The sequence below is a fragment of the Eumetopias jubatus genome, unplaced genomic scaffold (assembly GCF_037043125.1).
Source record: "Eumetopias jubatus isolate StellerSeaLion01/CBP00866 unplaced genomic scaffold, mEumJub1_p1.0 scaffold_6, whole genome shotgun sequence".
Lineage (NCBI taxonomy): Eukaryota > Metazoa > Chordata > Mammalia > Carnivora > Otariidae > Eumetopias > Eumetopias jubatus.
This window is the reverse complement of record NW_028274812.1, coordinates 18270686-18342774: the sequence shown is the minus strand read 5'-3', so window position 1 is coordinate 18342774 and position 72089 is coordinate 18270686.

Here is a 72089-nt window from a genome sequence, read left to right as displayed (position 1 = left end):
CAGAGAAATAGTTTCATAAATATTACCCAAGCATAGTAGAAAAGATATTGTTAGTAAAATATTTCCAGTTCAATGTGAGGTAAACTGGCTGTAGAGGATTACCCTTGAAAACTAATTATCATTTTTTTAAAAACTTGCTGTGGGAAAATGTATTTTGAGTTCCAACACATATATTAACTTTTGGAACACTGCTCACTCATATGTTGGGGACTGATCTTATTGTATTTGTAGTCCATTTGGGGCTGTGGGAACAAAAGGAAAATCAAATTATCAACTGGATTATACCACCACTGGGAACAACAAATCTAAAGTTACAAAATAGCCTATAATATCGAATATCATATCAGAATAAAAATGAACATATTTTACACAGTTTGTATTATCTGTGGACTGGCTTGGTGTCTACAAGAAAGAATGTCTTATAAAAATTGTATTGCATAGGCCTAACGAAGTTATGTTTGCTTCTGTCCTAGGCCCTGAGATAGCCTAACTAAATTGTAAGTCCAGAAAAAAATGATACATGGGCGCTGCACTATCTACCACCCTTACAGTGGACTGAATAATTATTCGATGCATTTTTTTAACCTTTTGGAGACTTATGAATGGACTGGGATTGGATGGAAAAAGGATCTCAGAGGTTAAGGTGCTCTCTGAATTTGGGACTGTTGCTTTTCTACTTATATCATAATAATATGATCATATGAATAGTCAACTCAGTGTTTCAGAGCAAAATGAAGATAGAATTCCGGACATATCAAATGTTGTGATGAAACAAACCCAACACCAGGGGGCTCAGTAGAGCCATTGCTTTTTAAACTGGCAAGGACATTACTGGTTTCCTAAGAGAACATTGCACAGCCCAAGCAGGGCGTGGTAGAGACAGAACAAAAATGAAGTGGGGGAGTGTTTCGTAAGAATAGTCTAAAGAGAGACTAATTTCTTTTAAAATTAAAATCATACTGTGAAGACTGTATGTCTACTTATTTATCCTTTGGGTGGCCTGAATACTTTTCATAGTCCACAGGTCCAAATATATATACTAAATGGATATTGTTTTGCTAAAGCCTTTAAAAATCGATTTCAGATTATTGTGAAATTATTAACAATGATGGATGGGTTCTATAAAATACACACAATTAGTTATCATTCAGGAAACAGATATTGACTGTTTTATTTGGGCCAAATACGGGGCTAGGTGCAAACTATAGATTAAATATTGGACTACAGGATTTAGTAACACCACTTCAAAATCTGTTACTGCTGGGCTGCAAACAATGGAGTGACCTTTCCAATTAAGTAGCTCTAAAATTGTCGGTATGTGTTTTATTGAATATATTGATTCCTAAATAGGCCTACTATATTATATGGGTTCTTTTATTTTAATATTATATCTGCATTTTTAATTGAAGGAAATGTTATGGTCTTTCCTTTTTTAAACGAAAGCCAAAGTACAAATATGCTTAGCAGTTTATTGCTATCAAGTTTTCAAGTCAGGTAAATTGGACTAATTTCATTTAATAAATGAAGAGGAAAGAGTAAAAGACTATTAAGTTACTGACCAAACACATCCCTAAAAAGTAAATGATAGGTTTGGAAAATATAAAATGTCCTTGACTCTCAGAACCCTGTGGAAGCCCAGAAACTCGTAGTGGTTTATACTTGGTGGTAATCATCATAATGGGTTTTTTCTTGGCAGCACTAAGAACATATCATCTACCATAGCTGTTGTGGTGTTAGTAAAGGGGAAAAAAATTCAAAGACTATCCAAAAAGCCAGTTTCATCAGGAGCTAATATTTTCAAGTATTAAATACGAAAAGCTGAGGTGGAAATTTCCCCATCTTCCAAGAGGAGACGGGAGCTGAGTCAGCTCCAAACTCTGACCTTCATATGACCTCAACTACTCCAAATCTGTTTCTTCATTCTCAGATGAGGACAATAATCTGCTCTGCCCCATAGGTCAGGGTCAATTAAAAGATGAGATTACCTGTGTGTAAGCATTTTGTAAAGTGCAAGGACATTGATTTTTTTTCTATAATTATTATTTCCCTGACTCATTTCCTGTTGTGCCCCTAAAAGTGGGTGGCACCTGCAGAAGTCTGACATTCCCAGGGAGTTGTTTCTGGCTTAGTTCCCAACTGGTGCTCCTGGGTCACCTGGCATAGATCCCGTGCAGAAGGACAGTTGTGGCTTCAACGGAATGCCAGGCTCCGGGCACAATGAGTCTCTCGGGGTTGCTTTTTCTCTCCCCATCATGGGTCCTACCTATTTGTAGAACTGAGTCACTTCTTGTGGTTCTTACAGGCAGAGGGAGACACGGTTTATCTGGGTGCACCCCCATTTACACACAGACACATTCAGACCTTCACCCTTCACCCATAGTTTGCAAAATTGCCTTTGGTCAAGGCAGACCAGAGAGAACCAAGTGCAAAGAGAATGTGGGAGGTACATAGAGGCTCTGACCCTGGTGTATTTTCATCCCAGCTCTGCTGTGCTGCATCCTTCACCCTGATGAGCTCTGAAGACGGAATTTGCTATGAAGTATGTCAGTTAAATGTAGTAATTATTTTTTTCCGAAGGGAAAAAGGCAGTAAGTAGCATGTGCTCACTCACCAACATTACGGCTTTTGCCCCCTGATCACAACCATAGATTTGGGCTGATTTCCTATTCTCAGGCAATCAGTCACGGGAGGAGAGAGAGCATTAGTAGGGTGCCCTAGTTGACCTTCAACTAAATTATTGTTCCATTCCCCTCCTGCCTTTCTTTCAATGTAAGAGGGTGGGGAGTAGAGTAGCTCTCCATTTAAAAAAAAAAAAAAAAAAAAGGACAAGGGAGGAAAACAGGTGCCAGGCCAGAGCCATCTAGCAAAGGGATATAATTGAGGGTGACAACAGTCTTCTTAGTCTGACAGCTGTTTTGGTTGCCCTACCCCTTTGTGTCAGCGAATAGGAAAATAACTTACCTAAGCTATTTATGTCGGAGATATATTCAATAAATACTTGCTGGGCCATAAGTATTGAATATTGCTTTTACAAGTAACTTTTTGGTTTTTAGTATTTAAAAATCCCAAAATGTGAAAGGCAAAGATGGAGTCCAATTAGCCTTGGCATAGCTTTACCTGGCACAAATAAAATACTACAGGCAAATGACAAGTTGTATTTCAAATACGTATTTTTTGATTCTCGTTATGTCAGAGTTGTCCTGCCCCAAAGAGAAGATGTAAATCAAAAATATTGAAAGCTCCATTGAATGGCATCCCAAATAAATATCTCTCAAGTTGTGCAAATGAGTACCAGTAAGTACAACTTGGAACTTGGATGAAAGAACATGACTTTCCAACAATTGGTATTGCAAATAAAGCTACTGACAACCAGAGCCATTTGGGGAGATTGGATGTTCTCTTGTTATAACTTTTGGAGTATTTTATATCACTTGGGGAAAACTTAGAGGTGTTTTTCAGCAGTGCTGTGTAAGATGAATTTCTCCTAACAGTCTATCTCATTGTTATTACAGACGAGTTCAGCATGAGTAGTCAAGAAGGTAATATAACTGCTAATGGCACTTGGTGCTAATGGGTAGTGGAGTAGCTTAGGTTAACATAAAAAACAGTTACCTGAAAGTGTGGGACTGGCCACAATTAATCTCAAGTAGAACCCAAATAAAGACGAAAACCACAAGTGTAAATAATGGCATTCTCTAGTTAGTTCAAAGGAAGACAAGTTGAGAATTATTTTTTTATTAATTCTTTTAACTGCAATATGAAAAATCCCCCTCAAGTTAAGTTCTTGGTATCAGATGGCTGATAATAGATCTACCTCATGAGGCATTACCTGTAATGGTCATCTCTGAATTTTCTAAATTTACTGTTAAAGCCTGAAATCAAGCTACAGATAAATTCTCTAAGTTTTTATTAATGTATTAGTCAAAAGCAGCATACTTTGTTTTATATGATGCTTGATACATATAAATTAATGTATATATGTATATATATCTATATATCTATATGTGCTCCAGTTATGAAACAGAATCATAAAAAGAAACACGTGAACTCATTACTCAACGTAAGACATAGAACATGACTACTACTGTTGAGGTGGCCTGAAAGTCCCTTCCCCTTAGGATCCCTCCTCCTCGTAATTGTTATCCTGATGTTTGGTTTGTTGTTGTTCTTATTCTATCCACTTTGTCATCCATTTTTTTCTTTTTTTTTTAAATTTATTTGTTTTAGAGAGAGAGAGAAAGCACGAGTTGAGGGAGGGGCAGAAGGCAGAAGGAGAGAATCTCAAAGAGACTCCCCACTGAGCAAGGAGCCCCATGCGGGGCTTGATCTCAGGACCTGAGCTGAAATCAAGAGTCAGATGCTCAACCAACTGAGCCATCCAGACACCCCATTATTTTTCCATTTCATTTTTTTATGGTTTTCCACATATGTATGCTCCCCTGAACAATATGTTGTTTGGTTTTATACTTCATAAAATATGTCATACTATATATTCTTTTATTACTATTCTTAATTCAGTTGTTACTTTAATCCAAGTTACACAAAAACACATAAAGAGGCAAATTGTGCCACAAATCTTGACATTAAAAAATCAATTCCTCACCCCAACACCCATTCCCAATTTCAGCTTTTTACATGGATTTTTTAAATCCATTACTTACCTATTTACCTTTAAATAATATGCTTATATTGCTACTAATTGGTTTTTTCAGTTCTAGAAAATACCTATTTTCTTCCCACTTTGGAATGTGAGAACTTGTCTCTTTCATACACATCCCATCTCCCCACATATATACTCACGCTCTCCTCCTGGATCCCCCACCCCACCCCAGGAGATTCCTGTCATCAGTTAGACGATATGTGGTTAGAGCACTAGTGAGAGCTTATATAATTATGACTGTGTGGACACCATTCACAGCCTCACTACGTGGTACAAATTTTTCTGCACAATGTTGGGTTTTCCCTAAAATTAATGATTAACTTACTTTTTATTCATTTAGGTTTCTATGTGCCTATGATGAATTCAACTCACAAATTTCACCCAGTTGTGTAAATCTCCTTTCAAAATGTTCAAACCTATTAAATAGTTTATTATTTTCACCTTCTTGGAGAAATTTTCCAACCTGTTCCAATTGGGAAGGTTCACAGCTACCATTAGGAATTTCATTCCAGAGACTCTCATTCTAGGGACTGTCTGTGCTTCTCTGTTGCAATGGCTCTCCTCTTCCCTGAGTGCCAAGTCTTTGTTTTTCTTAGTTTACATCCTTGTTTTGCTGGAGCATATATGCCAGTAGCTTTGTAGGAAAGGATGCATGGGTGATAAATTTTGATACAGGAACTCTAAAAGTGTCTTTGTTGACTGGTTATAAAAATCTAGGTTGAAAATTATCTTCCTTTGGAATTTTGAAGACATCAACTTCCAGTCTTGCTACTGAAAAGTCTAGAGCCTTTCTGTGTCTTGATCTTTTGTATGAAAGCTGTAGTTTTCTCTGCAAGATTGTAGGACCTTCTCTTTGATGTAAATATTCTGAAGTTCAGGATGATGCACCATTCCAAGATAGGGGCTGTTTTCATCCATTCTGCTGTGTGCTCAGTGAGTCTTTCAATCTGGAAAATCATGTTGTTCAGTTCTGAAAAATTTTCTTTCAACCATCTTATTAATAGTTTTCTTCTGTCCTATTGTTATGAAATGATTGTTATTTAAATGTTGGATCTCCTGGTCCAATCGCTATGTTTCCCTATGTTTTTTCTCCTATTTTCATTCCCTTTGTCAATTGCTCTTTTTTTCTGGGAGATTTCTTCAACTCTATCTTCTTATTCCCCCAATGAGTTTTTCATTTCTGCCATCAAGCTTTTACATTTCCCAAGAGCTCCTTCTTTTCTTGGACTATTTCATTTTTATAGCATTCTGCTATTTAACAGATATGGTTCTTTGCATACCTGAAGATTTCCAAGTTTTCTTTTTCTGACATGTTCTCTACTTGCTCAGAGTTGTTTCACCTTCCCTTTTGTTGTCTTGCTCTTTGTCTCAAAGTCTGGACATCCATTTCTGCCTATTCATGTTTGAGAGTGATGTGCTAAATAGCATACGGGAATTTTAGTTGTATGCATTAAAAATTATCTTTCCCAAGTTTGTGGTTTGTCTTTTCACTTTTTTGTATAACTCCACAAACAAACTTTCTTAAACTGAATGTGGCATATTTCAGTTTTTTCCCTTAGGTTTTCTACTTTTTATTTCTTGTCTAATAAATTCCTCTTGGTGATAAATATATTTTCCTATACCGTCTTTTTAAAGTCTCAAACTAATAGTTGTGCTTTTTACATTTAAGTCTTTCACCTGGGATTAAATATTGCATATGTTCAGAGACAGTCATCCAATTTCGTCCTTTTTCCATATGAATAATGAACTGCCCCAGCCCCATTATTGAAAACTCTATTCTTTCCTCACCAAAAACGGTGGCAGAAATGTCATAACTCGGCTTTTTGGCTGTATCTATTTCTGACTCTCTATTCTGTTCCATTGTTCAAATTGTCAATTTCTTTGTCAATACTAAATAGCTGTATAATAAGACTTAATAGGACAGATTTCCCTATCTTATTTCTTATCTAGAATAGCAATCTCAAAATAAAAAGGGGGAAAAACAGCTCCTAATGTGAAATTAATGGTGGGCTTGACTTCATTCATTCATCCATTCATTCATTCATCAAAAATGTATTAAGTACTCACCATGTTTCAGACAAGCTCCAGACCCTTCATAATAAAGGGTCAAGCAAAGGAGTGGATAAAGTTAGGAAGGAGGTTATGGCCAGATGGGGAAAGACATTGTCTGCGCAGCTGAGATGTTCAAACTTTACCCTGTAGACAGAGGATTTTAAGTAGAAGGTGATACCACTTTTGTTGTGCATTGGGCTGCATAAAAACCCGAGCTGAGTAGGGGCTGGGGAAGGCACTATGTGTGGGGAGGCCAGTTCCAGGTGCATTGTCCATGGGAGAGATGCTGAGGTCCAAACTTAGGCAGGAGTGAAGGGAATGGAGAGAAGGTGACGATCAAGAAACACTTGGAAAGAGAAAGAACGAAGCATGGTGAAAGTGGTTGGCAATGTAAAGGGAAGGGTGGAATAAAAGGTTTCTAGCTTGGGTGGCTAAGTGGGTGGATGCATCACTCACTGACCTTTAGAAACAGAAATCACTGAGCCGGGAGAATATGACAGGGTGTCTGGTAGAGGAAAGGGACAATCCATGACTTTAAATTTGATCACATCAAGTTTAAGGGCCCCCAGGACATCCATGTGGAGAGATAAGGAGGCAGTTAGAAGTACAGGTATAGAGCTTAAGGTATCCACCCTCAAAACCCTAAACATGTCCAGTGTCCTTCTCATTACTTGAATAACCTGGATCCTCAAGTGTACTAAAATCTTTTTCCACATAAAGACAGATTTTCCAAATGAATATATTTAAAGTTTCAGAATATTCAACCCCTATGCATTTTCAGCCTTAAGACATACATGGGACAGTACTTTGCTTTTCATGGGGAGCTGGAGTGGGGAGAGGGTGCTAGCTCCATGACTCTCTGGGGACTTAGTAATAAGAAAGGAGTGCTACCATGGGAAAGAGTCTTTCTGATGGGAATATCCAAATCCAAGTCCTCAACTCTTCGAGAATCTCTGCCACAGTGACAGGGAAAGAAGTGTCATTTAAAAATATGCACCTCACACCTCACCTCTTGAAAAGGTTCTGCCAGCATGCTTTAGAGTACTTTTGGGAACCCAGAATTAATCATGGAGAGAATGATATTGCAAAGAGAAAGAGCACCGAGGTGCAGGAAGTGGAAGGTATTCGGGTATTTAAATCATAGGCTATTAATAAAGCTGTTTGTCTTGCCCTGTGATTAGAGTGTGATGATTATGTTTCCAAAGTAAAATGGAATGATTTTTTAAATTATTTTTGCAAAAAAGTAAAAAGAGGCTGATTTCCAGCTACATATAAAACACTTAAATATATCATGTTTCCTTATTTCATGAAATATCTATGGTACTTTTCTAACGATTGCTGTTACATTTTAAAAGTGCACTGACATCCTGTAGGAATTAATTAAACAGTCATTGCCTTTGCCTTAAATATAAACTTCAGACATGATGTGTGAACATCATCCCCCGCTTCAGGCTTAAAACTAATCAGTGCTGTGTGGTGGATAAAACAAATTGTAAGCTATAATATGTGAGGTGGTTACTACAAATCCAGGTCAGATCTCATTGTGGCAAGCACTAAGGCAATGCTGGTTGCCTTATGCTGTAGGAATTTAAGAGTGCCCATATTGCTTGTCATGAGCAACCCACCAGCTGAGCGTTCTAAATCCTTTTCCTATGCTGTTATTTACACTGGGATGTATTGATTCAAATGAGATTTGACTTATATTGCCAAGAGAGGTGGAACCAGAAAACATGAAGTTGTATTTGTAGACTGACCACGTTTCTATCCGTTGCACTGTGCTTCAGGCTTATTCCGAACCAAATCACCAAAGGGACAAAATGGAATGCAAAGAGAGACCAGGAAACCTACTCTTTAAAACTCTTGTTTGGTGCTCTCCCCTAACATCAGCCTTTTTCTCCCAGTTCAGCTGCTAAGAAGTACAAGAGTGCTCTGATATCAGATAACAGTGAGTCATATTTAAACTTTGACACTAGTTTTTGGGGTTTGAGAAGCAGTTGATCGGGAGCAGGGGGTGTCTTGTGGATGTCTTTCCCAGTAATTCCAGGTAGATTTAGTGCTCGGTGCTCAGTGCTCCTACAGCACATTGCTCACCGCCCCAAAATAGCACTTCCTACCTCGCATCACAAAGTATATCTTTACACATGTCTCCAGTCCATCTCATGAGCTCCATCATGGCAGACGTGGGCCTCCTGCATCAGCGCTTCCTTGTTGTTGGAACTGGTCCCTCCTCCACAATGGGGATCTCTGAGAGTGGACCAGATCCTAAAGCCTCCCACACACTGACTCACCTGCTATCCAACTAGCCTGTTACAGATTGAATGATGTCCCCCAAACTGCAGATGTTGAAGCCCTACTCCCCAGTATTGTAGAATGCGATCTTATTTGGAAATAGGGTTGTTGCAGATGTAATTCGTTAAGTTAGAATGAAGTCATACTAGAGCTGTAGGGGATGGCCCCCTAATCTAACATGACTGGTGTCCTTATAGAAAGGAGACATTTGGGCACAGACACACAGGCAGTGAGAATGTCATGTGAACATGAAGGCTGAGATCAGGGTGATGCCCCTAAAGCCAAAAGTGCCAAAGATTGCCAGAAAACCCCCAGAAGCTAGGGAGAACCCCTTGACTCTTCTTCACAGCCATCACACTCCTACTGACCTTGATCTCAGACTTCTGGCCTCCAGAACTATGAGACAATAAATCTCTTGTTTTTTAAGCCACCCAGTCTGTGCTACTTTGTTATGGCAGCCCTAGCAAATTCATACAAAGCCCATAGCCTAGAAAAGAAGGAGGGGAATGACAAGGTTTATTATTATCAGTTCAGAAGAACAGAAATGACAGCTTTCTAATGGCAAAATTAATCATTTTTAGATTATTCACTTTATAGCCTTCTGATTCTCAAGCTTGTAATTGCCATATGTGGTAATAGAAAGTGGAGTAAGAAAAGGTGTGATGGAAATGTGTTCTTAAGTGAGGGATGTATATTACACTGATGGATGGCTGATGGATATATTTGAGAGAATGAGGCCCTATTACAGTAAAACAGGCTCAGAGCTATACATAATCTAAACATATTGGTATCAAGGGCCCACTACTTAAAGCTTCTGCTTTGATATTAAACGGATGCATGTGTTAAAAAGATACTAAAGATAAATGTATCCAAATAATCATAGACCAGATTTCTATGAGTAAAGAGGAGACACATGAACTCACACATTTTGCTTCTGCATCACTGTGACCAGAATTGAATATGGAAAATCAATAATACTGAAAGGTAAACACAAGATTTGGTGTTGGATAGAGTTGGGTCCTATTCTTGATTCTACTGCCTCCTAGTCGTATGACCTTCCACGAGTCATTTAACTCTCAAAGACTCCATTTCCCTGGAAAACAGGAATAATAATGCTTCCCTCAGAGAACCAATCTGCGGATCAAGGGAAACAGTATTGGTACAGTGACCAGCAAAATGCCTGCAACATGCTTACTAATGATGGTTAGTAAGTAGTCACTGCAAATTTTGTATTTGTTCTTGTTATGACTGCATGTACCTGTTCTACAATGGGACACCAACATTCTGGCCATTCCAGACCAGGAGGTCCATTTATTGGAGTCTAAATGGTAATGATCCCTGTGAAGCCTAGCAGGATCATTGAAGTGGCTACTAACCTTTCCTTTTTTCTTTTCCTCCTTCTTAGCCACAGAGTATATCCAGATTGTGAGCTAGAGCCCTCAGGGACACTGGCGTAGCATACACTTGGCTTTGAATGAGCCCTGGTTCAAATGAATCCAAGTGTATCCTCAGTCGAAAAAACTTCCCATTATAAAGGACCAATTATAAATAAAAGACTCGGGGCGCCTGGGCGTCTCAGTCAATTAAGTGTCTGCCTTCAGCTCAGGTCATGATTTCAGGGGCCTGGGATTGAACCCTGTGTCTGTCCGGGCTCCCCACTCAGCAGGGAGCCTGCTTCTCCCTCTGGCCCTCCCCCGAATGCATGTGCGCACGCGCTCTCCTTCTCTCTCTCAAATAATAAAAGACTCTATGATCGGGAAAAGATGATTAAGAAATAAAGTCCTAGAAATTGAGACTGTACGGTAGGCTCTTCTTAATTTCAAGGCAGTCTTTCTTTTAACTCGCTGAAATAGAGCCCATGACTTTAAACTTGATTCCAGTCAGTGTGGTCTTTGTGTGTAGTTCTGAAGAAGGTGGGCCATACAAAAGAAGGTGGGAAATACAAAACGGGGAAAAGACCTCAAGGAGCAAAGGAGATTTCCTGACCGTCTCCACTGCATCCCTGGGCAGACTTTGTCTGCAAGGGAAATAATTGGGCTCCACTTTGATTTCCAGTCAGCAAGCTGGAAATGACCCCAGGTAGTTTGGGGTTGAACATAGTGATTTTGTTCAGAAGGAACTAGCCAACCAACTCATCGGATGTCAAGGCACCGCTCATTGAAGGCTGCGTGCTTTTGAAGCTTCCTTTAGAAATGTTCTCCTCGTCATCCCGAAGCTCAATTTTGCCAGCCCCTTGGTATTTGAACTCTGTAAGTTCAGCCCTGCCATGTGTTTTCCTGAAAAGAGGTTAACATTTTCTGATTTGAATTTAGTGAATTACTCCAGATAATATTCCTCCATCCCCTCCTGCTGACCCTCTCTACCTCCACGTTCCCCGTTCTAATTGCCCATTAATCAGCCTTGAGTTTGCCAATAGGAAAACTCATCCACAGGGCTATGAACTTGATGGGATTAGGACAAATTAGCCCAGTGACATGCAGTGACAGGCTCGGGTTGTGTGACAAGCCTGGAATGCACAATTTGGTGGGCGGGAGGACGTCTTTTAGCAGAGGGCTACAGCCAAGCTGCTGATGGGAAGTGTCCATTTGTCTTGTAAAGAGGAAGGTGACATCTTAGCAGCCTCTTAACTAATACAGAAAACACAATTTGGGTCGCTTTTACATTCAGTACCCCAAAACCAAAGAAAAAGAGACAATTTAAGAGGTAGATGAGACCTTATGTATATATAATCTAAGTCCCTAGTTTTGTAGATGAATAAACTGAAATCCACACTGGGAAAGGTGCTATGTATAAAGTCACATAGGACTAAAACCCAAGCCTCCCCCTTCCTAACTTTGGAAATCAATCCAGGTGGAGGAAATAGATCATTTGAAGTACAGTGTGTCTAGATTCCAGGGTTATCCATCAGCTGACCCAGAGAGAAAGACCATTCTTGCCACAGACTTAACGGAAAACCAGAGCTCTGCCTTAGTTTCTCCCTTCCCTCTTCTGGAACAGGGCACTTGCTCAGTCCTGAAGAGCTTTTAAAGTCTCTCTTCCCCTAAACAAGGACTTCAGACTCTATTGTCATGGGCTAGGATCTGAGCTGCCAAACACCCCCAGCACCGAGCACACCCTGAAAGAAGACACTGGAGACTCCTAGAAAACCTGCTGGTTTCTGGTCGATGTTTCTCTCTTTTAACAAATGGTTAATTTGACTAAAATGGACAATGAGAAAGGAAATTCAAATGACCGAGTCACGTGACACAATGGAAGAGCTCCACTGATAAGCAACTAACTATCTTAGTTTGGGCTCCTAGAGCAGAATACCATAGCCTGGCTGGCTAACATTTTTTTTAAAAAAAAAGACATTTGTTTCTCTCCATTCTGGAACCTGGAAGTCTGGGATCAGGGTGCCAGCACGGTCAGCTCTTAGTGGAGGGCCCTCTGCCTGAGTCACAGATGACCATCTTCTGGTCATATCTTCATGTGGTAGAGAGAAAAGTCATCTCTCCCATCTCTTCTTATAAGACACTCTTCCCATCATGGGGCTCCACCCTCATGACCTCATCGAAACCTAATCACTCCCAAAGTCCCCACCTCCAAATACCATCACGTTGGTGGCTCGAATTTCAACAAATGAATTTGAAGGGGACACAAAGATGCAGTCTGGAACAGCAACTTACAGGCAACCCCGTGAAACCTTCCTTGGAGACCTTCAAAAATAGTTTATGGCTAGTATTTCTTTGTCTGCGTTATGAAAATGAAGTTCTATCTGGAGTCCAAGGATGGAACAAAGGAATCCTTCATGTTCCTGCCAAACTTGAGACTGGATTTCTTTCCTGTGAAAGAGGGAGAATGTTAGAGGGAGCAGTGGTTTCTCCAGGCCACCAGCAGCTGTGGAGGAAGGCATGGTGGCTGGTGAGCTGCATTGCCAACTCTGGTCTCTCCCTGTCATTCCTCTTTATCTGGAACATCCAGCTGTCAATTTCTGACTTTTCAGAGGTAGGAGCAATAACTCTTAAATAAATGTGCTTGAAGCGCATTAACATACATGTGTAGCTTATGATCCCGCCGTGCTCTCTACTAGCATGGCAGTCAGTTGGTAGCCCTGTTACTAGACCTCTCTGCTCAGCACCTTCTGTGATGCAGAATCACTTATTTACATGCCTGTCTCCTAGGAGACAGGAAAGCCTTTGAGGATGGAAATGATATGAAAATAGTTTGTGGATCTCAACCTGTACTTAGTAAAACCTGCCATCCTTTGTGTGATCTCACTTCTTCTGGAAAAGACATTCAATGTTAATATTTTCAGGATTTGAATGAAACTTTAAAATCTACTCTTGTACATTTTGATTTTAAATGTTTATTAGAATGCCACCCTGCTATAACATTGCCCAAAATTTCACAGGATTTTTTCTGCAGTGGGGGCTTGTGAGACATTTGTAACTGGAAGAGGTACTCACCAGGATGGTGGAGGAACTAGGAACCCTCTCATCCCGGAGGGCCAACATTCTACCTACCAAGGAGGCCACGTTGCAGCATGAAAACTAACCCAGCCAGCAGCTCATGTGGCACAGGCTTGCTTGCAACTGGCTCTCCCTAGGCATGGCCCTGAACTTATGGGGGCCCTGAGAATGAGCACCTTTCTTGCATTCTGCTCCCTAGGCAGGTACCAGTACTAGGCAAGTCACCCGAGCCTCAGGCCCGACCTGTGTGACTTACAGTTAACGTTGAGTCTTCTGTCCCTACCTGGTAATGCATCTCAGCTGCAATTCATTGTCTACAGCCATGGTTCTCCCAGGGTAGTCCTGGACCAGCGGCCCCGGCATCACATGGAAACTTGTTAGGGATGCAGGTTTTCAGGGTTCAGTTTAGACCTGCTGAATCAGAAACTTTAGGGAGACCAGACATATTACTGTGTTCCCTTCCAGTTGATTCTGGTCTAAGCTTAAGTTTGAAAACCACAAGTCTGGAGATGGGGGGGGTGGGTATTGAATCTTTGTTTGGATGGTTTATCCAGTTTTCTGAAAATGAATCTCCTGGAGCTGCTGCCTCACACCCCCTCAAATATTCCACAAATCGTATTCTGCAAATAGCTGGGAACAACATCCCCTCCCCAGGCCTGTTTCATGTTTCTGGAATATGATAACCCCATCACCAGCATCCTATATCTGGGAGGGAGGTCCAGATATATAAAGAATGATGAGAAAAGCCAAAGGAGTTTAGACTAAAAAAAAGGAGAGAGCGAGAGAGAAAGAAGATGAAGGATGGACATGATACATGACTTCGTATATTTTAAGGATCATGATGTGGAAGACTTAGAATTATTCCTTATATATAGATTAGAAGTGGGACCAATAAATAGGAGTTACAGGGACCCAGATTTACGCTAAATAAGGAGGAGCATCCTGATACTCACAGGTTTACATATAGAATGGGTGGTCTAGAGGGGTAATGGGTCCTCATCACTGCTCATGTTCAGGCAGAGGTCATAGGACTCTTATCAACAATATGATAGAACAGGGGCATCTGGGTGGCTCAGTCAGTTAAGTCTAAATCTTGATTTCAGCTCAGGTCATGATCTCAGGGTCATGAGATGGAGCCCCATGTGGGGCTCCACGCTGGATGTGGAGTCTGCTTAAGATTCTCTCTCTCTCCCTCTCCCTCTCCTTCTCCCTCTGCCTCTCCCCACCCCTAGTCTCTCTCTAAAAATGGTTAAAAAAAGAATATGACAGAACAACTTCATGATAAGGCAAGGGCTGCCCTTGATTACCTTAAGGTTTCTTCTGTCATTCTGCAATCTTAGTACCTTACAGATAATAAATACCAACACATATAGGAAAGAGGGAAAGGAGGGAGGGAAGAAGGAATAGTGAGAATAATCCCCAAATCATTTATATCGTGATTATTACATTTGGTTTTCACTTGTATTGACTATGTAACATCAAGTTTACCTTCCTACAATGTGTTGTGTTGCTATAATGTTATTTTTTATGGTTAATATGCATCTGTGAGCCCATGGAAACTAAGAGGGGGAGAAGCAAAGGGGTGTGATTCATTGATTTATGCAACATGTGAGAATGTGTGCCATCACCAGGTGCTGGTGGAGTAGGTGGTGGAGGGGGAGGAAAGAATTAAGTCATGGTTTCTGCACCGAGCTCCTCAAGCTGTCTTGGGACTGACCACAAAGATAGATCCCTAAAAAGGAAGCCCCCAAATGGCTGAGACCTAAGGTGCGATGGTTAATATCAAGGCAGAAAATTAAATTCACTAACTAGAGGCCCATTTTCTTCTTCTCCCTTTTCAAAAATTACTTTAGCCCTTGCTTCCTTCCTTTATGGGTTTCTTTCTTTTCCTTACATCTCCTACCTGCAGTAGTCTTATGGCCCTATCTTTTGCTAACTCTAGTCACACTGTAGAAAACATTGTTTTGAACCATTAAATTAACATTTTTAAAAGAAGGAAAAGTATATTTCAAAAAAAAGCAATAGAAAGTTGGATAGTACTTTCTTAGTGTTGGTTTAAAGGAAGAGTTAACATTTTTATCATTAGCAACTTAACCGGTGGTCTCTAAAAGTTGTCATTTGTCTTCAGATTATCTCCCCAGTCCCTGACATGTAAGCCACTCCAGACTCTCAGGAAAAGTGTTTTAGATTTTTAGGAAGTTTGGAAATCACATTCAGATTCACATGCCTCAAACAGACCATGACTTCTGATGATCTGGGGCCCATCCCTGTCCCTCCCTCCTGCCTGTCCACCCTTCTAGATGTCACTTGTCACCATATAGTGTTGTAGTCCAGCAGATTAGGCTGGGTGTCTGATCTCACCCTGTGACAGCCCTGGAAATTGCACTGTTTGAATCACTCCTTGATAACCATTGTTGACTTCACATCTGTCCTTTTTGCACAAAAAAATCTAGTCAGAATTGGGTGGGGAGAAAACCTCACTCTGGGTTGCGCCTGCTCTTGAGATAACATTGGACTAAGGACAGGGTCTTCCTGAGGACTCAACCTGTGCTTCCTCTATTGCTTTCCTTTGTGTGCTTCTCACTCCATGGGCGCACACGGGTGGCCTGGGCCTGGTGCTGCACCACAGCAGGAAAGCAGCACGGAGCCCAGCTCCTAGGAGGCAGCTCCTCGGCGCCATCTTTATATATGAAGAACTGCCTGTATTGCATCTGTTCCAATATTACATTTAAAGGTCTTTTTGCCTTCTCTAACAGTGCTGTCTGTGCTGAACTCTGTATTCATTAAGAGGGGAAGAATGGACACACCTGTGATAGTCACTGTGCTATCTGTTCCGATCATTTATCCAAATATTCAGATTCACATAAGCCATCCCTCTGTCCGTGATCTAAATGCTGCAATATCACCAGTGTACCAGGATGTTCAGAGCTGAAAATATGTTCTTCACAAAGCTGGCGTTGCCATTCTCTACTTATGGCCCCATTGTCTTTCCAGCTGCATAAACTGTTCTTCTCCCTTTTTCCTCCTTCCCCTTTCTGCCAGCATCCCCTCCCTGTGTCCCTCCGTTCACTTTGCACTCAGAGGCCAGGTGCTGCTCTGCCTGCCTGCCTTCATAACCTCTCTTGTAGCCCTTCCCCTATCTCTGTTATCCTAGCCAGGCCTGTGGTTTGGAGTGCTGAAAAGAACCACCTGGTCCAACCTTTTGCTTTTTGTCCCCGGAAAATAACCTAAAGAAATGCAGTTAATGGTCCTGGCTTTAGGATCATAGTTTGGATGTGACCCTACTGCTACCTCTCTCCAGAACTATCCACAAGGGTACAGCCAGGTACAAGAACCCTCCAAGCTGTTCTTTCTGAAGACCTGCTACAAGGCTACTCCTCAGCTCAAAAACCTTCAGGGGTCCTCCGCTGCCTCCCACATAAAATCCAGACCCCAGCGTCACCCAAAACTCTTGCGCGTAGCATTCAGTCACCTAGGATTCAGAAGTAAACTGACTTGTTCACATACAGTTGACCCTTGAACAACACGGATCTGAATGGTGCCGGTTCACTTACTGCAGATTTTTTCCAATAGATATATTTGAAAATTTTTTGGAGATTTGCAGCAATTTGAAAAAACTCACAGATGAAGTAGCCTAAAAATATCAAAAAAAAATTAAGAAAAGATAGGTATTATTGTAAGACTATAGTATATAATACATGTAACATACAAAATATGTTAATTGCTTGTTTATGTTATTGGTGAGGTGTCCAGTCAACAGTAGGCTATTAGTAGTTAAGTTTCAGGGGAGCCAAAAGTTATGCATGAATTTTCAACTGCACGGGGGTCAGCACCCCCAACACCCCACATTGTAAAGTAAGGGTAAACTGTACTTTCAAATTATTAGCCAGAATACTTAGAATGCTATAATTTCTCCAAGCTACATGTTAATTTTTTGTTTATCTTCTTTTGTCATACACAATTATATTAGTTCTGTTATACACAGCTTAACTGTCATGATAAACCATGTAACTGTCACCCACTTGAAAGTATTTTAAATTAATTACATACTACTTTTTATTTGACACAAAAATATAAAACAAAATAAAAATCAAATAAAATTTTCTTCTAGAGCAAGTCTTACTGCCCTTTCTACCCCCCCAACCCCCCTCCCCACACAAACACAAAAGATTAAAATGATCATAGACTCATCAAACATTTACTGCCATCTTGTGGACAGGGACACACTATCCAAACACCTAAATGGAGTGGAGTGGTCCTTTGCTTTCTTAGCTAAGCAGCCTGTGTGTGAATGTTGCATGATTCAACCCAAGGAAACATCCTCTTCATTAGTTAAACCATTTACCCAGAAAGTGGTTAGTCAAAGCCAGACAAACCTTTGTTAATTGTTCGTTATCATTACAGAACCCTAAAATGGTTGTCAGAAATGTGCATACAAATTATCTTCATTTTCTCATTCCTAATATCCAGGAAGGGGGTAAGGGTGATGTCAAAAAAAGGCAACTGGGTGATTTTTATAGGCTTTGCTTCTTGAAGCAAAAAAGCCCAAGTTGTTTTAATTAATGGATTAGCAATTAGAGGCTTGCACCCCAAAGAACACAATTTACTGTTGATGCTTCGATAGTCTCCCTGCTAAGTTGCTCCCAGACAAGTTAATGTTGAAGCTGAAAAAAATGTGTGTTTCTCCATGTGTATTATAAAATCAGTATTTCACAGAAGGGACAACCAGAAGCCCATATAACAGCCACCCACATATTGGATTTCAAATTAATTCATAAGCAATGGGCATGAAATAGGAAGAATGAAATAAAACATTAAACAAGAATCATTTCACTTTCTGTGGGAGGAGGGGACCCCATCCCTACAAAATTTGTCATTCCTTTGATTTGTCTGGCCAATCAATGATCTCCTATTTCAAATGGCATAGGTGCTCAGAATACTGGCCTTCTGTAGTAAATACAGTCCTTATTCAAATACTGAGCCAGACCATATCTACCATTATTATGTCTCCAGGTGCTTTATTGTCTCCTATTTGGCCTGTAATGAAACTCCTGTGTGGCACTGAACTTGTCTTAAAGAAATGATTTCTTATATACATAAAATTAGACCTGACAGAGAACCAGGGCACCTCCAGCAAGAGCTGAGTCAGTGGGCGGCACTTTCCCTAATGTGTGCCTGCCTCTCTCCTCTCCCTTCCCCGCTCAGCCTCCCCAGGGCTCAGGATCACTTGTGGTTTGCATTTCTTTCTTTCATCCTTGCCTGCCTGTGTTAATTACTCTACAAAAGTTGTTTGCATAGTAGCTGTTAGATAAGGCCATGCCCATCAGTCAGAAGAGAATTGAATGTTAATGTATTTCTTCACTGAACCAAAATTTATTGACCGCTTACTATATGCCAGATTCTATGGTAGGCATAGGGATATGAAGATGCAAAAGCAGCACTCTCCTCCATCAGCCTAGTCTGAGAGGAGTAAAATAGTAAATTGTGACAGAACCACCTGATAAGCACAATGACAGAGGTATATATGTTGGGTTAGTGGGAGCTTGTGGTTGCTAGATATAAGGTGCATGGGGAAGTAAATAGGGGTGATTATCGTGGAAAAAGAGGGCAACCATATGGTAGAGGAGCTTCGTTCCATATTGGGGAGCAATAGAGAAGCTAAATGTGAGGAGATAAAGACTGGAATCAGACTAATTATGAAAACTTCCATTAATCTCAGCAACAATGATCAAACCCCAAGCCAAGCGGTGGAAATGGACAAGAGGAGATAGATACTCAGCTCTTAAAGAGGTAGAGATAGCAGGACTTGGTGACAGGTGGGATATGGAATCTGAACGCACACTGTTGGCCATGATGCCCTGGTGTCCGGCTCGGGTGACTACGTGAAGCGTAGTGCCATTTTAATGAGTGAGGAGATGGAATTTCTGAGAACAGGTGTAGAAATCAGGGCCCTGGAACCATGTGCCCAGAGACCAGCGGTAGGAAAGTTTCAGGAAGGAAATAGAGAAGATCTGAAAAAGATTGATGGAACCTTGTCATTAGACCATGGATTGCCTTAGCAAGACAAATCTGAGGGAAGGGAAGTGATCATAAACCAGAAGAGAAAGAGTTGGAGGACTTAATAGAAACAAGATAAACTAGCACATCTCTAGTTTGGCTGCCTGTGAGAATCACAGGAGGATCTTTTAAGAGCTACCAGCAGCCAGGCTACGTCCCGGATCAGTGAAAGCTCCCTGGGATTCCACTGTGCAGCTAAGGTGAGGCCACCGATACAGACTCCTTTTTCTAGAAGCTGGGATGGAAAAGAAATGAGAAAGATTAAGGTGTACCACCATGGAGGCTTATTTTTAAGATGGGAGTTCTCTGAAACAAAAGTAAAGGGGCAAAATGCTAGCTGAGAAGGAAAGAGCAAAACAGGGCAGGTACTAATTGATGGCAAAAGTCTAAAGGGAAGCAAGAAGAACGGGAAAGTATTTAGAATTTGCTTTGAATGGAAGGAAAGCTATCTGGAAGTGAGGCTGATAAGAGAAGATGGGTGTACATACAATTAAGTTTGTGAGTGGAAGAGGGAAAAGACTCTTCATTATCAACATGACAGTACTTAAATGCATCTTCAAACAGGTCTGTTTGAAATGTATCCTGCTGTTAATAAACAAACTTGTTAACAAACATTTCAGTAGACTCATTGTAGGAAGCCTGGATGTATAGATTCCTTTCTGGTTTTGCTCTGTCTTTAGTTTCTGATTCCTCACCCCACCCCCACTGTTACTCTGTTCTCAACACAGGGTGGATCTTGCCAAGATAGGTATTGTTCTCTTTCTAAATCCATTACCATTCTGCCTTCTTCACCACCTTCACTAATACAAATTATCATGAGCATGTTGTCATGTTAGATTTCAGGAGAAATCATTTAGGCCATATGCTGAGCTTGGGACATTTGGGATCTGACAGAGGACAGCGATATAATGGCAGAGAACTGAAGTATCAAACACGCAACCATGCGTGCAGATGATGGGCTCAGTCCATTTACTCTCTTTATATTTTGTGGTGTATGTGTATGCACTCACACAAGATGTTAGCGGAGCTGTATTTGTCTTTACGATTGTCCCATAACAGTTTTGTCCAGACTGACCAACGGTAGCTCCTTTTAAGATCTTAAATTTTGATGGGGTGCCTATTGCCTAGAAACCAGTAGTTCTGTTGCCTTTCTTCACACTGTCTCCACATTGTTCTTGTAGCATCCTTTGCTGTGAAAATATTTCTGCCTGACTCTGCCATAAGGGGAGTGGGTTGGATGGGATGCTGTCCTCAGTCACCTTCACCTCTCTGACCAGTATAGCTAAGCCCTGCAACACAATTCAATAGACGTGACAGGTCTAGGACTTTGGGATGAAGAGCCAGCCTGGCCACCTTGGAAACTGACTTCCCCACCCAGAACTATCCCCTGATTGTTTCTGTTGTGCTCACTGTGAGCTTGAGAAGTTCAAAGAAGAGCAAAGAGGAGCATTTTGCATTTGATACGTTGAAATATAGACTCTTAACAAGGTCTATTTTAGGCTTCCGTCTCATGAAATAAACATAATGCACAATAAACTTTTATGATACCACATATGATCTGTTAACAAGATTATTATCTCGTTTTCCTGATAGAATCATCAGAAACACGCTGGGCCTTTGGGGAAATGCTTTAGGGAAATAGAACCCAATAGAAGCTGCCTAAAGATGTTTTCCTAACTATCTTGCAGACGCCTCTTTAAAAGTTGTATCTTGCAGCAGATACGGACAGAAACTTTGGAGTCAGACAGATCCACTAACCACTGACTATGTCACTGCGGCCCTAAGCCAGTCTTCATCTGTGCATGGGCAATGCTATCTGCTACCACGTCACACGTTTGTTGCTCTGTGGACTGAAATATTGCCCAAGTAGAGTAATTAACACAGTGCCTGCCTCACGGTAAGGGCTTGGTGAACAGGAACCGTGATTGTTTTTATTACTATTAGGAAAATACTTTCACTGAGGGAAGACAAAAGGGAGAAGTGGGGTAGTGGTCTTGCAAAGTGAAAAGCAGAATCTCTCGCGTATTCTGTGTATCCCTGAAATGCCACTATATGGAAGGAAAGGGTTTTGTTTCTTTGTTTGTTTGCTTGTGTTTACTCTATAGAGACTGATTCTTGGAACCGATCAAGTTTTCCTCTTCCTTTTATGTGAGAAAGCCAACCACAAGCAAATATCTAGGACTGTAGGACATGCTTCCTTAATACTAGACTCATTCCTGGCACCATCTGATTTTCATAGATTTTATTTTCTCCTTGCTTTATTTTTTTTTAAATCTATATTAGGTAGCTGTATTATTATGTATCTCTATGGAAGCTGCTCTAAATCATTTTTTTGGATAAAGGATCTCCTTGATCAAAAATAAATAATGGATAACCACATTTTTTTTTCTCTTGAGATTCTAGTTTTGGATAATCCATTATTTATCCCAAAATTCAGCAAATCAGAATCTTGTTCCAAGCCAGCCAAATCATCCAGGAGGGTGCTCCAGAATTACTGCAGAGGTCACCTTTAGGCGTGAATGGGCCATGCATTTAAAATGGCCCATTCATTCTCCCCTTGGCACAGATGCTGTGGTGGTTGGTTAATTATTTTAATGCTAATATGTGTGTATATCTTTTTTAATGTGGATGCCAGACTGAAAATTTGGATTGAAACCAGTAATCAACAGATGGCAATCACTCGGGGTCATGGCTGTCCTGGGCCACGTTTTCACCACTGACTCTTTTTTTCTTTTTTCTTTTTTAAGATTTTGTTTATTTATTTATTTATTTGACAGAATGAGAGAGAGAGAGAGGGAGAGAGGCAGGAGAGAGGGAACACAAGCAGGGGGAGTGGGAGAGGGAGAAGCAGGCTTCCCACGGAGCAGGGTGCCTGATGCTGGGCTCGATCCCAGGACCCTGGGATCATGACCTGAGCCGAAGGCAGACGCTTAACGACTGAGCCACCCAGGCGCCCCTCACCACTGACTCTTAATAGAAGTCCCAATGTGGCCTAGCAGCAAGTCTCCCAGTGTCTATATGCTCACTCAGAACCATCCCACTGAGAAAGTCTGGGACTACTCTCCTTTGATACGAAAAGTTTCTTTTTTTAGATTTTATTTATTTATTTGTCAGGGAAAAAGAGCACAAGCAGGGGGAGCTGCAGGCAGAGGGAGAAGCAGGCTCCCTGCTGAGCACGGAGCCCGATGTGGGACTCGATCCCAGGACCCCAGGATCATGACCTGAGCTGAAGGCAGACGCTTCACCGACTGAGCCACCCAGGCGTCCTGATGAGAAAGGTTTCTGATATACACCTGTGCAAGAATCCCAAAGTGGAGATTATAGAAATGTTTTCACCGTCTGTGTCCTTGAAAGGTCCCATATTTTTTATTTTTTAGTGTTAAAATGATGTTTCTAAAGCTGTCCTTTCTTAAAAGTATCTGTCTCGTGGAGTATCATTTGGAAATAGCATGAAGAAAGCATCAGAGATAATTGCAAACAGATTTGACCTGTGTCAGTAATATCTGAGTGATTCAACTTAATGTAACACTTCTCTATTGAAAATATATTCTTTGCAAGTCACTGCATGTGCCACAGGATGAGTGTTCTGGAAGAGTTCACAGTCCCTGAGAGCTCAACCTTTTATAATTGTGACATATAATAATGTAGAACATAATGATGAGGATTTTTTCCCATACTTCCTTTTACTGTCTTGAACCATTTTCGCGCAATAATAGGTACGAACCGATGGCAGCTCTCTCCGCATTGGTAGCTCAGTCATGCCCCACATCCACTCTTAGGTGCTAAATGCCTTGGGTGGGACCATTTCAATGAGATAGCTACTGGATTGATAGACTATCCAATTCAACTGGAGTCAGCAAAAGGAATTTATTGGCCAGTGTAACTGAAAACTCAAGGTCAGGAAGCTATTTCTAGTGTTTTAATCCTGTACCTCAAACAATGTCATCAGGAGCCCATCTCTCTCTGATGATCTCTGCTCTGCCCAGGTGGGCTAGCTTCAGGATCGGGCAGGTTCTGTCCACTTGGCAGCCCTGGAAGCTGAGTCTGACTTTCTCACAGTTATAAAAGAAAAGAGATCATCCCTTTCCCAGTTGCTTCAATAAAAATCCCGAGATTCCTTCGGATTTGCTTGGCTTGAGTCACGTTATCATCCCTGCGTTAGTTAGCTAGGGCTGCCATCACAGAGGACCATAGACTGGGTGGCTTAAACAACAGAAATGTTTCTTCGCACCGTTCTGGAGGCCAGGTGTCCAAAATCAAGGTGCCAGCAGGGTTCACTCCTTCTGCGGACTGTGAGGGAAAAATCTGTTCTGTGCCTCTGTCCCAGTTTCTGGGAGCCTTGCCTGGTAGATTGTGTTCTGCCCGTGTCTTCTCATTGTCTTCCCTCTATTCATATTTCAGGGTCCAATTTCCCCCTTTTGTAGATAGGAACCCCAGTCATATCGAATTGGGGTTCACCCTGATGACCTCATTTTACATTGATTTTTCTCTGAAAAGAATCTATCTCCAAATAAGAACACATTCTGAAGTACTAAGGGCTAGGATTTCAACCAGTCTTTTTCGGGGGAGGGGGTGAACAATTCAACTCATAACAATCCCTAAAGCAAACACTATGTTAAAGGGGTAAAAGGCACTGATTTGTCAGTTCTGGGTCACATGAGCACCCCTAGAGCAGAAGTAGCCTCACCTCCATAAACCTAAGTGGTAAGAGTAAGAAAGGGCTGGCTCTCCAGGGGAGAATCCGTCTACTCTGCCAAAAGGAGAGGGAATCGATAGTGGGCACACAAAAACAATATTTATTACACCAAGTATCATTAAATCAAAATAAAAGCCAAAATCTTATGCACGTGCCTACATATGACACATGGCCTATATACAAACAGCCAAATCAATTACCAAATAATGCAGGTACTGTGACATTATTAACATGGGATTAGAGCTGTCACATTTCTCTCCAGGAGGAGGAATCTCACATCTTTAGCATCATTCTAATAAAGGGATATCCCATTTGGCTCTTTAGATGCCAACATGGGAGAGAGGAAATCTAACAGAAAGAAGATAGTATCGGACACCTGGGTGGCTCAGTCGGTTGGGTGTCTGCCTTCAGCTCAGGTCATGATCCTGGAGTCCTAGGATCGAGTCCCACCTCAGGCTCCCTGGGGCCTGCTTCTCCCTCTGCCTCTGCCTTTCCCTCTCTCTGTCTCTCGTGAATAGATAAATAAAATCTTTAAAAAAGAAGATAATATTGATGACCCACTGCCATCAGTTTCCAAAGAACAAAGACTCCGCAGTTGTGGGGCCAGGGACATGGTACCACTTTTTGGCCAGTATCTGGCCAGGGATGAAGGCGGGAAGGACTGCCCGTAAGGCAGGGATGCCAAATTCATACCAGGTGTCTTCCCATCCCCTCCTCTCTCATCCCAGAAAACATTAGGAATCAGTCAAGGTATTTATTCTCACTGAGCCTTGAAGGGACTTGGTAGAATCAGGGTTGTCCTCGTGTGTGTGTGTGTGTGTGACTGTGACTGACACACCCAGGAGTTATTGTAGTACACATCTTTGCACCCACAAATGGAAGCCCTATGCACGTCCTCCCATCAGCCTCCAGTAGCCTTTACCACAATCAGAATGGGCTCAGGAAGTTCAAGCCACTTGCCCTCCCATTGAGTCTTCTGAGTTATCTGCCCTTAAAAGAGTTTCCTGACCTTATCTATCTTATGCCCATTTTTGCTCCTGGAAGCTTATTTTATATACATACAAATATGCACAAGCTACATATTCACTCTTATATAGAGTGATATTTTAATATTATATAACAAATTCCTTGGCTCGGTATACCTCTCATCTAAATGAGAAACTGTCTTCTCTATGTGAGGGAATGTCACCTCATGTTTCTAAGTTTCCAGAGGCTCAGGAATGCATTTTTCTGACAACGGCTCAGGATACAGGCTGGTGTTTTGCCAGCTTGCTCACTGTTAGTTCATTTCTTTAATAGCATCGTGGTGAGAGTCTTTTCAGAACCCAGGGACTCCAGCCTCAACCCTTTCTATTAACTAAAAAACCCTGAATAACCCTCCATATGGTGCTGCCATGGCATTTGATAAATACCTTGCTGATTATTTATGTGGCTTTACACTTATTTTGACAGGCTGATCACATTAGTCTGTATTGCAACCAAACTTTTGTCACTGGGTTAAGTGATCTCCTGAATTTCTGCCACAGAAACTTGGGGAAAATGAGAATCAGGAATGTACAATCTAAAACAAAAGTAGGCAGCAGCCATTCTGAAAAGCAAGAAAAGGGACAAAACTCTATTAGAGCTCCTGGTGAATGTATTTGTACCTTCTGTCAGCACGGCTCTTGACTGTAAACTGCTTCAACTACCAGGATCAATAAAGGGCAAGGCCTGGAGATAGTAATTATGCTAATTGGTAGTGACTAGAAAACAGGCAGGCTGCAGGATAAGCAGACAGCATCTCCAGAGAAACAGACACATTCGTTAGGGAGGGCAAGATGTGGTGCCCTCCATGAGGTTTTTCCTGTAATCAGTTCACTAAGAAATGCCAAAGGTACTGGTGAACATCATTTAGGTTCTTACCTCAGTACATTAAATCAGGCACTTCTGAACAATAGCAAAGAAATAAAAGACTCAGCACCTGTCTTCAGGAAGCTTATAGCTTAACTTACCCTCCAACATTGCACAAGCACGTGTGTGCCCCCCCCACACGCACGCACGTGCACACACATAAGCTGAAAGTCATTTTCACTGTAAAAGGCAAGAACTGAGAGCATAAATACCAGGGTGCTATCAAGAGAAGGGACCAAAGTCAGATGGGATGAATCACAGAAGGCCTCTTGTAGGCACCATGTGTAAAGAGAGGCTTCGACTAAAGAGAGGATGAAGGCATCTCAAGGCCTTTCTCTTGATAAAGAACTTAAGAATTCTGACACAGAAGCTGCATTGTAGTTGTAAAAAACATCTTATTAGATGTGGATGTAGATGTGAAAGCTCTCAAATTTCGTCTCCATGAATGTAACACGGATGCCATCTTGGAACCAGTTACTATACCAGTTAATCAAAATGTATGGGTAGGTATCAAAAGAATAGATGAGCTGGTTAAAATTTTCAATTAATGATCCTGCCAGGCTGCTATGAGATTCTGAACTTCTTAATAAACCTTGACCAGTAAAATTGTACACACAATTTTCTTTGATCACTTGAATTATATTGAAGGCTCAAGTATTAATAAAGTCTAAATAAAACTTAGCTAAATGCATGAAAATTTAGAAAGACTATTGGAACCTCCTGGCCCTGTAAATATCAAATTCATTTCTCTTAATTCCATCTTCCAATCATTAGCTCCAGTTATGAAAGAATCCTTTCCCCAGAAATTAGACTACAGAATAGTAGGTAAAATTTTTCTTTTATTTTTATTCCATGAAAGAGATGTAGGGAACCACAAATACTACCTACACTCCACAAATCATATTTTAGTGTTTAAGGAAAATTCTGACAGTTTTAAGTTAAATGGGTCAGATCCCAAGGATAAGATTCGCCACAGAGCCCCACACTTCCATACATATCTTTTAAAAAGAACACATAAACAGCACAGCGATGTCGGACACGGCGTATTTTGGAACTGTGAATTCTGTGCGCTTGGTCCAATGAAGATGGGTGGTATACAGAAAGAGATCTGAACTGAAAGCTGTGTTAATGAACAAGTCATCTCCCCTCCGAGGGCTGACTGCAGCTTCCACTGCGCAAAAGAGGTGGGGTGGGCAGGTCTAGCGTGACCGGGATTATCTCCCAGAGTTTTAGAGTTCTAAACACTTCCCAGCAGATACTGGAAACGGGAAATAAAAACATGTTTGCAGGGTTGCATAACTGCTACCAGCAGGGGGCAGCACTGCTTAGATAATCACTATTTTTGCCCTTCCTCCTTTAAGAAAACCCACAGGAAAAAAGGAATTTCATCCCTCAGTTCTTAGCAGCTCAATCCCATTCTAGTGGGCTAAAGCCAAGGAATGCCCTTGGCCCAAAAGATTTGCATTTTCAAGGCACCAACACCTCCCCAATAAGTGTGCCTACAACTCACATTTCCTGCGGACACTTCAGTGATATTACTTATGGTTGATTTTCCTTTTTATCTTTGCCTTATCTTTATTTTCTATTTGTTCGTTGTTGGGGGAAGAACCATTTTATAAGGAAACTGAAAATTTAAGACACATAGGAAGCTTTTGTCAATCTTTCTCTCCCTCAAATAAAGTCTCCTATTTGAAGTAGCGTTTCAAATTGGGACTTGGGAGGCCCTCCTCAAGAAGGCAACACGTCATGCCATGAAGAGCAGAGATGAAAATATATCGTGGAAGGAAATGACTCTTCTTTTGGAAAAGCCATTAATTGACCAGTGCTGCCCCCTGCCGCTGAAAGGAAATGAGGCCGAAACAATGGAGTTCCTCTTTCTCTGAATCGTGTTTTATTTTAATGATGTAAATATTTATTGAAAAATTCAACTTGCTGGGGCGCCTGGGTGGCTCAGATGCTTAAGCGTCTGCCTTCGGCTCAGGTCATGATCCCGGGGTCCTGGGATCGAGTCCCGCGTCGGGCTCCTTGCTCCTTGGGAGCCTGCTTCTCCCTCTGCCTCTCTCTCTCTCTCTCTCTCTCTGTCTCTCATGAATAAATAAAAATCTTTAAAAAAAATTCAACTTGCTTAGAGCCTAATACAAAACTGCATCTTCCGATTAATTCTTAAAGCTTGGATTTGATAGTAAGATTAATTTTAGCCTTATTTACAAGATAATTTAAAAATCACTAGAAAACATTTGCTCCATTTCGTAAGAATGTATTACTTGACAGTTAATTTTAATTCAGATTATATGATGGGCTTTCATTCTGGTAAATCACATACCCTTAAAATGTTTAATCTAAAATTAGAGACCATTTTCCATAAAACAAAATGTTTGGGAGCTTGAACATCTAAACATATTACCTAAAAAGCAACAGGGGCTTGTCATTGGAGAACTATAGTCACTTATGTGAAAGCACCTCTATTCACTTCCTTCTTTGTTTTCACCTTTCCCTTCCTTGGGCACTATTCCTATATGTGATAATTTCAGGCAAGGTTGCATGATGTGAAAAACTGCTTTGAACTAGCTATACCAGGATTTATAACCCAACTCTGCCACTTATAATTGGCTTGACCTTGAATATATTACATAACCATACTGAGCCTATTTTTGTCATCTCTAATACAGGGACAAATTTGATACCTATCGTATAAGGTCATTAAGAAAATTAGTTGAGAAAACATGTAAAGCTGAGAAGTAAACACTCAGTAATGGCAGGTAGGGGACCTTCCTCAAGGAAGCCCATGATAGAAAGTCTCTAATATGTCTGTCATTAGTTCTTTCCCCCCTTATATGCACATACTGTTCTTCACATCAAGAACCAGAGCCTAATTCTCCTCCTCTGAATCTGGACCAGTCTTACTGACTTGTTTGACTGGTAGAAAGCAATGAATGTGACATTCTGGGACTTCCAAAACAAGGTCATAAGGAATCTTGAGCTTCTAAGATGGCAAGTCTCTTGGATGCTTGTTCCTGTGATGCTCTCTCTCAGAACCCAGCCCCCAGGCCAAGAAGCCCAAGCTACATGGAGAGGCCAAATGTAGACATTCCAGCTGACAACCCAGCTGAGCTCCCAGTCAATAGCCAGCATCAACTGCAGGCCACACAATGGGCCATCTTGGACATCTAGCACACAGGGGCCTTTAGACCTCTCCAAATTCAGTCCTTATCTGACTGCAGCCATATGACTGATCCTGGACAAGAACTACCCAACTGAGCCCAGCAAATCCACTGAATTATGAAGGATAATCAAAAATTGTATTTCAAGCCACAAAATTTGGGGATGGTTTGTTATGCATGCAATGATAGATAACTGGGAGAAAGCTACAGGGAATATTCCTATTTTAAAGAGCCACTAGTCAAACCCAGAGAAACAGCTGGGAGGGAGGGACTCTTATTATAAACATTTACCTGTAATTCACAATTGTGTTCCTCAAGTCACTGTGTCACAACTTCCAGAAAAGCTCAATTCAGTTTTTGAAGGGACATATGGGAATTCAATAAATATTGGTTGGAGGAATGAGGGAATGAGCGAATGAATGTTTTCTATCAGTTCTCTAGTAGAAAGTAGCTAATGGCCAGCAGTCAATCAAGAAGTTTTATTAGGAATCTATTATTTTGAAGCCATAAGCCACATTCTAAGAAGTTCAAGTCTTATAAATATCAAATAAAAGAACATTAGAAATAGTGATAATGTGCAAACTTGTTCTGCAGGAATGGAACGGACAGAACATGGATTCGAGATGAAAAAATGCACTTGGGTTGGTAGACTAAGGAAAAGTCTTTTGGGATTTGGGACCCACACTGGACCCAGAAGTTTGGGTGGATGACAGAAAGGGCATTTTGAGTGGGAAGATGTCTCGGAGACAGGGCCAAGAGGCGGAAGTACAATGGGTAAGGAATAGAGATTCTGTGTTGGAATTAATACTTTGAATGTGAATAAGTGCCCAATATACAGAATGAACACCAGTCAATAAGAGGCACAAAGCTGAACGTGATCAGTTGCCCCATCAGGACCATAAGAGACTCTGAGGTCCCTTTGTTGGAAACTCAGTGTGGACCTGAGAGAAGGAGGTCAAGGAGTGAGCTGGGACATGGGCTGAGAAGTCTGTCCCTTGAGCTTGGAAGTGTGTGGGATGACCTACATCTTGATCCCTTGACCTAAAATCTGCACCTGAGAGAACTGGAATGGGGAGGGGGGGGCCACTCACTCATGCCAAGGAGTGTCTCATAGTATGAGAATGGGGCACCACCATTCATGGGTATTGTCATGGGCATTTTCAAAGTATCTTCATTATCATTGTTATCTCATTAAACCCTGTGAAGCTGGTAGAAGAGAAAGGTCCAGTGTGGGTGTGGCCTGTCCAAGGCCACCTAACTAGTTGGTGGCCGGCCCAGACTCAGGTCTTCTGCCTACAGGTCAGGTTCACACCAAACCCTCTGCCCTCTCCAGATTCTACTGTGCCTGGAGCCCACCAGTGTCTCCAAATGACCTTGTTTACAGCACAAAATAATGCTATGAGTCTGTTCTTTAAAGCTATCTGAGAAATGGCATACCACTCTTGGTTAGAAATAGTGATACTGATTGCTAGACCAAAATAGAGGATGTCTATCACTGAAATAATTCAAAAAGCTATTTTTGTGGGTCACATTCTATGTGATAAAAACTGTCATTTTAGTTGACTTTAAAGGACACATCCCTCTGTAAATCCATACGGTGTACTGTATTCTTGGCTGAACGTGACACCTTCCACAAAGAGTAAATAAATGACTCTGATTCAGAGTGGAGGGAGCACAGATAAATAAAGTTGACAGTTCACAGAAGAGGTCTTCATTACTAAATTATTTGGGGAGGTTTTGTAAGTCGGGAAAACTAATCTGCAACTAATGCTTCTTCAGTGCCACTTATCCTGTATTCATCTCCCCACACTGACTATGAAAGAACAAGCCCACAGAGTTTTACCTCGCCATCATCAATTACAAATATGTCCTTTTTTTTCTCTGTGTGTGAAATTGCATTTCTTATAAATTGCCCCATGCCGGTGCCTTGTGAAATACACATCCCATTTCCCGAGGCATCTGTCTGCCTTGGACAATGAGGGACACCCACCCTATGGGTGCTCTTAGAGCCAGGCTGGCCCCACGTGTGGTCCCACATGGGTAGGAGGGCAGGGAACCTGGGAGGCCACGTGCCTGGTCATGAAACTATCCTTCCACCTTCTATGCTATTGATCTGTAAAGGCTGCTTGGCTTGCAAGAAGCTGATGGCCACAGACACAAATCAAACCTGACTCTCTTCTGCCTGGCTTCTAGAAAAACACCTTTATGAGCCTCTGTAGCAGTAAGGGTCAGGGGTCTGCTGCAGCCTGGTGGCAGGAGGGCTGGCATGCACGGCGGGGAGAGGCAGGAGCCCTTTCTGCATGCCCCCTGGAGACTAGTTCCCGATGAGAAGACCTTCATGCTTGGGGCCAGCAGCTCAGAACCTAGTCACTGCACATGACTCAAAGATCTGAAAGGATTGTGCCTTTCCTATCCACCTTTGCCAGATGACACAGACAGTTGATGTTTATGGAGAAATTTTTATTTTGAAATCTAAGAGACCATCTGAGCAAGTCTACAGTAATGCTTACAACAAAATGGACTTAAACATAACCACTTAAACTAACTTTAAACATTGGTAGCTGCATAGTTAGATGATCTGGAAGAAAGACATAGTCTATGAAGACCAGCTGTATTTTCTCTTTTTATTCTCATGCATGGCTCCGTGTAGGTACTCTGGGTAGGAAAACCTATGGAATTTGCTTCCCTTTATAAATTGCGTGTGCCGAATAGAAATGGCTTAATGGAGTACAAATCAGATCATTCCTGTCCTATTTAACTACTTGTGTTTGCTTTTGTTGTGTTTTAATAATTCCAGAAAGGGCACATCTAACACTTGACATAACGTTTTTATGTAACACTTGTGCTTCCTCAACCAGAATGAGTCTTTTGAATTTACTAGAAACTAAAAACATTATCAACTATTTGATCAGGTTATGCTTAAAAGAACACAAATTCGCCAACATTCAGATTACTCAAAGCCCTAGTTTTCTAGGAGATCAATATAGAGGTATTTTTAGGCTCAGTGCATAGAAATGGCTTACTTTTACACCCTTTTCTACTGTACGAGAAAAAAATGTAGTTGGATTTCTTAGTGTTCTCTAAATTGGGGGGCTACTGTTAAAGAGACAGAGGATGAGCCTTGGTAGAGTTGGCTATTGCATTTGAAAGGAGGCGGTGGTGTCCCTTCATGAGAGTTGAAGTTAGGGCCGGCCCTGGTGTTCTGCCTCTGATGTGCAGGGTGAGGAATTCTTGTTACCTCCATCGTCAGGTGACTGCAGGTGCTGCTGTGACTCCAAATCATGCCATGATTTCCAAATCAACCCTCAGCCTTACCCTAGACACAGAGGGAGCAACTGATTTGGCATTAGCCCCATGCTCACGGAGCTCCAACCTCAACTAGATGGTCTCACAGTTGCATCACACGCCCAGTATCAGAAGCCATTCCCTTCCTTCTCTTGCCTCCAACCTAGACAGGACTTAGCACATCCTTTTAAATAACACCTTGCACCTTATATCGGAAAGAGACGTGGATCTCATTTTCAGCTCGCTCAGTTTTAATACCTGCACACTAATGCTTCCAGGGGCAATAGCCAAATTTCCTACACTGGGCGCAGCAAAGCTGGAGATTGCAAATCCTCTAACTGGCTTGCACGACTTTGATTTTAACTATACCAAAAAGACATTTTTGTCCCAACCCCAGCTGTTGGGTTGAACTCAACATATTCAAGAAAACTGTAGCATTAGAATTCTCCAGCAGTGAATACTAGTATCTGATAAAAACAATATTTCCCACCCTCCCCCCAAGAATGGCCTTTGGTGGTGGCAAGATGATCAATTTAAGGGATTCTCTTTGTTATGGTTTAACTCCCCCTGCCGCCCACTCCATCCTAATTGCCTCTGCAATATGTGCTTCAGGTATATCTATGGCACTTTAGCACAAAGTAAATAGTAGAAGGCCAAAAGGAATCAGAGTGAAGTTCAGAGGAAAGGAAGCATAAGACAGAATGCTAAAGCCTGATTTTAGTGTAGACTTTGCCAGAGAGTTAAATGATGTCTTTGTGGCCCAAATATGTTGAAACTTTAAGTAGTAGGCTAAGAAAATACACTGGGAATTGGAATGACATAATGAACTAGTCTGCCTTAAACGTGTTATGAGAAGGTTCTGGAAAAGATGGGATAGCTACATGGCAAAGAAGAGGGAATTGGAGACTTCAAATCCTGACCACCACTATCTTTGATCATCAGAAACAGGGTTAGGGTGCAATGTAAAAAAAGCACTAGGATTGTATCAGCACAAAACGGAACCGAATTGTACACTTGAAGAGTCTATAAAATTGCTAAGAGTCGGTTACAAATTTGACGTTGATCTGTTTAGCAACTATGGCCAAGAAATTTAGACCCTGTCACTGCCACACATTTCATCCTGCATTTTGTTTGACTTCTCGTACGGGTGGCTTTGATTGCAGCAAAATATTGTGAGATCATCAGAAACAAAAAGGCTTTCGAAACAAAAGGTGACTTATTTGAGTGATCATTTTAACCTCTCTTTCTTTAAGGGAGGGGCTAAGTAGAGAGAACAATACAGTTGAGAGGTACTACCTGATGGAACGCAGAGCAGGGACAGGCCCTGGCACATCCACGCCTGGCAGGAGTGGCCCAGGAGACTGGCAGCCGTGTCTGTCCGAGGGCCTCATCCACATATAGATGGGGGTTGTCAAGTTCCAGAGACTTATTCTGCTCTTGATATTATGCCTTGTAGTTTAGGTAAACTGCCATGGATGGGCCATGATGCTCAGGACCCAGTGTCCCAGTACGCTGATTTTTTTAGGCATGAACAACTGAGAGAGATTGTCTTCTCAATAGTCCTTTTTCAGTGTCTTGAAATGAATCTACCACTAGTTTTTTCTCTCTTAAAAAGTGAGGTGTAATTCAGAGCAACATATAAGGATATATGAATTACTAAGAAAAGAAATATCAGCCAGAGAGCATTAGATATCCATTCTCTTCTGGCCTTCAACCATTGTCAATCACTTTTTATTTAACCTTAGCAAAGCTTCTGTGCTTATATAAGATAAAGCGATTAGACTTTCTAACCTACATGTAGTCGAGTCTTGTCTGTATCTTCTCATTGGCTCTAGCACACAACAACTTTTACCAACTTTTTATCCAAGGATCTCTTACGTATTCTCTCTTAAGACACTGTTTTACCTCCCTATGGAAAAAAAAAATGTGGTTATTTACAACTTAGAAAAGAGCATCATGATGTAATGGAAAGGGCATGGACTTTGAAGCAAATCAAACTGGGTTTGAATCCTGGTTGAATATTTAAATGATCATGACCATGTTATTGAAACTTTCTGAGATTCTTTTTTTTTTTTTAAGATTTTATTTATTTATTTGACAGAGAGAGACACAGCAAGAGAAGGAACACAAGCAGGGGGAGTGGGAGAGCGAGAAGCAGGGAGCCCAACCTGGGGCTCGATCTCAGGACTCTGAGATCACAACCCGAGTCAAAGGCAGATGCTTGACCGACTGAGCCACACAGGTGCCCACTTTCTAAGATTCTTAATCTGTAAAAATGATATGAGACCATGCTTGATTGCTGGACAATTAAATGAAGTAAGTAGTATATAAAACTCCCAGCACCTAGAGAGGTTGTGTTCTTCACTACCACCACATCAACCATCTCCACTCATTTCATTAGTACAACCACTGCCAACCGAGTGACCATGGGAAACCCAGGTAACACTCTGGACCTCAGCTTCCTCTTCAGCAGACAAAGGTAACAATATCTACCTCACAGGGCTCTGAGGATAATGAAATAGGATCATGTGTAGAGAGCTAGGAGCATGGCGTGTAATTCAAAACTTGTCCCTCTTTTCCCCTCTTTTTTAGCAATAGCAGGGAACTCTCCAAGCCCTCGTCATTCCCAAGCTAATAGTTCACTCTGATCCTGAGATTAGATTAGAGCCTGCGGGGTCACCATAGATGTACTCTAAGTTGGACCTAAGGTCCAGCTTTGTGTCCAGAAAAGATGCACACTCTACTACCAGTCTCGCCGGGTCTGAATCAGTCTTGAGGCCACAGAGGAAGCAAAACATGTGTGCAGCTCATGGATATTCCCCTGAGTGAGGCTCTCTCTTCCTTCAGGGACCCTTCCTGGCCAATGCCCCATACAATAAATACTCCTACACCTTTCTGTCAGGCCTTGCCTGGGCGTCTTCTCTGTTTGCTCAGTGCTAAGAGTGTCTCTTCTCCTACTGCTACTTATCTCCTGGCCTTTCCTGTTGAAAATGGACTATCTTCCCATGCATACTGGGATCTTATAGTGACCCCCAAGGGCAGCCTGATGCAGGACAAAATGCCCCTGACCACAACAACTTGACAGTTCTCATGTCCTTCAACTGCCGGGGAAACAGTAGATTAAAATGAAGACATAGTCTCAACACATACGTTTTCCCCACCAGCAACGCGGACCATTCATCATCCTTCTGAAAACACAGGAGGTTCCTCCTCTCTATGCTTGTATGGCTTCCTAGGGTGGGGAGTAAATGCTTCCTACCAGCTTTTGGTGCTCACTTAAGGTTCAGTGTGTTTACCGTGTTCACCCATTGATGGATCATTTAGGGAAAACCAAGGAGTATCCCATTTTATCTTGTCAGATAGGCTCCAATGTGCATGGCAGGGCCTATGACTATTTTTCCATTTTTATTTTTTAAGCTGCATCTGTCAGTGGCCCCAGAAACTATTTGGAAATGGACATAGGCATTATGTACAGTAAATTTCAGGAACGGCTACACTTGACATTGGGAGAGAAAGGCCAGATTGAGTTATGGGGTGAGTACGTCATGCTCATCGTCTTAGGGGGCCTCTGATAATTGATCCTAAATGGATCTTTTTCTCTGCCATAGAATTTTATTTGGTCAGGATGTGCTCTCTATCTTTTATTGTCCAAAAGCTAGAACTGCAATGAACATGATAACTACTTCTAATTCGGAAATTTCACCATCTATTGTTTCAACCAGTGTCACTTAACCCTATAGAGTCAGAAAACAACAGCAGTAGATTGCACATCCTAGAGCCCCGCCATGAGGGTCAAGGTGATGCCCAAGGCTTCCAAGTGACCTCGAGTCCAGGAGTAAAGTTACAGACAACACTATCTCATTGTCTACTTGTAAGTCCAGGGACATGACTCTACCTGCTCATATAGAAAAAAATTTTTGACGAGTTGATGTTTGCCCTCGGAATGAGTAGTTGATATGAAGCCATGTCCTCAAACTCAGATGAGAACTAAAGGTAACTTGATTTATATTTCCTTTATAGCAATTCTGAGCCCCCCATGCATTTTATTTTTGTCATTGTTAGACTCTCCTCTCCTTCCTGGGGCTGCACCAGATTCAGGAAGGGTTATATGGTGTCTTGGGGCCTTGGCTGTGGGGTCTGTCATGGTCTCACCAACACCCACTGCCCAAGCCCCCAGTGGGTTTTGACAGTCAACAGTTCTTAGCTGCTTCCACGCCCTCTGGAGGCATGGGGATCTTTGTGGAAGCTGTGAGCCCCAGTCCTGCAGTTTCTCCTCCCTGGACACACCACAACTCTTCCTCCCGGGGAGTCCTCTGCCTCCCCATGGCAGAACCAGGGAGCCACCCTTCCCTGGGACCTCAGGACCTGTCCCTGCCTCCAGACCAGGAAAAGTTCTTCCTCATATGAATGAGCCACCACACCTCACGGAGACCCATTTCTCAAAGACATTCTGCTCCTCTCTTCAAATTCTATCTTCCTTTTAGGAATTAGGCTTTTAGAAAACAAAAGCCAGGAAATCTTGCTGGCAAGTTCTGGCTCCTGCCGCCCTAAGGCAATGAGGCACAGAGAGAAAGAGGAAAGATACAGAAAGGGAGAAGGAAGAAAACCCTCAATTAAAACCACCAGGCATTTGTTAGTAACGTAGATGGTAGCGCTCAATACAGCACTGCATTCCTTATGAGGGTCTAACTTTATCTTCAAGAACCAGAAGGAACATTGTACGAAGAGAAGGAAACTGTGCCCTTGACTTCCTGTGTTTGTGCAAGGGAGTGTGGGGGACGGAAGGTGTATTTTCAAGGCATCACCGGTTCATCCTCTACAGATTACCCTTAATATCATTTTAATCTGTTGGAAAAGGTAAACCAATTCTGCCTCCTCCTTTTCTTCTTGTAAATCATTTGTGAAGGAGTAAAAATCACCAAAACCCAAAAAGGCTCTCTTAACTGCTCTCTGTGAAAAAGATGCCTAGAGTTTGCCTGTGGCATCAGTTTTGTGATCCAGTGACATTAGATGAGTCAGTCAGAGGCCAAAAGGGGCTGAACTCGTGTCCCTCAATTTAAGAAAACACAGTCTGTAAAACCTCACGCTTGCAAAATATTGATGTGGCAGATGGTTTTAAAGCAAAAGCTGTTTTCCCCTTCACAAGTAGAGGTGCCAAGGATTCCTTTAAGTATCAAGATGTCCTTGAATTTTTTAAAAATATGATATAATTTAGAATCATGGGTTCTTGTAGTTTTTCAAAAGCCTATCTATTTCTTAAGGATACGTACATCCATCCTCAGTCAAGTGAATGGTAAGCCAGAGAAAACATGAGATTTCACCAATGGGGAAAAAAAAAAACTCCCTGCCAAATTTAAATAGTCGTTTCAGATGTTTGGGACAGTTGCACAATACTCAAATGACTCATCCCGTCCACAAACACAGTTAGAGGTGGACCGGGCCATGAGGCAAGACCCGCAAAACAGGTTTTGATGGCGCAGTGGTGCTTGGGGGCGGTTACACTAAGTGCAGCCCTCCTTGGCTTCCAGGGAGGAAAAGTAAATAAGCACTCCTACATGGCCCCCCAAAAGAACCCTCTTTCTCCTTCTGAATAGTTACTATTCTGTGGCCATTTTTTTTTTTAATTTCCCCAGGTCTCTTAGTTTGTAAATATTTGTTTTTATGCATTTAAGCAGTTACTCTGACAGGATTGATCCTAATCTTGGGCACCAAGGAAATGGAGAAAATGTACAAGATGTAAATAATTGCTTTCCTGGGTAAAATGATATAAATCTAAGCATTTTAGAAAGCTCTCCCCATATTAAAAAGAGGGGGAAAAACATCTCTGGGCAAGAGAAGAACTGGAAAAGCGGTATATTTTGTGTTGAAACAACATGGTGTTGGTTTTTGATGTTCCACACCAGGCTTTGGAGGTAAAGCTCAGCCGTTGACCACGGTTATGTTTTACTGTAAAGGGCCACTGCTCACTAAGTCCTATGTAACTAGAAACTCTCAGAGAAGGAAATGTCATTAGAATACCCAGGGGAAGGTTTATCAAAGGATACACAGTTTGTGCATTTGAGTTTTGCTTTTCATCATAAGCTTTGACAGCTTCTTCGGTTCTAAATATCCAATGTCTTGAATGTGTAAAGGTCATAAGACCATAGAAAGAAATGACCAAAATTCTTCCAGGTCTCTACTCTCAGATTTTATTTAGACTCTACTTTTCCTTTATCCTTTAGCTTGCAGGCATGGTAGGTATGGGGTGTTAGACTTACAGATATGTTTCTTTTGCATGGTCATTCAAGTAATCAGTATTAATGAAGATGGGAATGTTTGATGTCTGAGTTATGCCTACAGTTTTAAGTAAGGGTATTTTAAGGAAGTTATTTCTTCTCCTGTCTCTTGTAAGAAAAAAAATGAGAAAATTTGAAGCCTATGTATCTTTGTGCGGCTGTTTAAGATCAAAGTTTACCTGTTCTAACAGAGCACACAGAGGATGGATCATTTAGTAGCTTTCTTTGGTTAATTTCACCCACAAGAATGCCAAAAGTTGTCTCCCTGAACTTGCCACCTCATACTTGCATTCCAGATGTCCACTCTTGTGTTACTGTGCACACCTTCAAGTGAGCTGGGAGATTTATAATTACCCGAGTCTTCCATGAAAGAAAAATGCCAGAAGTTACCTACACCACCCACTGTAGGATTGTTCTTGGCATGGGGACTGAGGTGTGGTGAATTTGTGCATGGCAGTGTGAGTTGTCATGTGTTAGTTAAGTGGCAGTAATGCTAGGGGGTACTTTTCATCTTGGAGTTATGTTATTAACTCCTTGAATGAAACATATCTTGGTTTTGAATCATAACCATGGGAAATGCCCCACACCCATCTTACCTTAACATATGTAAATTCCATTTCTCCCAAGACTCTCAGCTATGAGAGAATGCAACCGTCAGTATCATGAAAGTAGCTCGGCTGAAATGTTTGCTTCCCTGTGCTCTGTCACTTGAGCAGTTCAAGTGACACCTTTGACAAGGCAGAGCAAGAAATTTATCCCTTCAGTATGGAGCCTTTTGCAAGGGAGGCTGAGTTTTGGAGCAAACTAATGGTGAGTTGAATGAAGTATTTAAATATCAAGGGCATCATACTGGGCATTTTCCTTGTAGCTTTTCATAAAATTAAGAGGAATTTATAATCAAAGGATTGTAGTCTTGTTCATTGTTTTAAAATGAAACATGCCTTCTACATACCAAACGGTATTAGTGATAAATGACTGTGGGTAAATTGTTTGGGTATAAATGTTTCTGATTTTATTGATGAACTGTACTGAACAGCTTGTGAGCATGTAAGACGTGACCTTATTGAAGCAATATGACTCACTGACAGAAAGGAACTGTAAAGTCAAGCTAGGTTTTTAACACAAATGAAGAACTTCTTGGAACTCTGTGTTGGATTGTTACTTTTGATTTTCTTTAAATGTACTTCTTTTAAGATTTTATATAGACACAGGTATGCAAATACATATATAATAATTATGATATGTATTATGATCAGAAGAGCATGATTAAGGAGCATACTAGTGTCTAAAACTAATTTTTATGATTTTTTGACCTGGAAATACTCAGACTGCTGTTTCCCTTTATGTTACAAAGAACTACTGAGTTTATTCCACATGAACTGGTCAAGTCCTGAGAGCCTCACAGAATGGTCCAGATTCCCCAGCCTCAGTTGACCCTGACTCATCATCTCATTTTAAAGTTGAATAAACAGGGGCACCTGGATGTCTCAGTTGGTTAAGCAACTGCCTTCGGCTCAGGTCATGATCCTGGAGTCCCGGGATCGAGTCTGCATCGGGCTCCCTGATCAGCGGGGAGTCTGCTTCTCCCTCTGACCCCCCCCCTTCATGTTCTCTGTCTCTCTATCTTATTCTCTCTCTCAAATAAATAAATAAAATCTTTAAAAAAATAAAATAAAAAAATAAAGTTGAATAAACTGAAGTCCCCCTTACTTGAACAACCCAGAGTTGGGATACAAGATCACAGACTCCAACCCCAGCCCAGTGCTTTTTCAGTTAGAATATCTCCTGTCCCACGGTATAACTTTTCATTTTGTTTTCTCCTTTCTAATATAAAGTTGAACTTCATTGGAAATAGAAGATTCTGTCACAACCATAGGCAATTTGTAAATTGGATGGTATAAGAAATTCTCTTCTGGTGGAAGCAATGTGACCCATCTGTCTTTTCTATGGAAGTATGACCTGTGTTACCTTCTTTTATGGCATGAAGTTGACTTCAAGAGCAAATTAAAACATTGGATTCTAAAGTAATAACTTCTATTAAAGAATGCTCATCATCCCTGATGGTCTTAGCTTTTAATGTTATATCTAAGATGGCAAGTCATATTATATACTTTTAGAGAAAGGGGGGTAGAAAATACTGTACTGTCCCCAGGCCTAACTAAAAAAGCACAATTTTCAGATGAATATTCAAGCTTTTCAGACATCAACCTTTGTTTATCCAAGTCATTCATTCATTTATTTAGCAAGCATATTGACCAGTTGTATTCTGGAAACTGAACCATTTCTATGCTCTTGTGATATTTAGATTTTTAAAAATTCCTTTGTTTTTATTAGGAGCTCACTTTCGACAAACTATGGAAAAATAAAAGGAATTTTTTTCCTGCCTGCCCTCTGGGCAAAAAGGAAGGTCAGCTCCTGGGGGCTGAGAGTTGATGTTGCACAGGTCTCATTGGCTCCAGGGTCCTGAGACAGCCCACAGGGCCCCGGCAGAAGCTGGAGTGCAGGAAGTACACCATGAGATGAGATGAAGGCATTGGTCCTCACCCCTTAGACACCCCCAACCCCCTCCGCAAGCAGATTCCCAGTCACAGGAGAGAATATCAGAATTGTAAGGTAAACAGCTATCATGCAAACTCAAGCTAGCTTGTCGTTCTGTTAAACCTTGATTACCCAAACTGCCATTTTGAAAATTCTCTCCTCATTTGGAATTTCTTCAGTCCCTGGCTCTGTCTCTGCCACTACACGTTGTCACCCATTCCCTTGGCAGGTCAGTGGCCACTTACCCCCAGGGCAGTGGCCTCAGAGACTGCCATAGGTTGCTGGCAGCAACTCAGCAATCTCTCATGGGCTCCGTCCAGCCTGCGCTGTGGATAAATTACCCGCCAGCTCAGACACCCAGGGGCAGGTCCAGCCCAGGGCAGGAGGAACTGAAATCCATTACAGTCCATAGCTGCTCCAGAGATGGAGTGAATCAAAAGAAATGGAGTTTTGAAAAGCCTGTTTATTTCCAGGGTCTTTCTATCGTACTTAACACACCCAACCTCTCTCCTGGTCAGCAGGTTGTTATCTTAACTGCATAGATGGTGAGACATAGAGATTTAATGATGGGCTTGGTACTGTTAGTGAGCAGGGTGGAAGTGAGAAATATAAGCCTCTGCTGGCAGAAGATGGCAACTTCATACATAATGTGGGATGTTCTGTCTCTGCCTTCTCTGCCCGGAGGACCAGAATAATTTCTCCATCCAGAGCTCGCCGGTTGCTCTTTGTTCTTAGTGCATCTGAGTGTCTTCCCTCTTGCAGAATGCTTGTGTGGCTTAGATGTTCACTTCCGTGCTGGACATAACTGGATAATGCTTCTCTCAAGTTCAAATTCACGAAGCTCAAATTCAGGAGTTGCCTCCAAGTGCAGCTTCAAATCCCCAAGGCTGTGTGCTGTTCAAGGACAGCTGATGGATCAAGTCCCTGCCCAGCACACAACCTAGCACAACAGTTAACAGTTACACAGGCTCATTTCAACAAGGACGGACTACATACGAGGATGCACTTGGCTGTGGATGCAATGGACAGTTGGCAACAGCCAGCGGTGGGCATGATCTTGGGGAAGGGGACAGTGGTAACTGGTTAGGTAGTCCTGAGTGATTATCACCGCCTGAGAGACCCAAACCATCTTTTTTTTTTTCCAAGCCTAAAACCCTCATTTGCTCCCATCTTCTTTCTCCACATGAGCTCATCTGAACAAAGCATCAAGCAAGTGCTCACTGAGTTCCGCCTCTGTACTGACTCCATTGTTTCTGCAGAGACAACAGAGGGAGAAGACATGCTCTTGACTTGTGAAGGTCAAAATATAATTAAGAGACAAGATATACATACATGAAACAATTAGAGGACAAAAGAATATGTGATTGAGTGGCAGGGTGCATAGTTCAGACATTAAATGGAATAGTGTTTCTGAAGTGACAATTGTCAAAGAAGGCTTCATTAGGGAAATGATCAAGAAGGACGATTGGATTTGAAAAGGAGAGGGGCAACCACATGAAGGGGATGGTGTTCAGTAAATGATGGGAGACAGAAACAGCCCTGGGGGTGGAACAGGACTGAGTTTTGAACAGGAAATGCATGTGAGGGACTGAGGAGGGAGAAGGTTGAGCAGATCCTGGAGAGACTGGAAGGCCAAGCCAAGGAGTTTGGACCTGGTAGGAAATGAGAGCCATGCAAGGTCTTGGAATAGTGGAACAGCACGATAAAAGCAGTGTGTAAGGAAAATTATTCTATCCAGGTACATCAGATTCTGAAGATTCTGGAGGCCAGTTAGGAAGCTATTGTTACCGGACCTAAACAGGAGATGACAGTGGTCCCAGATTAGAGTGGTACAGGCAGAATAGGGACAAAGAAGCATATTTCTAAGGGAAACTATGAAACACTCATTGATGAACGGTATCCTGTACTATGCAAACTATGGCTATCTCATGGAGGTGACAGTCTGTCTTTGCTCAGAATAAAAGAGAAGTCCAACACTTCTCCTTAGATCTACTCCTAAAGCCAGCAAACCTTTCTCATGCCTCCTTCCCTGTTCCCGGAGTTAACCAAACGCTCTCTAGAAAATTCTCCAAAACACCAGTACCCATCCTGACAGTTCAGGCCAAAGCTTCTCTTCCAGACAACACTCCTGCCACCGAGAACACTCTCCTCCCTCAGAACTACCCCTCTCTCACAGCCGGGTTCATGACATTGAGGTACAGTTCCTCGGTTCTCTTTCTTAGCTGTTGTCGAATGTGAAATACCTTTCTTCCGTCTCCCTCACTGTCTTAGTTTTATTTCTAGTTAGTTTAGTCCTCACATCTGTCCCCTCTCTGGCTTTATTCACATCAATTTGCCCAGTGATATCTGGTTCCTTGGCAGTACACTTCAGTGTGAGATGATCAACTTTGCCCTGCATAGACATGGTTGTATTTAACCTAAAGTCTCTCCTACCTACAGGGAAAAGAGGTACACAGTTCACCTGATAGTATGAAAGAGGAAACAAGTTAGAAAGGTGAAGAGCATGTTTTGACTGACAAATCCCAGATAGATTTCAAGGGAAATTTTGAATCATAGAAGGTGAAGAACTTTAAGAGATCACACACATGTTCTATTTGACCTGCAGAGTGTTTTTTAAGTTGTTTTCTTTTCATCTTTGAGCCAATATTTAAAATTCAGAAGATTTGACATAACAATCCAGAAACATGTTTCCTTGAAAAAAAGAATCAGAGGATGTGGCAATAATCAGCTGGAGTTGAGTATCACCATCCCCTGTAGATGCGGCATGCATTCTCTTCCTCAGCTACATTTTTGCATACTTATTAGGACCTGTAGACATTTGAGTTTTGAGTTCATGACCCAACTGATTTCTTGTTTTATAGAAAAGAGAAACTGAGGCACAGAGAGGTTGAAGAACTTTTCCAATATTACCCAAGAGGTTGGTAGAAGTATAGGGATTATAACTGAGCTTTGCTAGGACTCCTTGACCCTCTTTTTTCTGCCTTTTGGGACCGTAGTTCTTTCCTGAATACAAGACCAGAAAGGTTGACAAGCTGGAGGAAGACAAAGGCTTGCACGTGGGAATATGCTCATCAGCTGAAAGGGACACTGAACAGGAGTTCCTGAGAGCAGGAATTGGGGGAAATCGAGAATAATAGTATTTCTCTACCACAACCTTGGATGTAATTTTATTTTACTCTATCGTACTTGCTACTTATAATTCCAAGAAGTGACATGTTTCATAATTAGCTTTTCCCCTTTATTATGATCTCTTTACTTAAAAAAAAAAAAAAGTGCAGTTGAAAACATGGCAGTTGTCATATAACATTGTAAGCGTTCGTATTGAAAATGTCCCAAATTTCTAAATGAAACTTACTGATAAAAACTATTTGTGTGTATCTTCTTGTCCACTTTTCTGAGTTCATTTCATGTCCTTAGACCTCTGGCCTGCCCCTGTAGAGTCTCCATCTTGAATATGTTAAAATGACATTGGCACTTGGCGAGAAGCTAGCAGGCTCCCGCAGACTCAGCCGGGCTGTGATCTCCACAGGCTCACGGGGCGGGCGGGAGGGGGCTGCGATCATCCTGCTTATCATTATTGATGTGGCTTCAGCGACCTCTGATGCGTTTCTGTCCAGTGTGATTCTGGATGCCATTCAGAAAACACCTGCTGTAATCCTTGCAAGAAATCTGGGTGTGTGCCAAGGCCGGGGGATTGGTGTCGCTCCTGAACAAACGTGAAGGTCAGCTTCTTGGCTCTCCTTTGGTAGTTATTTTCATGAAAGTCAGAATTCTTTATTGAGTGAATGTTAATACAGACCCAGCACAGACTGGCATTTCTACTTCTTGCGGAGTAACATTTGAAATCGGCTTTTTATCTAAAATGGCAGATGAGTGGAGATTTTGCAGGGCATTTGGAATTGGAAGATGCATAGCAAACAGATTCTTTGTGTTCTCTGAAATACAGGAAAGCTTAAAATTAAAGTTGGGTCTCTACTTTCACTACTTCACCCTCATCGTCCTCAAAGGATCTGTGCCTCTCTAATTGCTTCCTTTTCTTTTGGGGGAAGAGCCTTTCTTTCTCCCCCTACCCCCAACCCTTGAAGCCTTTGGCTGATGGAACAGGATCACTTCCCTACATGGGTGAGGATGTTTCCACCCTACCATTGATGCTATTGTTTTCAATACAGGTCCTACATTTCTATCTACTATGTGCATATGTGAGCTGTAAATGAGAGACAAAAACTCTGTAGAGGTGTTTGACACTGAGTCCACAGAAGTTTCCATACATAAGAGTTTATCGGATCTGAGGCCACCTTGATAAAATGTGATCTAATTGATACAATAAATTGACTAATGACAGTAATAACCAACACATGTTACATGTTTCCTAGGTGTTGGAAACTGCGCTACGTATTTCGTGGGTATTATCTAATTTAACCTTCATAGTTGTCCCTATATCCCGCTAAATGAATGCAATAATAGTCTGTGTGAGTAAAGGTTGAGTTTTAGGCACACAGTTTAAGAGGGATCCCAGCAAATTGAAGGACACGGCAAGGTGGGAGCGGGGCCAGCTAGAGAGGGCAGAGATTCTGGAACCTGAGCCTACGCAGGGTCTCCCTGAAGGCCAGTAAAAGGACAGATTGCTGGACCCACCACTATGTGCCTCCTCGAGAGTTTCTGATCCGGGGGGTCTAAGGCGGGACCCCAAAAGTTGCATTTGTAACAAGTTGCCCAGTGATGCCAGGGCTGCTGGTCCAGGGAGCCCAGCTGGGCTAGAGCTCAAAACCGTACCTAACATGGGGGGAGCAGGTCACGTCCCCCAGAATGTTTACCCTGGAGAAGACACTGCTCTGGGTTGCACAAAAGCCTCTTGCAGCCCATTCAAGGGCTGGAGGATGTAAGTGATAGCAAGGATTCCACCAGCGATGCGGGCCGTGACCTTGGCCAGTGGGTGTGGGTTGAGACAAACATAGGTGGAGAGTAAGGGAGAACAGATGGAGGGCACCGCCTGCAGAGGCAGCAAATCAAGGATGCTGGGAGGTGCCCAAGCAGAGGAGGGTGAAGGGTTTCTGAGTAAGGATTACAAACTGGGGGCCTAAGGCTGAATGCAGCCTGCAGACATGTCCGCAGCAAGCGTCCAGGGCCAGCAAGGGTTTCCTTTTAATGTGACGAGAGGCAGATAGCCTCTGGTGCCCCCAGTCCCTACCCCCTTTCCGTCCCCCTGAGCCATCCACTTGCACTCACCAGCCTGGCTACAGGTGGCCTGGATCTAAAGGCCACTGGCTAAAAGGTGACTCAGCAGCAGTGAAGCGCTGGATTAGGTATTTTTTGAAATAATCTGTCATCCAAACCCTAAAGAAGGAGAAGAAGGTCACTGGGTACGTCGATCCCCCGTTTGTTTGCCTGTAGGCACTGCACACGGAGAGGGAGGCCTCAGGACAAGCTGCCACATGGAAGCGGGTTCTCACATCACCAGGCAAGGTGTTATTCCCTGGTGGGGCTCTCTCCATCACTGCCCCATGCTCCCTCCCCAGTTTCTCCCTCCGGCGGCTTCCTCTGCTTCCATCTTATAGAGCTGACCACAGTGGCCCAAGAACCTAAATGGGAAAATACCGAAGAACTCTGGCCGAGCCCACCCATTCCCCCTCTCCCTGCGGACACCCCCCTCGGTCTGGCTGCCCTGTGTCCGGTGGGCTGTTCCCCTGCTGCGAGGCCAGGGGCCTCCTGGAGCCTGGGAACCAGAGAGTGAGAAGACGTGGAAAGACCCAGCCACGGAAGGAAGAGAAAGGAGAGGGAAGAGTGTGGGGTTGATTACAAAACAACCAGAACCAAAAAGGCCAGATTCTCGGGAGGGAAAGCTTATATGAGAAGTTCCAGGGTGGGCGCCTGTGTGGCTCAGTCGGTTAAGTGTCTGCCTTCTCTCTTCAGCTCAGGTCATGATCCCAGGGTCCTGGGGTCGAGCCCTGCTCCGTGGGGAGTCTGCTTCTCTCTCTGCCTGCCACTCCCCCTGCTTGTGTGCTCTCTCTCTGACAAATAAATAAATAAAATCTTAAAAAAAAAAAAAGTTTCCAGGGCAAGGAAAAGAAAAATGGCCATAGCGAAGAGAAGTAACAAGACCAAATTAAGAAATGGAAGACCTAGGTAAATTGTTAGAATAAATTTTCAGTGACAGACATTGTCCTTGAGACGTTTGGAAAGAAAACCAGAGAGAGCTAGAAGGACACCCCAGCTCTAAGGACCTGATTACGGCTTTTCCGTCTTTCCCGCCTCTGTCTCTGGATTGGGTTGCTCAGTTGTTGGCTTTACATTCCCTGGGCAAGCACACTGCTTTCCCAGTGATGAGAGTTTGGGGTTGGGGCTGCCATCCCAGTGGCAGAGCTAACAGTCTATGCCCCCTTCCTTGGGCCATCTTTCCACTCTCATTTCTCTCTCTCTCTTCCCTCCCTCCCTGACTTCCTACAAATAAGGGGGAGACCTCTGGCGCAAGTTCCAGTAATAACGTTGGCAGGTGAATTTTGCACATACAAAGTGAGTCATTTTTCTCATAACTGAGATCAGAGGCTGTATCCCTCCCAGGAGAAAAAACACTTATATTGACGTGTTTATGTTTTGGAATAATAATATTTGTCCGTGTGAAAATATGTGCGATTCTTTTCTGCCACACCATATGGCTGATTACTATTCATAATCCAAACAGTAGCAGCTGCTGCAGAATTTCGAGAATGACTTTTCTTGAAGTAAAAACAGGCGAACTATCGGATGCCATATATGGTTTCCACAGTGTCACTAGTGATTCACCAGAAACCTACATATGGGTCCCTTTCAATTAACCCAGTACGGCCTTTATGAAGAGCTCAGCAGTTCATTTTTCTAGCTACTTTTATTCTCTCTCTCTCATCCAACCCTCTCCCCTCTCAACCTGCAGCCCCCCCCACCGCCAGGGGCCAGTCTACCTTGGGAACATGGACACACAATAGCCAAAACCGTTGGCCACAGAAGTTCTCAGTTTGGTTGTTGTTGACTGATGACAGTGGCCAGAAAACAAATTGCAGGGCATTTTTGCCCTGGTTCGCCCCGTGGCTTCTGACACTGCTGAACCACATTATGTATTTGTGGTTAATCAGACACAGGGAGGCACTGAGGCAGTTAATGATCCCCTCTCAGGCCTACTTGGCCCAACTCTGAGGTAATGGAAAATGCAGAGTAGCACTTTCTCCAGACCCATTTGAATGTGGTTAACAGAAACCCTTGAGGTTTAAGAAGGAAGTGATTTGCAGAATAGGCGCCGGTCACCGCTGTAGAAACCACCACAATCCACGGTACAAAATAGCCTTAATTTCATAGAGAAGTATCTGCAAGACGTCCTTCTATCATTGCATCTCATCATTCTGAGTCCTAGTCCCCCGAAGAGCTGGGAGCTTTAGAAAATCAAAACACCGGACGCCTGGGTGACTCAGTCGGTTAAGCATCTGCCTTTGGCTCAAGTCATGATCCCGGGGTCCTGGGATCCAGTCCCACATCGGGCTCCCTGCTCAGCAGGGAGTCTGTTTCTCCCTCTCCCTCTGCTGTTCCTCCTGCTTGTGTGCTCTCTCTCTGACAGATAAATAAATAAATAAAATCTTAAAAAAATTCAAAACACTTTTTTCTTTTTCCATTAATGTATCCAAAACATTCCTTATGCTGATTCTACGCATCACAATGGTAAACATCCAGACTATTTAGCAAAAAAAAAAAAAAAAAAAACAATTCCTGACCCAATGTACAAAAACTTGTGCCTATGATGGGAGTATATTTAGATAATTTTCCACTTCCGTTGGTTTAATCTTATTTAATACCCTGTGTTTACATGATGTATCATGGTTTTCAGGGTGTTTTCATGTAAATTATTAGTAATTGAGACTTCTTGCCCCCCCTGAGAAGACTGTCAGGTGACCCAAATCAATGGACGATCATGAGACTGGGATTTTATCTCTGGCACAGATACATTGTCCTGTTCTCCCCACAACAGGTATCACTAATTTCCAATGTGTTTCCGTTGTCTTCCTGCAGCCATTTGTCTTTTTCAGGTGTCTACTGGTCAATCCTCTAAGTACCTGCTGCTTTTATCACAAGTTATAATAGGGTGATTTATCAATGTCATTCTCACTCGCCACGAGAGAGCAACTACACGATATTATAGAATTGGTCTGCATACTTGGCCTTTAACAACAGTTTCTGGTTTGAAATGGCGTTTATACCTCTGTCATCCCAGAGCTTGTCAAGAGGTCTCTGAGTTAGCCTTAACTTGGCCAGCCTTTGTTTTCAGGGGGCATTAGGTGATTGTTTCATAAACTTCTCTTTTCCAAAAGGAGTATCGACATTTCCAAGTCACTTCTCATGTTTAGGAGCTGTGTGTGAATGTGTGTGTCTGCTGCTCATGCCTGTGTTTCTTATCATTAATTGATATACGTGATTGCGCTATAGCCCTGTAATGTGACTTCAGGACTCAATAGTCCCAATAGGTTGTTCTAATAGCCGATGCCTGAAATCCTCTACTGGTCCATCCTCACCTGTCCCCAGTTCCCAGAAAATCTTTGCCCTGAAAGCTCAGCCCTGCCCATTCTCAGAATCCATCCTGACCCGCAGGTAGTCATTTCTTGAACAGGGATTAGACCTGCTGTCCTAAGCCTGGCATCTGGTGCACCTGGGCTAAGCCCTGGGCATGCTGTCTGCTGACCCACACCTGAGCTCAGCCCATGCTAAGCTGCTGGGCGTGCATGGGATGCTGCCGCTGTTTCCTGATTTATGCTTGTGCCCCCCTGCTGAGATCCAGCTACCCTCCTCCTGCCCACTGGTGGTGCTGCTGAGCAAGCACTACCCTTCTGTATTCCATTAACTCGGGACCTTCCAAGTGTGCCTAGAAACAGAGTCACATGATGATTTCCAAGGGCTGTAGACACCTTCACCTTCATGCACCCCTTCCTCCATTGAAAAATATTGAAAATTGTATTTTTTAACTGGGTTGGAATAAAGACATATATATATTGATATTATATACTAAAACATTTCTTTGACTTGAAAGTATATTCTTTGCTTCTGGCTTTAATTTCTTGAAAAGAAATTAATACATTTACACGGATTCCTAAAAGTATTATAAGCCCTAGGCACTGTGCTTAATGCACCTGATAGATGAGGTGGCCCTAGCTAGAAATGGACGTTTGGGGCAAACCCTTTTGCCTTAGATCAGTGTTTCAAAGTTCAGTCCTTTGAAAATCACATTTAGAAATGTAACCACATTGCTCTTCCTAATACCAGTTTTCACCTAGTATTTTTCTTTAAATGTACCTTCTTTGAAATTTTAGCAACTGTATTTTTTTAAAGATTCTATTTACTTCTTTGTCAGAGAGAGAGAGAGGCATGAGCAGGGGGGAGAGGCAGAAAGAAGGAGAAGCAGGCTCCCTGATGAGGAAGGAGCCTGACTTGGGACTCCATCCCGGAACCCTGGGATCATGACCTGAGCCGAAAGCAGACGCTTAACCGACTGAGCCACCCAGGCATCCTACAACTGTATTTTTATGAGAAGGTTTACATCCCTAGCATAAAGCCAGTATAACTTGCTGTTAGGAACTTCATGTTTGCATTCCCCCAAAATTCATGTGTTGAAACCCTAATCCTCAGTATGATAGTATTTGGTAGTGGGAACTTCAAAAGATAATTAGGTCATGAAAGTAGATCCCTCAAGATAGGATTCGTGCCTTCATAAGAAGAGACACAAGGGAGCCTGCTTCTCTCCCTGCTTTTTGTGTGTTCCCCAGGTGAGGACACAATGAAAATACAGCCGTCTGAAAAGCAGGAAGTAGGTGTTCACCAAGAACCGAATCCACGGGCACCTTGATCTTGGCCTTTCCAGGCTATAGAACTGTGAAAAACAAGTGCTGTTGTTCACGCCACCTAGTCATGCTAATTTGGTATTAGCAGCCCAAACAGATTAACACACTTGTCATAAATAGAAAATATTCATTAATACAAATTAACATAAATACATTATGCAATGTTTTAAAATTTAAGTTTGCTCAAGTTCAACCTAACTCTAGCATGCTGAGTTCCTCAGCATCCCTTGTCCTCTAATAGTCCTTGTGGAGTCAGTGGTTGGACCAATGCCTAGCACAAAGGTGTCCACCCTGGTCACAATTTTCGATGTATTCCCTGTTCATCTACTGACATCCAGCCACTGTCCAGGTTCCTGCTCCAAAACAAATGAGCCAACCCAACCTCCCCAACTCAGCTTAAACATTGACAGATCATCTCCGCCCATCAGACTGGATTTTCCTGGAAAACATCACTGGCTGTCACAATCCTGACTTACCATTTCTCTCTAGAACCACACTGTCCAATAGAACTTTCTCTGATGATGGAAATGTACTGTCTGCAATTGCCAGTACAGGGCCCACTAGACACATGTAACTACTGAGCATTGAAATATTTGAAATAATTCTGAGAAATGAAATTGTTACTTTTATTTGATTTTAATTAATTTACATGTGAACTCTTTAGCCATACATGTCTGTTGGCTACCATATTGCACAGGGCAGCAGGAGATTTTGACTATGGTCATTCTTTTTGGGTTCTAGATCTCCATCCCAGAAGTGATTAGTTCTAAAATTCTTTCCCTTTCCATGAGGCCTATCATGCCACAAACTAAGCTTATTAGTAAAATGGGTGATACTTAAGGTATTTGATATTAACATCCTAGTGTGAAAGAAGGCTCTGGGAGAAGGTATGACAGAAGGAAGCAGGAATAGAATATGAGAACCCTGGGTGCCGCTGAGAGTCATTGTGGGGGGGTGAGTGGGAGGGGGGTGGTGAGGGAGACCAGAATGGAGAGATTGCAGTATCAAAGATGAACTTCCCCCCACTTTTCAGTCATGTAAAGCTAACAATAACCAAGATACAAACTGTATTAATATCATTTTATTTCCTGATCATTCTTCTCTTTTTTCCTTTTAAAACAATTGTCAGTTGGAGTCAAAGGTTTAGCTTCAGACTAAGCAGCCTGCTCAATAATTTCTCATTAATCTGCTAAACCTAGAAACTGCAGCTTTAGCTGGCTTCAAGCCCCAGGCTCTAGTCTTTAAATCTTTGGACCAACTATATTGAATCAGATTTGGGACAAAAGCTGGCACTCCCTCATAGATTCCAGTGAGGACCCAGGGGTCCATGATTACATTTAAGTCGACCTTTGAGGAGCCCAGTAATGGTACTCATTGGCGTAGCACACACATGGACGACTGTCTGTCCATGCCCCCCACCACCACCCCCCTGCTTCCTCACCCTTGAAACCCTCCATTCCATGTGGTGTACAATTTCTGGGAGGCCATGAGCTCACGGATGGTGACCCCATCTGGAACTCATGGAATGGAATGGCAAATTGATTACCTAAGCCAATCATGGAATTTTGCTTCTCTCACTACTTACCGATTGCGGAAGAGGAACATGACCTAAGGCTGGCTGCTGAGCGACTCCTGGGAAAACTTGCCTACCAACAAAAAGAGATGCATAGAAGGTGATCTTCCTTCCTCCGCTAGTGTTGTTGGGTCTGCAGCTAAGGCCAGAATCTATAGCAGCATCGTTCACCCATGAAGTACAAAAATGACCTGCTGGCTGGTGGAGGGGCAGGGTGGCCAGGGTCCTTGATAGCGCAGAAGAACAGGCAGGTTAACCCTGAAATGATTTGCACTTCCTCTTTGTGACATAATCAACCTCCTAATAGGTTAAGACGTTTGGAATTGGGTCTTCTGTGATCAGCGGCCAAAATCATCTTTGCCGAGGCAATGAGGACCCAGGGTGGAGTTCTTATTGCCTCTAATTTGACTTAAAACTTCTTTCCACCAGAATATGAGCAGGCTGAAACCTTAGGTTTTTCCTGCTCTGGGGATTAGAGAACTGATCTTTCCTGACAGTTTATTCTTTTACTTCTGGGATGGCTCTCTGTATCAAATCCCTACCAAACTTGGCCCATTTCTTCCTCTTTGACACAGGAATAAAGAACTAGGAAACCGTTCTCTTTCACTAGAATCGATGCCTAGCCATAGCTTATAATAAAAAAATAAATCTTAAATAGCAAATAGTAAATAATAGCAATAAGACATGGCCATTTGCTACAATGCTTTTAATTACAAATGTAAAGTAGACTTTTATTTGTGTCTTTAGGAGTGAGCCCTTTTTCTGCTGAGCATGGAGTATCGAACACTTGCTTAATGGGCATAATTCTGTTTCCATCGTGGACAAGGGACAAATAATAGCAGCTTTTGCCCCAAAGCAGAAAACCTCTGGGGAGTCTGTCTCCACTAATGCATATATTGATATACATACATATTTCCCATTAATACTAATAGAACCCAATGCGACTGTATAAATCACCTGAATTTTGATGCAGTGTGACTGTGATGTTGGATGATTCAAGATGAACTCACAAAATACATTTGTCTGGGAGCTATTTCTTAATATGCCTTTATCGGGTAGCCGGATTCCTCCCCTGTGACTGAAATATTAATCAAAGGCTGTTTCTGCTGGCTCCCATCTTGTGCACCTTCTCTCCTCCTCATCCGAAGAGATGAAGTAGACTCATCTGTGTGACTGTGTCCCTCTACCCAGGTATCATTTAAGATTCTATTGGAAGAAATAAAAAGGGAATGGATGGAAAAGAGAAATCAAGACAAATTTTCCTTTTCGTGGGGAGTAGTGAGCGGGGCCGGGCTGCATTAAGTGTATACATGTTCTTGAATCCTGGCCAAGGATGAGGAAATGACACATCTTGATTCCCCACTTTGTCTTCACCCATTGTCAGTCCTATCGAGCATCTTACCCCCAGGCCTCCAGAGCAACATTTTTTACCTCCCCCGTCAGTGTGCTGTCTAGGAGAAACGCATCATATATACCTTCCGCTCAGAGCCATGAGAGCCCAATCCAGCCAGCTGGCCTGGCTCTTCTGCTCTCTCTCGGATCTTTCTCTTCTCCTACCTGGGTTCTCAGCACAGCGATGGCTCACAGAGACTTTCGTCTTACCCTAGCACAGGAAAAAAGGACAAGTGTACCCTTAGAATCAGACAGGAAGAAAAATGTAGATTCTAAGTAAAAATATACATAGTACGTGTTTACTGCTAGACCACATAATCTGGGGATTATGAAAAATAAGCGCCAAAAAGGATTTCTGGCGATTCAACTAAATCAGGTTCCATCCAGGAGCGGCGGCTTTGCACAGCTGGTTGAGCCCTGGGTGTTTCCCGCGTGTTTCACAGGGCGGGACAATACCGCCAGTGTCCCTTTTACACGTAATGATCCTGAGGCTATTTGAAGATGCTGTGAACCAGCCTCCGTGATTTCTGTGTTAATAAGTTGAAATCATTTCGTTTCTTCTCTATTCCAAGAGAGTGGAGGCATAATTAAACATAGAGCTGCTTGAATAGGTTTTAAAAAATTTACAGTGTCTTAATTCCCAAAACCTACATAAAGCCCTCGAATCTTGGGGTCTACTAAAACACTGCAGAATTAGTGTGGTCATTATAATCTGCCTGACCCCGAGGGAACACTAGGGTTAAGCTAAACTCTAATTAATAGGAGTTGAGGATTAGAGGAAAAGGTATTGAGCTGTAGTAGATCTTCAAATCTTACTCAAAATTGAGACATCTTTTTAAAAATGCAACATTTTTCACACTCGCTCTCAGGAGGTATTAGTCCGTCTATAGAATTAAAAGTTCCGTTTTTTAAAAGAAGACACGATTACGGAATGAAAAAGCTGGTGCGGTGTAACTCCGTTATGTCCGTCGGTAGTAAACATGGTTATTTGGACCGTAAAGCTGCCCTGTGCAATATGGTAGCCAACAGACATGTATGGCTAAAGAGTTCACATGTAAATTAATTAAAATCAAATAAAAGATGCTCAGGCATCTTCACCCTAGTGGCCTCTTATCAAATGGTAAATATCAGATTTAGGAGGAACCAAAGGGGTGCCACCACCAACAAAAACAATTGTATTCCTTCATCCACTTATTCAGTAGTTGTTTGCATGCCTGCCACAGGCCAGGCCCTGTGCTAGGAATAAATACAAAGAGAAGACACATTCTTGCCCTTCCAGGGTTTTCTGGACTGGGAAGAGAAAACCAATGGAAAGGCACTGAACGAAGGGACTGGAAATTTATTGGGACATTTATTTAGGTTGTCTCGCATACTCCTAATTATAGCCCTTGTTGCATAGGTAATATTATCCCCATTTTACAACTTGAAGCACAGAGAACTTAAGTAACTGAACCAAGGCCACACAGCATGTGAACAAATTAGAAATCAAACTCCTATATGTCTGATCACGCTCCTGCACCACACCAGTGTTAAACTGGGTGACCCCCATGGCCATCCAGTATCATGCAGGTGGCCTTCCACACCTGACACCTGCTGCTGACTGACACTAGAAGTATTGCCCTCAGCTGTGATGGTGATGTTGGAGCCCACATTCCTTCTCTGTGGACACTCTGGAATGGGGAAGAGAATCCAGGAGTGCTGTCCCCAGGAGGATTTGCTATGTCATTCATTCTCAAGCAGCCTGGAAGCAGCTCTCAGGCATACCTGAATGAAACTGAGGAATGCCCCCTCTCATCTCCAGGGGAAGAGTGTTCTTCTGACCAGTGAACAAACCAACGTCACTAGGAGTATTTCGATAGCTCCTTGAGAGTTTATTAGCCAGGCAGCAGACAGCCTTTGGAATCCTGGAGCTGTGGCAAGAGAGACTGCCTCAGGAACTGGGAGAGTTTAAGACAAATCCGAGAGAAGAATCTTCTTCACCCAGAGCATTTGGAGGAAAAGGGAGCCCCCGTGTTAAGCAGGACGCAGTTCAAATGAGTGTGAAGGTAAGAGATATACCGGCTAGTTTGTTCAGCCATGGGCCCAACACGGTCGTCAAAGGAGTATAAATAAGAGGACAAGCCAAGGTTGGTGACTCAACAATGACATAAGAATGAAGACCTTGGCAACTGGAGAAAGTAAGATTTAACCAACACCTGTTCCGAAAGACAGGTCTACAATTGCTTATTCTTGATCCCAAAATCCAAGTGCTCTGAACACTGAAATTTTTTGGTGGCAAACCTACCTCAAATTGATGTAAGACTGTAATCTTGATTCATCCCTCTTACTGTGAATATGCATAGTTTTGCTGTAGAAACATCCATATATTTGACCCTGGGTGACGCTGGTGGCATTAAGGAATATAGAGGATAGAAATGTATTACATTTCTAAGAAAACCAAAGCCTGAATGTCAAAGCACACCTTTCCCCAAGGGTTACAGATAGGCGGCTGTGTTGTGCACTTATGTCTGTATGATCTCATTTAATGCTCACAAAACTGGTATTATTCCCCCCCTCCATTTTATAGATGAAAAAAATAGAATAGGGAGGCATTTATTTGACCAACCCCAACCAAAAGAAAGTAACCGATTAAGGATCGACCCCTCCCAACCATCTCAGCCCAGTCCCTGGGCCCAAGCCTGTGCCATGCATCATGCTGACAGGGACTGTGGCTTAGCCAGCATGGCTCTAGGGGACTCAGACACTGCCAACTCCTCCTGGTAAATCTGGTTTTCATAACAAAGAAGCAGCGGCTGGGCTAGAACCTCCTGTCAGCACAAAGCTCTAGAAAGTGTTGTGTTAGAGAGAAACAGGAAACAGGATTCCTCATAGAGTCCTCAAGGACAGAGGTCTTAAACCTTGAAGGGGACTCAGAGTCCTTTGAGAATCCAATTAAAGCTATGACCTTCTCCACAGGGTACTGTACAAAGGACTCCAAAGAGTAGATTATTCATCCTGTTTCAAGGGAGACTATTCATGTACTCGAGGTTAAGAATCTCTGCCCTTAGCTTGTAGGGGATTAGCAAATTGTCCATAACAAAATTTATAGTGAAGTTCAGCCTTTTTTTAAAAAAGATTTTATTTATTTATTTGACAGAGAGAGAGAGAGAGAGACACAGCGAGAGAGGGAACACAAGCAGGGGGAGTGGGAGAGGAAGAAGCAGGCTTACCACGGAGCAGGGAGCCCAATGTGGGACTCGATCCCAGGAACATGGGATGATGACCTGAGCCGAAGGCAGACGCTTAATGACTGAGCCACCCAAGCACCCCGAGAAGTTCAACTTTAAGGAGTTGAACTTTGTTCAGGAGTGGAGATCATCTCAATTAATACAATTCAATGACTCAGTCAAGATGCAATTGCCATCAAAGCCTAGAATTCCCTGGCCAAAGGGCGCGTGCGCGTGCGCGTGCGCGTGCGTGTGTTGGGGTATTGGGAGGAAAGACTGGGCAGGAGGGGAGATTCTTCTGGCTTCTCAAGAAAATTACCCATACAGGTATTATTAAATCTTTACAGTTCTGTTGACCTCTCTGCTCTTACAAGCAATGAAATGGTCAGTCCTAAAGCTGGGATTGCATGAGAAGTCACTCTGAGCCCCAGGATCTCGTAATGATCTTCTGTGTGTTTGTGCTTGGAGACTTTGGTTCTCCTAGGCAGATTCCTTTTTATCATCTTCAATACTAAAGCTTGCAAACCACTGTCAAGGCCCAACTATCAAGATTCTCCAGCTGGTATTGTTAACTGTATTGTTTATTTTCCCCCTTGCTCTTTTGATTTACTGAGGTTTTAAGCCATTATTTTCTAAAACTAAATGCTTCCCAGTCTTTTTATATCTCTGGTTTGATAGTTATGATAACCCACTCCCATGAGAATAAAACTGGAAATGATGAATAGAAGAAGTGTGTTCATCATTAGCCAGTACAGAAAACAACTCTTTCTTAGAAATTCAGAAACTTAATAATGGCAGATTTTGTTTTTTACATGATTACCTTTATGACAGTTCTGTCACTCCACACCAAGGGCAGTATATTCGGGTGGGTTTTTCCCTGATGAGACTATCCGTGGCTCATGACACTGGGCTGAGCTGTATTTCTGATTTGTGCATGTGGTAGTTGAAGGAAACTGATGGTGCGTGCGTTTTGATGTGAAGTCAAAAACTAGGCACATTCAGATGAGTAAAATGCTCATATGCCCCTCATTTCCCACATGTTAATAAGTGAGATTAAATGACAAATGCAGTGTAGCAAAATTGGTTAAGTTCTTGGACTCTGGAGTTAATCCAACCTGCATTTGGATCTTGAATCCATCACTTACCAGCCGAGTGACTGTTGACAAGTTACTTCATCTTTCGCTGCCTCATTCTCTGTAAAATGGTATTAAAAATAGTATCTCTCCATAGACTTGTTTTTAGGATTGAGATGATGCATGTAAAGCCCTCAGCACAAGGTAATATTTTCTCTCAGGATGACTGGTGATGTCCCAGCTCCGTTCTCCCATAAGGAGCCTCTCTGGTATTATTTGGGCTTAAATACAACTGAGTATCCAGATGTGCCAAGCTGTATATTTATTTGGTATTTCTCTCAGCTCTGAGGTAGCAGAGAATGAGCGCGCAGACAAGAGGGGAGGCGAATCTCATATTACCCTAGCACTTTGCATGGGAGGGAGATGCAAGCCTCCTTGACAAATGGCTTCTTTTTTTTTTTTTTTTTTTTTTTTGCAAACTCCATGGCAGCCTAACAGGAACTCAGTGTGCTTCCGCTGATCTGAGCTGAACAGGCAAGACAAAGAGAAAGACTGTACCCTTTCCACCTGCTTCCTCCCTGGCATCTTGTCCACCTCAGCTGCAGTCCTGTGGTTGTCATAGGTGAATGGCTCAGATTTGTTCCAAACCAAAAGATCCTAGGGAGGCCGGTGGGTCCGTCCAAATCATTCCTGGTCTCCAGAATCCCAGAGATGCCAGGTTCATCTGAGATCAGCATGGCGATCACCTGTCACCTATCTCTGCGGAATTGGACTGAAGACCCTGAGGGGTTCTGCCAGTATTGAGAAGCATTCTCAGTGGCAAAGGCTGCTGGCCCAGCTTTATTTTTCTATCAGCCTTGAATAGCTTTGAGCCTAATACCACCTCTCATTCCATCTGAAATCCAGTAAATATTTGGAAGAAAACAACCCCATTCGGAAATCAGTAGGAGTGTACAGATCCTAGTCTCTTGGAACTTAATAAAATTTCAAAATGTGCATCCTAACAAGGCAGAGGTTCTGAAAGAGGAAACGTTTATAAGACTTGGAGTGTTTAAATAATGGTGAATAGGCGTTCCATAACTCAGTTTGGCAAAAGCTAATGCTTATGATCTTGTGCTCCGTGGGGAGGCGAGAGGCTGTCTTTAGGACAGGTACAGAGACTTTGCCAGGCTGCCTTCCCTCGTAGCTCATCAGGAGGAAACTTGTAATAGGTTAAAACATTTGAAAATGAGATTCTCCATAATAAACAGCCCTGTATGAGATGTCATAGAAAGCAACATTTCAATGACTATCCTATTACTAAAGATGAAGGATGGTGTCATTTCATTATATCCCCAGGTGTAAGGTTCGAGTGTAAAATCAGTTAGAATCACCTTGCAGAAAGAGCATGCCTGGACTTTTCTGCAGTACTAAAATTTTGTTATGGTATATAGTGCACAGAACTAGCAGAAAATACCTAATTAAAAAAAAACCTTTTCCTGGCAGAACTATCACCAGCAATACCTTCTAATAAGTAACTATGAACGGTAGTTTTCCAGAATATGGACAACATGAAGGAATTTTGCAGTATTATTTTCCCACGTCTACTTTTACCACTTTTTAGCTTGTTTCTTTTTCCTACTATTTTTATTTTCTGAAGAAATGTGCCCAGATTTCTTGTTACTTGGCCCTCTGGACTTCCTCATGCTTGTGCAAATTAGGTCTTTAATATTTATTCATTTTAGAATCTTTTTATTATTACAAGATTTGGGGCCAGAGGAAAAGAAAACACGAAGTATATTGAATTACTTACAGTGGCCGCTAATACTGTTATTATAATACCATGAACAAAAACAGAAAACAACGGGCTGGAGTCAGGACATGTGGGCTTCAACCCATGCGCCTCCTGGGAGCCTGCTGGCATCTTGGGGACATTTATGTGAGGTGACCACTTGGCTCCACGCAGTTCTGAAGGATCGGGGTGAGGGGGCACTGCCCAGCAGGTGTGCAAGGAAGAAGTGTGGGGCGCCAGACTGGAGAGCCCCTCTCTGCAGTGTATGTCCTCCCTGACCTCATTTGATCTCTCTGATTTCCCTCATCTGTGTCATGAAGATCATAATGGCATCCCCCGGACCATGGCAAGAGAGTTAGGTTAAGGAGTTAAAGTCTTGTGCTAGAGTGCTTACCCCTGGTGCCTAAAACAGAGTATGCACTGCTTTTAGTGTGTACCCCCCCAGCCCCACTTAGCACCCAGGGGCACCAAACAGAGAGACTCGGGAACCAAACTGCCCTGCCGCTTACTGGCTGTACCACCTTGGACAAGTGATTTCATTTCTCTGTGCCTCAGCTTTCCCATCTATAACTCAGTGATAATATGAATAGCAACCAACCCTATGGGAATATTGTGAGATTTTTTTTTTTAATCAGGATAGAAATAATATCACTAATGTAGCATGAACTGAGTGCTTACTCTGAGTCAGTCATGGAACTATCATGCTTTAGGTACCTTATCACTTTTCATCCAGCCTATGAGGAGCTGTTCCATCCATATCCCCATTTCACAGACAAGAGGCTGAGCGCTTTGCTCATGTTCGCACAGTCAGCAGACAATGGAGGCAGGGTTCAAATACAGGTCGCCCTAAGATAAAGTGTGTGCTTCCCAGCCCTACAGTCTGTGCAGCACCTGTGCCCCCCCGGGAATGGCCTGTGTGGGTCCGAAATACTAAGATGCTTCCAGGACAGGTCCAGGCACTAACATCCCTGTGGAGAGCCGTCAGGGATCTTGAGCCCTGGGGGTGCTCAGGGAGCCCCTTTCCCAGGCTGACTAGCATACCAGCACCCTCATTTGCAAACCAGATTCTGGGTTGAGTGTAGGCTCCCCGTCAAGAGGGCACTGCATACTCTGCTTAAAAGTCAAGCACTTTTTAAAACATCTGCTTGAAATTGTGTGCCACTGATTGAAATGAAAAACAAACTCAGCTGCCAAGCAACGGTGGAGAGAGGACAGGAGAAGAGAACTAGTGACAAACAACTAGTTAGCACATCCCAACAGATGGTTATAATAAGAGCCCAATGAAAAAATAACCCAACAAGTAAAATTACTGAGGTCTGGGCCAAGTTATTTTATATTCCAATATGTAAAATATAAAACTGTTCTTTTTCTATCAAACAGTACAGATCTGTAGGCCTAGTTGTTTTTAATGGGAAAAGCTTTTAATTTTTTGGGTCTATCATGACACTGTTGTCCCAATGCATCTGACTGCAGCCAAAAGCTCCCTGGCCTTTGTCCTCAGCCCACCATGAGACAGCTTCCTCTCTGCTCCCAGCACCCATGTCAGGACAGAAAACACTCATGCTAGCAGGACTTTGGAAGTTCTGGTCCGGACGTTCTAGGTCACACCGCTGGTAAGAGGCAGAGTCGGGATTCAAACCCAGGCAGTATGGAGGCCACATCCCCCTGTCAGCTCTTCTGCTTCTCGGGGATGACCATTCAATCGTATCTGACCATGACTTGGGTGCCTGCCTCGGGACGGACTTGTTTATCCTTTCCTAAAAGAATCCTACATGTTTATAATCTCTAAAACCTCCCCCCGCCCCTCCCAAAGTGAACTAACTTAGAGCTCACCGCTGACACTGCACTCCTGGGCTCAGCAAGATGGTGGATGCGGGTGCTGAGCTGGGGAGATGCATTCACCTGAAGACACTTTGAGGGGGGAGGCCAGGTTCAAAGGAGCCGGGAGAAGTCAGGCTTGGCATGGGTTATAGGAACAGAGTTCAAAGCATACTCACACTTCCCTTGCCTTCTCAGAGGGCAAGGAACCTTCCTTAAAGTCTTAGTCAGCTCAAGCTTCTATAACAAAAACACCATAAACTGGGTAGCTTCTACAGCAAGCATTTATTTCTCACTGTTCTGGAGGCTGGAAAGTCCAAGATCAAGGCTCCGGCAGATCCTGGCTGATAGCCCCTTGTCCTTATATCCTCATGTAGCAGAGAGAGAGAGAGGACTAGCTCTTTCCTCTTCTTAGAAGGACACCAGTGCCATCGTGGGAACCCCACACTCCTGATCTCATTACCTGCCAAAAGGCCCCACCTCCAAATACCGTCGCATTAGGGCTTCAGCATATGAATCTGGAGGGGACACCAACACCCAGTCCACCCATTCCCAGCCCTGGGAATACAATAGCAGCTGTATTTACTCTTGCAAAACCATCTTTGGCCATTTTCTCCATCTGCTTCAGCCCCGACATCTCATTGGTTGTCTCTTCCTCTTAGAAATTACACCAACCCCTTTTTCTCTGCTTTCAGTTCTTACTACTTCCAGCCTCGAACTTCGCAGTCCAGGAATCCTGCTGTTCTCACTGCCTCTCCCACTTTCTCATCCACCCTGCACACAAATGTCTAATCATTTCTTCCTCTGCTTAAGAGTTTGAATTCCCTATTGCCTATATGATCAAAGTTCTTTTTCCCCAAATTCTTGGCTCTCTAGGATCTGATCTTCACTCAGCTGTATGAATTCTCTACTCCAAACAAACTAGTCTTTCTCCATTCCCTTAATAGGCCTTACGGTTCCCATCTGTTACCCCCTCAACCAGCACGGCCCATAGATCCAAGTAAGAAGGCCTTTTGCTCCAGCTTCACACTCTAGAGGACCCTGCTCTGGCCTTACCCTTCCTCTGGGGGCAAAAAATTGTCAGGACCAAGGGGATGTGCTCACCCTGAGCCCAAGTCCTGCTGTCTAGTCCATGCTCTAGATACCTGAGACCCAAAATTCCCTGCTCTGGTAGCACAATGGCAGCTTCCATGGCCTGCCTGCATGGGAGTCAGGGTTGGGGGTCAGCAGACTGAACTTAGACTTGCAGGCCAGAGTGTTTACACACGTGCATATGAGGAACCTCGGATGGGCAGGGAGGGGGCATGCCTCATACCAGGGGCCAGGGGCTGGCTCTCCCCTTCCACTGCCAAATTCCTGAACCTGCTGATTATACAGTATATTTGTCAAGGTAAAAGGATAGAGCATGGTTTATTTAACAGTTTGTTAGCTTGATTTATAACTTTAGGATAGATAGAACACATTTTATTTAATAATCTGTTTGACTTATGACTTTAAATATTGAGACATGAGGTATATAGATTCCATTTGCATTTCTGTCCCAGGATCCAGAAACGTTAGGGACACAATTCCCTCTACTTCCATTTCTGCCAGTCAAAATTTGACCATCTTTAAAGTTATAGGTCAATTCTCACGTTTACCATAAAGTCTTTGCTAACTGCCCCAGCTGTGATGTATTTTTCCCATTGCTTCCTTCATTCACAAAACAGTTTTAGTATGAACTGTTAGGTGCCAAACACACTATGTTGGGAACTAAAAATACAGATATGACAAAACAGTCCCTTTTCCCAAAGAGTTTACTTGCTACAAAAAGAGTCACAGATGTAAATACCTACCACACACAATCCATCAGCACCTTCTGCGGGCAATACATCCGAATTATATCCCAAATAGGACCCTTTCTGTGACCTCCCCTGCTAAAACCCCAGTTCAAGACATCATGACTTTGAATCTAGACTATGCCACTGCTCTTGGCCTGTGTGTGATCCTACCAGCTGCCATAAGGACCTCCTCCCCTGCATAAAACCCTCCAGTGGCTTTCCACTGCAATTAAAATAAAATCCAAACCTCTACCTGGCCCCCATTGACCTTTCCAGCCCATCTCCTGCATCTCTCCCTCTCACCTTCTACTGGAGTGACTTCTCAAGCCTCCCCTGGCTTCTTCCCATCTCCCAAACATCTCGTTCCAATCTCAGGGGCCTTTCAACTTGCTGTGCCCTGTACTGGGAACCTTGTTCCCCTAGATCTTCAATAGCCTCTTTTTTGTCATCATTTATCCGTTCACTAATGAAAGGCTCTCCAAGTCCCTTACTATCCATTATTCTATGTTAGTTTCCTAATTTGTTTATGTTTACTGTCTGTTTCACCATCTAGAATTGGATTCCATGGTTTGCCCAGAACTGTCTCCCTGGTACACAGAACACTGTCTGACATATAGTTGGTACTCTACACATTTTTGTTGAATGAATAAATGATTGCAATAAAGTGTGATACATGCAGGGTGCCGTAGAAGTCATAGTAGGAATCTAATTTCACCTGGGTTTGGTTTTGACTATAGTTTGGGCTTGGGGAGGTGGAAAATGTGAAGGCCTGGACAGGGATGACGATCCATTCGGTAATGCTAATGAATTTAAACTTTTAATCCGAAATCCGCAGGAGCCATTGAAGGCTTTGAGCAGAAACATTGATCAGATTTGCATCTTAGAAATTATTTGGGGCAGGCGGGAGAAGGGGCTAAAGAAGGCAAAGTTGGAGTCAGGGATTCAACCTAAGTTAAAGCTTACTATATAGAAGAAGGAAGAGGGGCGCGTGGGTGGCTCAGTTGGTTAAGCATCTACCTTCAGCTCAGGTCATGATCTTGGGGTCCTGTGATCGAGGCCCGCATCGGGCTCCCTGCTCCACGAGGAGTCTGCTTCTGCCTCTCTCTCTCTCTCTCTCTCTCATGGATAAATAAAAATCTTTAAAAAATAAAATAAATTTCTAAAAATTTTTTTTAAAAAAGAAGAAGGAAAAGGCTTCCTATCAGGAAAATAAGTAGAGCTTTAGGCAGCAAATCTACACATGATGCTTACCGCTGGTATAGTCAGGGTGACAAATAGGGTCAAGAGGAGAACCACAAGAAGGAAAGAAGGAGATGGAAGTTGGCTCTGGTGGCTGCTGGGTTTCCATTAGATACAACCTTTGTCAACCCAGATTCCTGCAGACAATCATGTTGTCATGTCCAGAGGCGTCTTCTGTATATAATGAACTAAATTCCCTCCTAAGCATCTGGAATGGTCCTAGATATAGGCCACTAGTGGAAGAATCGAGAAAACAGCCGCTCAAATCATTTCCTATGTTCTGTAGTTCAGATGAGGATTCCTGCTGAGAGTTGAGTAGGTGGTGGTGTCACTGAGGAATACAGAGATAGAAGCATATTTAGGGGAAAGATAATGATTTCAGTTATAATCATACTGAGTTTGAGGTGAGGAGTGAGTGATGAGCTGTAAAAAAGAAAGAGAAATCAACATATAAGAGTTAGCTGTTGCCAAGGGAATAAAGGTGGTTGCCTAGAGAAAGGGTCATCAAAGGAAAGAGGCAGGGCAGAGCCCTGGGAAGCCTCGTTATTTAAAGCTTACTTTAAAGCTGCAGGTTAAAAAGTTAGCTGAATCAAAGGATCCCAGGAGGAAGACCTAGAAGACAGCAGCTTGCAAAGAAACAGTACACAATGGGCGTGGTATTAGCCAAGGGAGTTTCAAGAACAAAGAGATGGTCAGTAATGGCAACCATAACAAAGGTGAAATAGGAAATGTATGGAAACGTACATGTGGATTTGGCAATATGGAGATCACTTCATCTAATGGTGGGAAATCACCCCAGTGAGTCTTCTCATTTTGAAGTCAAGTGTGCTTATTTTTATTATTATTACTTAGTAATTATTATCATTACTACTAATAGTAGTAAGTGGTCACCGTAGTTTCAATGGTTGGGTGGGGAAAGCAAGCGTGAATTACCCTAATCATGTTCGAAGTAATTTTTCAAAGTCTCTGAAGGTATAATTACAAGATAGATTATGATGGATCCTTCACTCATCCGAGCTACGACAATCCATTCTATGAGCTAGCTTCTTAAAAGTGGCCAATAGATCCTACACACAATAAATGATTTCTGTGTAGTTCACCATTAAAACAAAATCCATCTTTTTTTTCCCAGTGATGTGAATTTAATTTATTCTCATTTATTAAAGCTACTTTCTGGGACTTGAAAATGCTTTCTAAATGTTCATTCCATTTTTATATTCACAATCCATTTCATTCAACACGCCTTACTGAAGATTGAATTGCTGGCTAAATTTGAAAGGGATCAATAAATAGCAGCAAAACTACAGGAGGTCATTTAATTTTTTTTTTTTTATTAACAGACCCAATAAATCTGAGCCTATTTTCTTCAAATACATCAGCTGGAAATAAAAAATCGCTCTGGGGCAATTTATGAGGTTAAATCTAAAAATAAAATTTTACTTTCATTTGTGGCTGTATTAACATAACAAAGCTTCAACAGAGCTTGCTTAGTATGGAATTTATGTCCCCCATTTGCACAAATATCTTGTATATAACTGTATAGGAGTAAGTGACTAGATTTGAAACAGAAGACAGTGAAACTAAAAATGCAGTCAATAAGGAAGAAGTTTTCTGCGTTTAAAGGTTTCAAGCTAGATGTTCAAATTCTGATTTTTAGGCAAAAATTTTACAGGACTATTTCATTTTGAAAATCCCTCGGGTCCCCTAGAATTCACCAAGTCTACTTAAGGCAGGGGGAGGGAATTGTTAACCTCCAAGACTGGTTTTCCTTGAGTTCATCTAGACATGGGGTGACTTTGCTTGGCTACAACAGGGAGCATCATTTTCCCTTTGGTGAGCTCAGGGGCTGTGAACAGTGATTAATTGGCTAATTAGAATTTCAAAGGGCAGTGATAACAGTGGTGAACAGCCAAAAGTGACGGGAGAAGTTCAAGTCCATTAAAGCACTTTGCAGTGATGGAGCCTTCCCTTCCCGGTCTTTCCAAGTCTGCCTTTCCCTCCACCTCTCCCTGTTGACCAGTCCCCTCCGCCCTCAGGCTCCAAACCTGCCTCTTACTCTCATCCTTTCCAGTGGCAGCCTTGGGTTTTTCTTTATCCACTTTCTCAGCCTCTTTTTTGTACCTTTCTTCACCACCTACAAAACCAAAGCGAAAAAAAGGAGTCTTTTCCTTTATAAAGTTGTATTTTCCCTCTTCTTTTAAATTTTTTTTAATTTAAATTCAATTAGCCAACATACAGTACATCATTAGTTTTTGGTGAAGTGTTCAATGATTCATTAGTTTCATATAACACCCCTCTTTTTAAATCCAAAAGCAAGTTGAGCTTTTTCCCTTTTCCCCAACCTTTGATTGTTCTTATTTGTCTGAGGCACCTAGGTTTTGTCTTATCTCCTCTGCATCAGAGGGCCACCATATCAAATGGGTTCTCAAGCTACCAGGACCCTTAAGTAGCCTAGGAATAGTGAATTTGGCAACTAAATCAACAATTAGCACTTTTTCCCCAGAAACTACTTAACAAATTTTCTTCATTCCCAAATTGAAAACCAAGAATCAGGCAAGTGAGTCAAACTATTCTTTAACTAGGGAGCGTGCCAGCCCAGAGCCCACCTGGTGTGACTTGTCTCACTTCAGGTATTTGGACTAGAAAGGAAAATGGGGCCACATCCTCTGAAAGAGACACCAAAAGCACTTATACTCAGTGCCCTGCAACTCACTTTGGCCTGCAGTGAGGCTAGATCTTGAACCCAGTGGCACTGTAAGAGTCTCTTTTTTTTTTTTTAAGTATAGTTGACACACAAGTTACATTATGCATTAATTTCAGGCGCACAACATAGTGATTTTGTAAGTTTCCACATTATCCTATGCTCACCTCAAGTGCAGCTACCATCTGTCCCCATACAACACTATTACAATAGCATTGACTATACTCCCCATGCTGTGCCTTTCATCCCTGTGACTTATTTATCCCATAACTGGAAGCCTGTACCAGCCACACCCCTTCACCCATTTTGCCCAGCCCACCACCACCTTCCTCTTTGGCAACCATCAATCTGTTCTCTATGTTTATGGATCTGATTCTGCTTTTTGTTTGTTTATTCATTGGCTTTGTTTTTTAGATTCCACATATAAGGGAAATCATGTGGTATTTGTCTTTCTCTGTCTGGCTTATTTCACTTAGCATAATACCCTCTAGGTCCATTCATGTTGTTGCAATGGTAAGAGCTCATTCTTTTTTTTTTTTTTTTAATTGAGAGAGGGGGTGGGAGGGGCAGAGGCAGAGGGAGAGAGAAAATCTCAAGCATACTCCACACTGAGCAGGGAGCCCGATGCCAGGCTCAATCTCATGACCCTGAGATCATGACCTGAGCGGAAATCAAGAGTCGGACGCTTAATTGCACCACCCAGGTGCCACAAGGTCTCATTCTTTTTTATGGCTGAGTAATATTCCATTATATATAAATATATATCACTTCTTCTTTATCCATTCATCTATTGATGAACACCTAGGTTGCTTCCATATCTTGACTATTGTAAATAATGCTGTAATAAACATAGAAACAAACATATATCTTTCAAATTTATGCGCTTTTTTTTCTTTTTGTTTGTGTAAATGCTCAGTAGTGGAGTTATTGGATTGTATGGTATTTCTATTTTTAATTTTTTGAGGAACCACCATACTATTTTCCACAGCTGCACCAATTTACATTTCCACTAAACAGTGCATGAAGGTCCCGTTTTCTTCACATCCTCGCCAACATTGTTGTTCCCTGTGTTTTTTATTTTAGCCGTTCTGACAGGTGTGAGGTGATATCTCATTGTAGTTTTGATTTACATTTCTCTGAGGATGAGTAATGTTGAATATCTTTTCATGTGTCTGTTAGGCATCTGTATGTCTTTGTTGGAAAAATGTCTATCCAGCTCCTCTGCCCACTTTCTAATTGGATTATTTGGGCTTTTTTGGTGTGGAGTTGTATAAGTTCTTTATATATTTTGGGGCATTAACCCTTTATCACATATGTCATTTGCAAATATCTTCTCCTATTCAGTAGATTGCCTTTTAATTTTATTGATGGTTTCCTTTGCAAAAGCTTACTTCTTAAAAGATTCACAACTGGTTTATCAAGTTAATACCCACAGCATTATAATTATGACTATATAATGATAATACATTTTCCCCCACATAGGAAATATTGAATAAATATGTAAAATCCTTTTGCTTCCATTACCCTATAAATTTGATCATTACAGGCAAAGGGTTTTACATTTCAGGTTTTCACTCCCTATTTCCCCCTCAATGACATTCACTGTCTCTCTCTCCAACTCTGTTTACTAAATGACTCATGGGAATGGAAACTTCTCTTATGATTAGATCACAAGGCTGGGGGCTTCTATATCCAACTTTGGCTCAGTTACACTTACCTGACCCGTTGTTCCTCCTTTCCTTATCTCTATAATGAGGATAATAATACTCTGCAGGGGAACAGATTCTCAGATGAAAGCTAACTGAGTGTTGTTAAATGTTTTCATCATCATCCTCAAACAGTGCTAGTTTTCTGGGCATAGCCAAGGTGAGAAGGGAAAGAACCTAAGAATTCCCTAAGAAGACCCAAGAATTGAAAATGTTTCTAGAGAAGCAGCTGCAGCAGAGTGATTAAAAGCAAAGACCGTGGGCGCCTGGGTGGCTCAGATGGTTAAGCGTCTGCCTTCGGCTCAGGTCATGATCCCAGGGTCTTCGGATCGAGTCCCGCATCGGGCTCCCTGCTCCTTGGGAGTCTGCTTCTCCCTCTGCCTCTCTCTCTCTCTCTCTCTCTGTCTCTCATGAATAAATAAATAAAATCTTAAAAAATAAATAAATAAATAAATAAAAGCAAAGACCAAGAGAACCAGACAGACTGGATTTGAATGCCAGTTTTGCAACTGACTAAATGGGGGCGTAACAGTGACCCCCTTGGGACTGTAATTAGGATTACACAAATTAATATTTATAAAGCTCTTAGAACAGTGCTTTCAATGTCAAAGTGCTGTGTTAATAAAAATTTAGCATTTCTGATTATGCTGGAGAAGGGCCCCCCTTTGTCTGAAAAGATGCAGTTCTGCTCGTAGACCCTCATGAGCAAAAACTGAGTTCAAACAAAGGGGCTTCGGCTGACGAGAGGCGGAAGTGGCAGATGGAGACCAGAAGAATCCGTCAATTACTGGTCTTTAAACTATTTTGCATCTCTACCTCCTAAAAAAATGTTTGCTCATGTAACTCACACAGTTTCAATTTGATATCTGAAATTGTATTATAACTTTAAGTAAATTTATTTTTGTTATTAGGTAGAAAATATGAAATGAGATAAGATGAGGATTGACTGTAATTGCAAAAAATATCTCATGATTTGATTTGAAAAAATAGACTTTACCTGCCTTATTAAATAAACTGTGACAAATCTGAAAGGAATTACATAAAATGTTGATGTGTGGATTTATCAAATATATCACCAAAATGTTCGATAGACCCACAAAAACATTCCAGTTGCATTTAAAAAGATCAGCTTCAGTAACTTATACCACTCTGGCTGTTTTAAATTGAGAGCATCTAGGGGCGCCCAGGTGGCTCCAAAGGTTAAGCATCTGACTCTTGATTTCAGCTCAGGTCATGGATCTCAGTGTCTTGGGATCAAGCCCCATGTCAGGCTCTGCACTCAGCGTAGAGTCTGCTTCAGATTCTCCCCTTCTGCCCCTCCCCATCCCGCTCACACACTCTCTTTCTCTCTAAAAAAAAATTAATAAATAAAAAATAAATTGAGAGCATCTATCCCTACATGATCTAAAATATCACTTTACCAGCACCTAGATTTTACAAAATTATGTATTAGACAGGGAAAGGTAACAAGCCTTTTGTGTTTAAGTTGCCTTAATAAATCAGTAAAAAGAGGCTTCCTCAAACCATTATTTCTCTTTATTTCTTTGTTTAGCTCTCCAAAAAAGGTTACACCCCTGGGCAATGTGCCATCGTAAGATTTGGGACAAGTGACGGGTATGTTCTAAACTGACGGGAACAAATTTATTAAAATCTTTTCTAAACACATATGAACCAAGCTCTGTCAAGTAAATCACCTTCACCGACGGAAGCTGAGGATGTGGAAACTGATTCCTTTTTAAAAGTTGAGCATGTGTAGACATGACTCATAGTGGCTCCACAGCTTCTGTCTTCCACCCAGGAAAATGGAGGGAAAGGAGGGACCCCCCAAGGGCTACTGAGGGTTGCTGGCTAGAGCAAGCAAGCAGGAAGAAATATTATGCTTGCCTGTTACATGTTGGTATGATAGAAGAACAAACCAGAAGATGAGCAGAGCAAGAGGTATTATAAGTTCTAGGTGGAGAGAAGACCTGTGATGGATTTGAACATGAAAGGCTATCTTCAATGAAATTCCATCTACCCCCACCCCTTGCCACCCTCCCCATGCCTCACTCACTAGGTAAACTGTGTTCCAAGTTGCAATACGCCAAGATTGTTGAAAGAGTTACAATGACAGAAGTAACTTTATGAAGGTTGTATATTTGGATTTTTCACAAATACAATTCCTTACCATTTGTCCTTTAGATAGAAAGGTTGAATTGCTAAATAACAACCCAATGAGGTGGTTATTGCCTTTCTGGTCTTTCTCAAAAAAATTACAGATCTTTATAAATATTCAGAAGCTTTGACTATATCAAAGTGACCAGTAGAACATTGCAAACGAGAAACAGAAAATATTTGCAAAACAATTGGCATTTCATTTTTAGAGAAAGCTGTTTTCTGGCAGTAATAGTTTAGCATTTTTGCTTTCATTTTATTTAAAAGTAGACCCAATGGAGAAACTGTAGTTTGGAAGAAAAGGCAGTATGAAAAGAAACCCAGTCCCCCCTTCTCATCTCCATACATAATGTATGCTTGTGGGAGAGCTCTCTGGGAGAACAAACAGGCAATTGATAGCAATGACTGTTCTCTGTTTGTTCCAGTGATAAAAT